The sequence below is a fragment of the Pelmatolapia mariae genome, linkage group LG16_19, assembly GCF_036321145.2.
Source record: "Pelmatolapia mariae isolate MD_Pm_ZW linkage group LG16_19, Pm_UMD_F_2, whole genome shotgun sequence".
Taxonomy (NCBI): Eukaryota; Metazoa; Chordata; class Actinopteri; order Cichliformes; family Cichlidae; genus Pelmatolapia; species Pelmatolapia mariae.
The window spans coordinates 67,018,512-67,090,600 of record NC_086241.1 but is presented as its reverse complement, the minus strand read 5'-3'; the positions used below and the strand labels follow the sequence as shown (position 1 = coordinate 67,090,600).

Below are 72,089 nucleotides of genomic sequence, written 5' to 3'. Positions count from 1 at the left end.
CTGGGGCCTCAAACATCTGCAAATCAACTTTAAAAACTTTTTTCCAAAAAACTGATTTAAACTAGAACCAAAAAAGTGAAATCGTGAAGAATTCACCCAGGTGAGTTTTTTCTTCAGTGATCCAGTATATTTGTAAATTTCAAAATTGCTCTGCAACCCTTCTGTTGCAGACTTGAGTGGAACCTGGTACAAACACGCCACCACCTGGCCTAAACTGGAAGTTGCTCACTCGATTATTCACCTGCAAGACGCAACCTTGATCTTATGTTTTCATCTGAACTGTATGAGTGCGTCTTACTCAGAAAGCCTTTTCTGTGAAAGAAAGACATTGTGACCTCAATCACTTCAACCTCAGCCATGCACTGCCTCTCATATCTTCCATCGTTTCAGTTTATCATCCAGTAGATGGCAGCATAGGCTCATAAAAAGTATATTTCGGGTCCTTGTCCTGTGAAAGCAAGACTTCCTCAGTGTATATTCTTCCCATTTTTACTTTTTCTGACTTTAAATTTTTGCATCTCATTCTGTAGTAACCTGTTTGTGCAGCTCTTTCTCTCTGTCTTGGTATAAAAACTGCATTAAAATGTCTTCAAAATAAAAGCAGAACATGTAGAGGGGATCTAAATTTAAGAGATTGCCAGATGGTGGCAGTCTTTACCCATTTTCCGACCAGGTTTTTTTTATCAGCTTCTCTTTATGTATGCAGAGTGAAGAAAACAGAATAACTCCAATTAAAACTCAACTGTAGTTTTGTAGTTTCACTTAAAAAAAATATGACCGATATATTCCTGAGAATGACGTGTGTCTCAGCTGTGCCACATATGTACAGTCCATGGCTAAATATGTGCAGGCATATTTGTATCATTAGAAAACGGTAATGGCATGTTACACATCCTGCTGTTTAATTTCAAAGTCTTTTAGATTGCACAACATTTTTGGTAGCTGATATAATTTGGTACATAGCAGCTATAAAAGGAGTTCACGTTGCCAAGGACTTCTCTGGATTAGAATATGATACAAGTGATGGAAAATTTGACCCCGCATTGTCATTGTTAATCACTGAATCTCCTTTCACGAAAGCATCTCAGCTGCGGGACAAAAGGATACAGAGACCACACATTTAGTTCGGGGAATGTAATATCTCCAAATGTCTCAGCAGAACCGCAGCGAGAAGTTGAAAAGACACCTGTGATTGATGTGACACTGTATGAAAAAAATATTGACAGCTAAGCCCACATTCCTCATCGGGTTCGGCGGTGTCAGCTTCCTTTTCTCGCCATCCTTCATCTGCTCAACCCTCGTCCCCTCCACGATGAAAGTCGAACAAATCTGCTGACATTGATCCTGTCTCCTCGGCTGGCCTAATTTCATTTCAGCCTGAGAGAGACGGCTATCTCCAAAGATCTTGACAGACAATTGTATTTACTATTTTCTTTTCACAAGCCAATAAAGGGGGAGCAGTTATTGCATCAGATTATATGAAAAACCGTTTAATGATTCCAATTTATAACTCTAGACTGAATAATGATACAGTTAAGAGCTGACAGGCCATGATAAATGAAGGCTCATATAAAACATATTTAGTGTGAAGAATGGCTGGAGATGAATTGCGCAGTGATACAAACTCATGATAAAGAACAGTAAGAGCCACTAGAAGACTTAATAATGTGCTATTCATTTTGAAGTGATTTTGCTGGTTAATAAAATAGCACAAATTAAAAATATATTTATTGTGGAAAGATGTCTGGGAATATTGCCCCCATGTCTCCATACACATCTACCCGCACCCACTCTAATCGGCGCCCATCTCTTTAGACTGAACCCATCAAGTCCTCTGCGTCTCTTTGCATCACCGCTGACTCTCGGCGCACTTCACTGTCACTGAGCTGCTTGATTTAGTGCACACAGGCTATATGACTTCTTCCCCAGTATATATTATCAGCTTGTTCCAGGAGCGACTAGCGACATCGTTCACGCCACTGTTTGGACTAGACTGTTAAAATTTAAACCCATAAGACTGACAGATAGACCAAAGCTAAATTATCAACGGGGCTTATTGTACAACAAGTAAACGATTCTGCAAATGGATACGTTTGTGGTGTCAGACACATCCGTTAATATGCGACATCCTTGAATTGCAGAGGCAAAAGTATACATTCATCATTCACAGGAAAGGACTAACATGCATTCACGGTTGCTGAATGTTGTGAAAAACCATGGTCAAGTGGTGAACCCTTTAAAATCATGGTCAAGGACCAGAGTCTACAGACACTGGTAGTGGGCCAGTGAATTTGTAATATCTTTTCACTCAGAGATAGACATTGAACCTACCAGATACAATGTCCACCCCTCTTCCTATGCATCAAGATCCTATTCTGGTGTCAACAGTGCTTCTATAGAAAAGGCTCTAAAAGTGCCTTTGTGTTCTAGCTATGGAGAGCAGATTTACACTCTTTTTTTTGTATTATTATTTTGTGAAGTACAGCAAATGTGATGTATCAAAATGCCTTAATAGAAAAGCAACCGCTTTAAAAAATGGAAGAGGAAACAATGACTCTCTCCATCTTCAGGTGGCTGTCCAGACATGTACACATACGCTGTCCTCATTGTTACAGGGTAATTTATGGGCAGCAAGGATGAGAACATCACTTCTGTACAGACCTGATGATCACATGTAAATGAGACTAAGGTGTACATACCATTTGTTGAACACGAAACGAGAAAATAAGTCAATTATCCCGGGATCGTGCTGACACTGAACACCTGAGACAGATGCAGTAGACCCTGGTCTAGTCTGCTGCACTCCATCAAAGGATGGTGATGATACGGACCGCACACATCAAATGACTGTTACATGAAATCATATTTAAGATGGTATTGGGTTTGGCGTACTGTATACTGTACAAATCTGATTAATTAACGATTAGCCAGGATGTTGTGTTTAGACTTTGCTGCAATAAAATCTCATTTTCAGAGAAACTCGATGCGATGAGATCTCTAGAAATCCAGTCCAGAGAAGAAACTCATTTTGGCTTTGGAATGGAGTAACACCAGACTTCCCTGCTCATTCAGTCACTTTGTTTTTTGATGAAAAGTCTTGATAATCATTGACTGCATGGCCTATGAAAGAAAATCCCGATGACTTTGGTGACCCTTTGATTTGCCCAAGTGTTACCCGAAGGTGAACATTTTCAGGTTTTCTGTGAAATATTTCAACAGATGCAGCACTGGCAGGCTTCCATTTATTAATTCTGTCCAAAACCTTCAAAAGCGGTGACATTCTCAACAGACTGAGTTAAACTTGTCTGTGAATATTAGCAGTCTAACAAGGTAAATTGCTACGGGGCATATTGTTCTCATGTAAAAAGACTACTTAGCATGTTTATTTTTCACTACCTGATCAGTCTTAATATAAAAATCTGTGTGAAAAAAGCAGCTTGAAAACTAAGACTTTCATACAAAAATATATTATTGTACCTTGCTGGAGGATTTTAGTACCACAACCATTCTATGCAGAAAGTTTCCGATTTTTAGTTTTCTAGGATTTTTTTCTACGTGGTGTAATGGTTTACTGATTAATGTGTGCAGATGTGTAATGTGTACTTTTACCAAAATGTTAGCTTAATCCTCTCATAAAGCATAAATTCTCTCTTGTTAGGTAAAATTTTGGAACTCTTTAAGCATTTGGAAACACGTACATATGATTAAGGTGTACCTATCTTTGATACAGCAATCAAAGAATTAATCTAACTGTAGCTGGTTGTAGCCAGACCGTAGCTCATAAAAATACAACAGTCGTCTCCATGAGACATAGATGCAATCACCTGACTGTTCCAGAGTCCGGCTGAGCTCTTTGACCTCTCAGAGCCATCTTAGCAACTCCCTGAGTCCTCATCGCTCTGGACACCCACACTCTCCTTTTTTGCCACCTCTTTTAGGCCTCCCACCCAGACCCTCACTACTTGGAGAAGACCCCAGGCCAAGGAGCTCCTGAAAGGGCTCTGAACTGGTCTTTGTCTGGACCTACTGCAGTGTCCCTTTATTTACACAGTCTTTAAAGCTATATGTTCTCTTGTCTCTTAATTGCATTGGCCTTTGCTGCCCCTTGGTCAGTCAATACCATCTCTCCGATGACATCAGCAGTTCTATTCAGCAAGGCATTTCCAGGTGATGGGTGTTTTGTGGGAGAGCTGGTGGGAATGAGTTGTGCAAATTTGAACCTGCAGCTTTTTGTCATTGTTAACCTTTTTCATATATCTGGTTAGATTTTATATTGCGTGTGTGGTACATAGTTTGTAAACCTTCAACATACATAGCTATCTATCTATGTCCTTGCATTTGTTAATGAACATCACAAAAACAGTTTAGGAGAAAAGGGTGTTTTCTTCTGCTGCGTGCCAGCTGGCCTTACATATAGACTCCAGCAATCCAGAGTCCATAGGTGAGCTCGCTGCACATTATAAACCTAGCAGCAATCAGTGCCATCCAAACAATTTTGCTGACCCTTAACTCGGGAGGAGAGCAGGAGAGAGAAGAAATTGACATGCCTTTACCACTCCTGAGTGTGTGTGACCAAGCACATTAATCATAAGAGGTCTAACCCTCTCCTGTGTCCAATTCAGCGATGATTCTCTAGTGCAGCACCATGGAAATGTTTAGACAGAGCCGGACATAATTATCTTTTTGTGTACTTTAATAAGGAGACATCCGAGTGCTCCGATGATAGGGGCACACGCGCCACAAAACTACCGTACAGTGATATTATCCCCTTCATTCGGTGTAATTAAAACATAAATAATTAAATGCCACTAACTAACATAACTGGTATGCAAATTTGATGATTTAGTGAGTTGAAGAACACAGGGATTTTTTTTGCCAAATGGGGACCATTTAAAGTTGACCTTTGGAAATGTTATTTTGAATGCAATGTGATGGTGCTGTTTAATTTGAAGAGGTACTTATCTCAAAGTCAACATCTTACTTCTGTTTTCCTGACGCACACTCAGTCACCATATATTAGGCAGTAGCCTGGCAACCACAAGAGTAGAGCTGTACCAAATGGATATGTTTGCAATATGACAGGCCCAGTGTGCTCCTTACCGCTGACCCTGCCTGCCATTTTGTTTCTGTCCTGCGAAGGTGTCAGTGATAAACGTTACCTTGTCTCAGCAGGTGTGCCTGGATGGAGGACCCTGCCGCACGGAGGGGGTCACCAACCCCACAGTGTTTCCCCCATTTATTTGAATAATGGCCCATTAGGACGGCTGGATATCCGATGTTAAAGTAGCTGTATGTGTCTCCCAGATAAAAGACATAATTACCTGAGAGAGGGAGGATGTGTTGTGCAGTGCACACTTTTCCTCAGCTGGGCTTCAGAGTTCAGAATTAACACACACTCCTGCCATTAGGTGGCGACAGAGAGGGACAGCAAGCAGAGAGACACAGCGAGAGAGAGAGAGGGCTGGGGGGGGGTTGTGGGCGTGAAGGCCCAGGTCATGGCTCACACATACATTACTACAACCTGAGTATAAAGAAAAACTGTTAGTGGAAAGCCAAACTGAGTCACAAAGTATGTTTCTGAAAAGGAAACCTTGGCACTTTAAACTCTACAGCGCATTGTTTTTCCAGCGAGACCACCATATTTTATCCTGTGTGAATCAGGATGCACTTATTTATGTTTTAATACAAATTCATTCAAATTGGTAACAGCAAATTAATCCAGTTTTCAGAATGAAGGTCTCCAGAACTACAGCTTGCATCTTTGAATCTCTTTTAAGGCAATTACTGTTCTCGTTGAATTGTATAGTATCATGATGAACACAGAGTGGGCAATTTGCAAACCTTTGGCTTGCTGAGAGACACAGTTGTCCTTTTTGGGTGGCATTGTGGCTCCTTTTACCTTTCATAATTCTAGTTCAAGAGAGACTTACCATTACTGTCAATGAAAATGTGGGTACAACATTTGGAGTGGTATTTATATAAGCCCAAAAGATTGCCAATTAATGATGAGTTCTTTATCATTTATTTGCCCTTGGGTTTTTATTCCTCAATTGCTATCACCTTATAAAAGCATCCTTTTAGCACAAAGAATAGAAGCCCATTTTCATGACCTCCTCTAATGCATTTCCCTCCATCTTCACTGCCTCGAAAAAAGTTTTCACCTCTTCACAAAACATGTTAATTGCCATCGTGAGCCCAGTATAAAGAAAATATCTACACGTTAATTATCCAAATATGTTGGCAACCCATCTGCAGAAAGCCATTGAAAATACTAAATTGTGTTTTCTCCTTTTCAGCTTTTATTTTGGACACATTGTTAATCAAAAGGCTTCAGAAATGTGCAGATGGGCAATCCTTGTGTTTGCAAGGAGCAGCCTGGTTCAAGGTGAGTGTTTCATGCCCCCAAGCCCTTCTGTTACTCTCCATTGTGTTGTTTAGGTTACATATCCTGATGGGCTCAAATAGAGAGTTTCCTCACACGCATCCAATCGCACTCGCACACAGAAGAAACTCTCACAGCCATTAAGATATATCCGCATGCACACTGCTCTACATGCAACCGTGCGCACACCTACTCACGGCAAGGCATTAGCTTTTTATTTGTGCGATTGTCTGTTTAAGTAAGATTTCAGTAAACAGAAATGTTTTTTCTCTTGGTGGAAAAACGGACACTGAAAATGTAACCTCAGACCTCCAAAAGCTGTAGAATCTTTTATACAATATTGAAACCTTAACCTTTTGCATTTATGGGCCAAACTGGTTGAGAAACCCTTTAAAGTAGTTAAAAACATTTTAAAGCGCCACAAAGAAATATAATCTGCAGTAAACTGAGTGTGAATGACAGCTTATCTTATAGAAATGGATTATCATCAGGCACTATTTGAGCTCGCATTGAGTTAAATGTTCAACGTGACCTGGATGCAGTTTTGGAGAGACTCAGCTTATGTTTGTGGTTGTGTAAATATTAATATAAGTTTGGATAAAAAGTAAATTTCTATTTTTAAGGGTTGTTATATCATCTTTGCACTTTATATGTAAGCTCTTAAATTCCTCTTGGGCTCCAAAAAAGTTCTAGTAGTTGTTTTCAGTGTCACCCCCTCAAGTTATAGACACATAACAAGCTCATGATGTTGCTGTTTAAGGCTCTGTTGACTGTCACACACATAAAGTTGGATACATTTCAGCATGTAACGCAGCTCTCTGTCGAGTTGACCCAAGATTTATGGATGTAGCATTGCAGTATTATAGTAATGAGGATTTTTTTTTAATTGATCTAGCTGCATTCTGCATATTCAGTTAGTATGTGATATAAACGTTGCTCAACATACTCTGAACATCCATTTTCATCCATATGTGGGCAGTAATGCATGTGAACCATTGTCATTTAGCATGCAGTTTACTTTTTGATCCTTGCTGGTAATAAAATGTATGTACAGTGGAAGGAAAACAAAAACTATGGGTAACAACTGATCTGCTTTGGATGAATTATATTCATAAATATTCAATTAAAGGCAAAAATTAGAGGGGAAATTATTATTATCATTATTATTATTAGTTTACAGTGTAATTCTGTGCTACTTTCAGCTGCTGCCTTACTCACAAGCGTTCAGCTCCACATTTTTACACTGGATTTCTACTCCTGGGATCAAACTGGGGATCTTTTGCTTCGATCTCTGCCCGGTTCCTTGTTGCTGGAAGGACAACAACACACACTTTAGAACCATCCATCTGGTTTTTAGGCAATATACAACTTTGAATAATAAAAAAGCAGAGCTGCTGAGAAAGATTTAGCTGGTGTGCAAAAGGATTTTTAAAAAAAAAAAAATTAGCATAATGAAAAAAAAATGGAGCCCAAGTGTAATACTTGACCTTACTGGATTCCTCATAAAACATTTAAAATGTATGTTCCAATAAGCCATTACTTTAGTGTATGTTTTTCTCCCTCTCCTTTGATGGCTGCTTGTCATTTCCTTTGTGCAGCATTGTGATATTTCACTACATTCACTACTAGTCAGTATTCTATTGTATTTAGTGGAATTTCAAAGTTTTACCACGTTAATCTGTCCATGGTTTCGTCTACCTGAAGGATAAACTTTTCAGAAGGATGTTTGTTAGAAGGATTTTACATGAGCATATATTTTTCAGCGAGATACATTTGTAAAAGAAGTGGCCTTGAGACATCCCTCCTCTAATTCAACATGTTTTGTCCATGCTGTACTATTCAGATATGAGTTATATTCTGCCTTCCCCACCGTGGACCTACTGTTGAAGCTAACAGTCAATATCCTTGCACTGCTTTTGAATCTTTGCTCCAGACCTGTTCTGTTCAGCAGGAGTGAAGGCAAGGACGAGTGCACCCAGCTCCAATGATCTGTCCTTGGCTCATGCTGCGTTTATTGTTTCAAAAAATGGAGGAAGTCTTGTAAGACTAAAGCAGAGTTACTACTGCTTTCTGCATGTATTAAGTTCTCTCTTGATGAATACGCTGTGGAATCAATGCACCGTTGTGGGTTAACACTGGCTGGCTGCCTTGAGAGAGTTTGCAGCGCTACCCTTCAGGTGTAGGTTTAATTTACCGGATGATTTGGTTCACCGCCGACTTCAAAGAGAAAACGCTTTATTGTTAAGGTGGTCATACCTGTGAGTTGTTGCTCTGCTTTTATCTTGGATGATAGAAGCAGTGTTGAAACATACCTGGTCAGGTGCCTTTCTTGTCTATCACAACCATGCAGTACTTTGGCTGTTGAAGACAAAAGCAGCCTTACAGCCACATATCTGCACAGCACTTACTTTACAATTTGCTGAAAGTATGTGCAGGCTCACAACCAGTTTCTTCATTTACGTCCTCACTTTCACTTCAGCGGATATCATAAGCGTTTGTCATCTTTCCTCGTGATACCTGACTGAGCCGATATGTGCTCGAGCGAAAATAATTTTGATTGCCTCCGTTCTTGATTATTATTTGAAGCTTACACCTTTTCAGGCAACTGACCTAGACTGGGACTTGAGTTTTGTACTCACATGCCACAAGGGCTGAAATGCTTAAATAATGCATCAGGTAAGTATTGTATTATTGGCCCTTAGCCTCAGCAGCAGGGTTTACAAACAGCTATATGGCTCTCCAAGGCCAAGCACTGGCCTTGCACTAGAGGCTTAGCACTGAAATGGAGGTATTCAAGCTTAAAGTTATTCATGTCAAGTAAGGCCCACAAAACCCTTCCATACAACCCATGAATCTGATATTTTGATGGAAATACCAGACATTTCATGAGTGCTCTAAAGGAGCTTTTTCACTCAGTTAACACTTTGACACAGCTCACCACTTTCACACTATTTGTTCCATGGCTTCTCTTCCTCTCCAGTAGGTAACACAGCAGGGCAAAAACGTTAAGACTGAACGCCCTGCACTCCACAGCTCCTCAAATTCACAATGCACTGTTGTCATTTAAGGAACAGTAATATTCATCAGTGTGTAGAACTGGGCACTTTGTTGGAAAACAACTCATCCCTCTACTTTGCTTCACGTCTCTTAAAGGGGCTATAAACTCCTATTCATTCGCCTTAACACTGAGGACTTGGCGATCTAATGCTAAACCTCTCCAAGTGCATGTGTTTGTGAAGAAAATGTTCTAAGCCTTTCAAATTGATAGGACTGGCTATCATCATGTATGAGTTCCAGCCATCCAAGTGAGCCCTCAGCTTTAATTAAACTTTTTTCAAAGTGTATCTTCCATGAAATCAACCTAGTCTCTCTGGCATTCGTGTGTCGAGAAGCTCTCCCTCTTTTTCGCTCGAGTGGTCGATACATTAAAACTTGAACTGATTGATTTCAGAATGCTTGTGCCATCAGTGTCCTTACGCTGCCATTAACTACATCTGAAGTATCTTAGTCATCAAGCTTTAGGCCAGGGATTGATAATAGCTTGACCGCCGGGGCCTATCTTACCCATCCTTTTTCAGGAGGTCTTGTATTTAGCACCCAGAGCACTTGTGGCAAAACTCAAACAGCACAAGGGTATTCACAGAGCAGCTGAGTGGAAAGCTTTTTCTCATTCGTCTGAACCTCATGAATATATTCCAACTCTAACCAACTACTTTGCCTTAATGTGGAATTTCATCAAGGTATGAGGCCAATTTATTTATTTGTATTCTCAGCTTCTTAGTGATACTCTTGAACACGGTGATGACAGGCAGGATAATCTCAGTCTTTCATCAGCAAAGTGGCCCTGCACAAAACCCATCAGTAATGTATTCGCTATTGATTGATGGTCGCTCCTGCACTACTAGGCAACACCATTATTATCATGCATAGATTCCAGACTGCCCACAATAAAATCATTGTCTTGATTTAAGTCATCCACCCCTGAGGTGTCATAATAGCACGACTGGTATTTGCCTTGTATTGCTTTCTTCCTCGACAATTGCCGGGATTCCCTGTTATCATCTTTACACCAACCTAATACTCTTGCAACCTTTCATGCAGGAGGCAAAGCTTTGTTTACACAAAAATGCTGCCGGTGTGTACGTGCAACAGGTGCAAAGATGGGCTAAAGATAACAGACATTTGATTGCATTTTATTTTTTTGTAAAAGCAGATTCTGAATTTAAGTGAATAATTTAGCATTTTGGGGACCAAACTGTTTTTTTGTTTTTGTTTTTTACTTTGTGCTATATTTGAAACTTTGAAGCTTTTATTTCGACTCATGTTGTCAAACTCTGACTTATGATTTTATTCAAAAACTAAAAGTCGTAAAAGTTTCCACAATTATAACAAACAGTTTAAAAAAAAAACATTTGTTGGTTTTATAATTGTTAATGCCATCAAAAGATTCTGTTATTATCATTATGCTTATTATTATTATCTGCTGGGTTGTACAATGCTGCTATTCTCCTGCACATGGTACGTGTGACATTTTCTCTGTTCTCACCGTTGCGCCCGTTTTCAGTGTCGACACGCGTGGCTCTATGTTGCAAACATTATATGCTCGTAGTGTGCCTCCTGGGAGCTGCCCGGGTCTCGAATCATTGTGAATTACTGTGACCTTGGTTATCAATCATTGTATCAGGGTATCTAATGTAAACGCAACCGTGGTGTGGATAACATGCCACATCTGCTCTCTGGACTGTGCTGCTTCTTGGTTACCAAACGATTTATTAGAGCGCACTGTGTGAGGGATAATAGGTCAAGGTATAAAGATCAACTAGCAACGCTTCCATAGGCATACAATTATCTCTTAAACAGGCTGTTGTAATATTGTTATTCACCAACAGATAGTTTTGTGTCCCCAAAGCATTTCAAAGAGGGAAAACTAGTTGTGTGGCTTAAAAGCGCCCTCCAAGGGGAGTTGTGTTTGCGCTCAAGACCAATTTATTGCCGATGAACATATGGCCAATATTTTGTCTCACGTCATAGCAAGGGGAAAACAAACATCATGCAATGTTAGCGAGTCAGCAAGAGCAGAGCCACTTGGCCAGCTATGCAAACGCTCTTGGACAATATGAGAAGAGGAGCACTTGCTTTCTGGGTATATAAACCACATCAGGCTTATCTCTGCACGCACTCCTGACTCCCATTTGGAGATATTTCATTAACTCTGCGCGCTGTCTTAACGCTGGCAACACATTCAGCCCCCCTCCAGTCTAGGTAAGCGCACTGGATGCTCCAGGCAGTTTATACAGTATTTTCTCTTGTTACAGCTAAATAGACGCTGCTTATTTTCTGTTACTGCTGATTCATGCACGTGGTCTTTAAATTAATAAAACGCTGATCTTAATGTGTTTTAAATACAAAAATGATGCAGCCAGGCCTGTGTGTTTTAAGCCTACAGTAGCTGGTGATCATTACGCGTTCACGTGGGCATACTGTGCTCTTTTCAGCATTATCATTGCGTGACACTTAGAGAAAGAGGCCTTCACCTTCACACTCAATTGCTCAATCGGGAGAATTGATGTGTCATTTGGAGATGACTAAGAGTAAAATTAAAGAAAATATTTTAATACAACAGATGTTCTTGTCCAAGAGTCAACAAAAGGCGCACATATTGATCCCAATGATGCAAAAAATAAAATAAAAAAAAAAAGCTTCCACAAATGATGCGCTCACAAAGTTACACCAAAGCCGAGCCAAAATCTGTGCGTATTTTAAGAGCGAAGATAACATCTCTGTGCTTTACCTGTCAGAAATCCTGCGTTTGGTCCTAGTATGGTCAAATGTTTCTTTTCTGTGCACCTATGAGCAACGATACTGCCAATCATAAGTTGCCTAATTGTAAGCACCCCCTGTTGTTTCTTAATTTTGCCGGTAGAGACCGCTAGAGCTCTACAGATGTCAACAGCTGTTAATGTTATTACTGCTCTCGCACACTAGCTGCTTAACAAGGAGGACAAGTTGTCTGTACTTGTGCCATCTACAGCGGGCCAGATCAAGTTTTCGTGGAGAGGATGATTTACTTATTTATTTATTTTATTTTTATTTATTTATTTATTTGTTTATTTGACAATAATATTGTTCGAGGCTTTACAAATTGTCACTTTGGATTTATGTGAAGAAGCCTTGGAGATTTCTAACTATTCTCCCTCCTCCCTGCCGGTGTCAGAGCGATGTTGAAATGGGAAGTGATTAAAAAATAATAAACCCCCTTTTAGCAATTTGTCTTACATAGAAAAAGATTAAGGCGAATGGGAAAGCGTGGCATGAAATTCACCGTTACAAATAAACTGGTGGTTTAACAAATGAAGGCACCTCCTCGGGGCATGGGCGCCTCGCTATAATCTCGCCATGACATGTTTAATCATTAGAGAAAAGGAGACGAATAAAGACTTTGTGCCCGGGGCGGGGGGAAGGTGGAAGGATTTCTGTTTCTGTTTTCTTTTCTTTTTTTCTTCTTTTTTTTAAGAAAAAAAAAAGGAAAAAAATCGGGCTCCAAAATGATTTCTGCCCTCAAGCCAAGTCTCCTCGGGCCACGGCTTAGCCCCCATAAATAAACCTGAATATTATATATAGCCTTTTAATCATAGAGGGAGGAAATCGGTCTTGTCACTCTGTACATTTATCATAGGCACCCTGAGGCAGGCGGGGTTACCTTTATCAAAGACTACCTCACTGCCTGAGGCATCCGAACACGCTGAAATTCAGCGATTAAAGGAAAGCAATGATCAACATTATTATGGATTCTCCTGCGGCATTCTTATTTGTGCATTCAATCGAAAGATTTATTTAATCAAGAATATAAAAAGCCCTTTCTTTACTTATTTGGGAACAATCGTGGGCATGAATTTTTAGGAGGGAATTATAATTAATCAGACGGGGCCCGTTTTTTGGGGTTCATCCGAAAAATTAATTGTTTTTGGATGAATCCATTCTGTCATACTTTTGATTGCAAAGCTGGGATCAGAAAAAAAATGTAATGAGCTTTAATAATTAGGCAGCCAGCTCTGTAGCATATAATATTAAAACGGAAGAACTGGCAAAACTGGTGATAGCATAATTACAGCATCGGTGATAACATAGAGAAAAAAGGTTAGTCTTGTGCACGCACTATACGCACAAAAGTCAAATGAACATCTCAGTCAGAATAGTGTATCGTTCGGGTGTCAGATCTAAAGATTTAATGTCAACCGGACTCAAATAAGCAGGTGATAGGAAGGAGCAGCACTGCGCCCTGCATTGTCCTTTAAATCCTGCTGCATCCACAGCTCAGAGGCCATTCTTTACAATATCTTCTGTGCGCATTAACACCTCCAGTACACACACGTTTCACACAGTCCTAACTGGGGATAGTGAAACAATGGTCTTTAAGTGGATTTAACATTTTTTGTTTCAACTTTTTGACTCTAAACAGAGGATTCTTATTTTTGCGAGTTAATATTTAAAGAAACACAAACCAAAAGCGTGAAAAAAAAATACAAAAAGCAAACACAACAACAGAAACTACAATAAATAGATCATGACTAGAAAAGAAAAGTCTAACTTGGACAAAATGCACGACGTATTTTTACACTTTGTTTTTTACAAATAATTTTACATAAATTTAGCCTGAATGCGTCCTGAGCTAATTTACTGGACTGTAAACATTTCCCGGTGTTGGTCCCGTTAACTCGTCCAGCTCTACAAAAACAGTCTGCATACTGGCCACTGTCAGAGTGAAAAGGCAAGCGGGCTGTTTGAACTACCTGTGAAAGTAAACAGGTAAACACAGAGCGATAGGCTCTCCAAGTGGAGTACGTCCACTTAGCCAGTGCACATTTACCTCTCCTTTTCCGAAACCCTCGGCTCAATTGATCAAATAGTATATCCCCAGCAACTGACCACATTCTGCAGACCAGTGCACACCCATGCACCGTCACCAGACCTACTGTGACTCCCCCTCCCCGTGTCAGTGTGCCACCCACGGCAGAACCAAAGCAGAATGACACGGATGGTAACCCTGCGTGTTCAAACATACCATAATTTGGCTCCATACACTTTTAAGCCACTGAATAAATCTCAACGAAATAATGTTGTTGCATGGGCCAAAGTCAGTTTCCTGATGAGGTGCGCATAAAGGCTGCAGCCTGGGTCATTCCTCCGTGGTGCGTAAAGCTTTCTGGGTGTCTCCTGTGGGCTGCTTGTCCCTTCACATGTCGGATTTAGCTGTGCAGCATTACTTGGTGGATCAGGTCAGTAACCTCTCTCTCCCTTATAGAGGCTCAGGCGCAGCTCCAGTTTGTCCATATAGCCAGCTCAGCTCAATGGAGCCTTTGTGGGACGCAGAGACTTGTGATTAATTCTGCCAGGCTAGTGAAATATTTACCTCAGGCCTGTGCACCAGGCGCGCTTTTATATGCACCCAAAATCTTAGAAAGGACGTTCCAAGAAAGAATGAGCGAATTAAATTTTTACCTAGACTGTATCTTATTTTAAAATAAAAAAAGTCTATAATATTACTGCTAATTGTCGCAAAAGAATAATAATTTGTCATACTAAATATAATAATAATAATAATAATAATAATAATAATTTCTTGGCTTGCTTCAATCAAGTCAGTTAAACTGCATTTTTCTACAGCAATCTATGGAACCAGCCTATAAGGAACTAAAAAGACACAATAGGTCCTGGCTTTCGAAAAGGAGACTACTGTGTGTGTGAGAGAGAGTGTGCGTGTGTGTGTGTGCTGAGATGAAGGACTTTCCTTAATATTGTGGAAGGATCCAGGAATTGAATGAAGAGATAGTCCATTGAAAGCAGTTGAATGCCATGACAACTAGGAACAACCTCAGATTTATTCCAAACAGTTAGAAAGCATTGTGCACGGGGCGTCAATCATCTATTATTTCGCCCCTGAAATAAATGCAAAAACTGCGACCGGACAAAAGCTTCCAACAGGAGCCGGACATTTGTCTACATTTCCCCCATTGTCTGCAGCTTAGCAATCGGTTTGTATTTGTGTTTGCCCGGGTCCGACCACCCAGGATGCGCAGAGGACTCGCTAAAAAACGTGAAACATTGTCACCCACATCACATACTGGATAGGAGGCAGAGGGAGGAGAGCGAAAGGGAAAGTCTTGAAGGGGAGGAAAATAAAGTAAGCAACAATGATACTCGGATTTCCCCAGGAAAAAAAAAGAAAAGAAGGCGAGATTGAGCACTTTGAAGGGGGCTCCACACAAGCAAAAAAACAAATATTAGGATGCGCTGCCATGATGGAGGCGGACAGATGTATTGTGGAAAAAAGCAAAAGATAAGAAAAATTTAAATGTTGGTAGTCACATTGCTTTGTAAACTGTGCAGAAATGTGTGGTTCAAATAGAACAAAAATTATTATTATTACTATTATAATTATTATTATTATTATCATTATTGTTTATTTTACAACCCTCGTCATCACTGTCACATTTGGATAGGCCTGCTGTCTTAAACGGTTGTTTAGCGTTTTCAGACAAACACAGTCCTGCTTCAGTTTCAACACAGCCTCTTGTCCTTAAGCTCTGGCAAAAATATTGACTCAAAAGGTTTACATAAATTATCCCCAAATATTTAAACAATAACCGTCTTTCTTGTGGCTTCCATCTCTCAACAAATAGAACAAGTTAACACATCAAACTCCAAATTGTTATATTTTTTATGAATGAATATATATATATATATATATATATATATATATATATATATATATATATATATATATATATATATATATATATTCATTATATATATATATATGAGGGAAGGAAAAGGAAAAAAGCTTCAGTGCGAGCAATTTGTTAAAACGGGCTTTTTAAGTATTGTGAGTATAAAGCTACTTGGAGGTTCTTTGTATGTAAATAGGGTGTAAAAAAGGCCCTCCCCGTCTTTGTAATTAATTGACACGTTATACCACTCATCATGCTCTGAAGCACCAATGGTAGAGGCTCGGATCTCCCCAAAACCCACAATTTCACATCTGCAAACACTGTCTTCATCCACTTGACTCCTAAGACCCGCCCACACGTGGCCAACCTTTCGCGTTTTTTAATGCTTTTTCACTGCAGGTTCATGTGTTGAGACCAACCTTATATGGACTGATCGGACAAGGTAATGGCTTATTTCCCTCTAGCACCCAGCAGTAGCACAATATCCATGAGCCACATATAGCACTTCAGCCACTTTGGCATCCTTCCTGGACTTAAAGAGACTGAATCCGCTGCTACTACTTGCTTAGGCAATGGTTATCCACAGTGGCTGCTTTGACTGTACTTCAGCGTAGAGCGACACTCACTCGTCCTGTTTTCCTGAAAAATCGTTTCTGCTTTTTGTTGTTTGTTTTCTTTCAAAACAGCGGATTGTCCGAAAAGCTGGTGCAGCAACTTTCCCTGCATATTCCCCCCCACCAGAATATGTCGTTGACCAACACAAAGACGGGCTTTTCTGTAAAGGACATTTTGGACCTTCCTGACACAAATGACGAAGAAGGATCTATCACCGGAGCGGAGGAAGACACGGAGGGATCGGAGACCACGTCCACGACAAAAACCACTGGAGTTTTGGTGCAAAGTCCTCTAGAAAACGTTCAAAATCTGCCTTTAAAGAACCCCTTTTATGACAGTAGTGACAATCCTTACACACGATGGCTTGCAACAACGGACAGTATTCAATATTCATGTAAGTAGAAGAATCCTTGCTGATCTAGATGATAACGACTTATTTTACAAGCTATGCGGTTACATTAAACCATAACTGATGACATGCAGCTTCCAGATCCAGCCCAGCGATGCCCTTGGGTGGCTTTCAGTGTTAATCTTTATGCACCGTGCACTGCTCGATTGTGGCGTTTGCAGCTCAACAAATGCGCTCAGTGTTTAGACTCCTGCACTTTGCATTGTAAGAATTCGATCGATTAAGCACCGTGGAAAAACAAGGGGGCTGTCAGTTACTCAGAGTATAACCATGGTGTGAAATATAAGCCTGCATTCTGTGGGGATTTACAAGCACACAATGCACCTTTTAATGCTTCACTGATTCGCCCTGCTCGTGTAGAACTGGGCTGAGGAATTGTTGTTTTCCAGTTTTCCACGCGTCCTAAATAGTTGAAATTAGCCACAGGTCTTGGGCTTGTATTCTTCAGTTAGGCTTCTGTATTAAAGATGTTGTAAGAGTCGTTAAATCCCGAGAAATTGAACATAATATGGCTTTAAAACGAGATTATTCGAATTACGCAGTAATGGTGGCGCATCCTAAACTTTCCATGGAGATTATATGCTGTGTGTGTTTGTGATAAATGTCTCTAAGAACTTTACAACATAACATTTTGACAGTGTTTCTCCCGTTTCTTGCCGCAGTGCACGGTCTATCCGCCAGCTCTCAGGACTCCGCCAAGTCCCCGGAGCCTTCAGCGGACGACGAATCGCCGGACAACGACAAGGAAACTTCCAGCAGCGGCGGGAGCGACTCTGGCAAGAAGCGGAAAAGGAGGGTGTTGTTTTCCAAGGCACAGACCTATGAGCTGGAGCGCCGCTTCAGACAGCAGAGGTACCTGTCCGCCCCGGAGAGGGAGCACCTGGCCAGCTTGATCCGCCTCACCCCGACCCAAGTGAAGATCTGGTTCCAGAACCACCGGTATAAGATGAAGAGAGCCCGGGCCGAGAAAGGTATGGAAGTGACCCATCTCCCTTCTCCCAGGCGGGTGGCCGTGCCCGTCTTAGTCAGGGATGGAAAGCCTTGTCACACTCTTAAAGCTCAGGACTTGGCGGCCACTTTTCAGGCCGGGATCCCCTTTTCGGCATATAGTGCCCAGTCACTCCAACACATGCAGTATAACGCGCAGTACAGCGCCGCGGCCACGCCACAATTCCCCACAGCACATCACTTGGTGCAAACGCAACAGTGGACTTGGTGAGAGAAATTATAGAGACTTGGCTTGGAGGCGCGGTAGGGAGTTTCACCACAAAGCAAAGAAAAAATAAAACACACAAACAAAAGACTTTTCATTTTTGCAGCTTGACTCATATATATACTACCATTTTTATTCGGGGCTCATGTGTGCGCCGTGTTTACATGTTTTCGTTAAGAGAACTGGGTCCAAACCTCTCCCATATAGATTTTATTAAGAATGTCAATGCTCTTCTTGTGATTTTTTTTTTTTTTTGTAAGTATGTTGTGTGTTGGTTGTAGAGATGTTTCCTCTTTTTTTTCTTTGTCCCTTCGTGTTATTATCAGCACGTACGAACCACTTTATAATTATAGAAATTTTAATTTCTTGCTTCTTTTATGGACCGAAAAAAATATTTATGGCCATGAATAAACACTGGCAAGTTTTCAGCTTTTTCCCTTTGGTTTTTATTTCTTGTAAATAATTTTGTGGCAGGTGTTTGCAACGCAGAGCAGTTGCGGGAGTGTGGCGATGAAGAGGGTTGTGTAGCCTACATTTCTGAATCTTTTAATTAAAAAAAATAAAATAAGGGGACTGCTGTATAAATAAAAACTGTAGCCTCGCGGCGACGGTTAAATAACCGATTTTTTTTTTTTTTTTAAATAAAAAAAACACATAATTTAAATAAAATGCGTTGTTTCTGACACCAGGGTTTGGTTTATAGCCGCCACTGTGAAATTTCTATTTTATTTTAAAAGACACCGGTAAACGTGATGATAAAAGGCGATGATGAAAACACTTTATTGTGGCACAGAATGGAAGTGAGCACGGGAACGAAAAAAAAAATCTCCAGCGCACTTCAGTTCTTTCTCTTTCAGGCAAATTTAATCCCGAAAATATTTTTTCTCAATCCGAACACCTCGCTAATAAAGAGCCGAAAGTCACTTGTGAAATGGGACTAAAATCCACTCACTTACTATAAGTGGGCTTCTCAACATAAGAAGCTTTTGAGTGAAAAGCTCTCCTTTTTGTCAGCATCCCCAACCACCCCCGGCCTTGGTTGTAAAGTGGTAGACTGCGGAGGAAAAACATCGTTTAATGCAATAAATGTTTTGTTATCTTGTTAAGCGCTAAACTGCAAACAGAGCAGGACGGATCAATGACTCACCAGCCTTCTTTGTTTAATCACGGCAGCGTTCAGCTAAAATTCACGTGGCTTACAGAGGCTTGAAGGGACTGATAAAGACATTTTTTACACGACCATATAACATGTTGGCAATCATAGCCCGCATTACAATATACTTTACGCTATTAGGCACGGCGTCCTTTACCGTGGGACCAAAACGAGCACAAATGGCTCCCCAGTGATCCGCAGAGCGCATTGCGGATTATCAGACTCCAGTCAATATCTTGAGTAAATATGATAACCTAGTTGAAAAAAATCTATGCATGTTGTTTGTCCCGGGCCAAAAAATCTCACAGCAGATGTTAGAGTCGCCCCTATCATCACCGAACAAACAGCTAAATTGGGCAGATTTGCTAATTATTTACAGAATTGAGTCTCAGGGGGCTACTGCTTTTGTGGATGACACAGACTCAATTTGTCGCTGACAGAAAGGTTTTGTGTTTCGAGCTTCCAGGTCAAATAAATCAAACTTTATTTTTTTTTATTTCTTTGTCTTAAAACACCCAGAAACGTGTGTGTGCGTGTGTTAAATAAGCAGCCGCGCTAATAATCGCAGTTATTATAGAAACCCGCCACATGCGAAGAGAAAAATGACGTGAGTACCAGTGCGTGTTATGAGAATTATAAAGAGAACCGATAAGAGTCGATGATAAATGATTGCCTGTCTGTGATTGGATTTTAGTGAACTCTGACTGGTTTCTTTCAAATCAAACTGAAACTGAACAAGTCCCGGAACAATAACGCAATTTAAAAGCTCATAAGTGAAAGAATGACGCTGACATTTGTGTCAGTTTTTGTCCAACAGAGAAGGCAGCTCTGCGACTCTATCACTGCGCAACGCAAGTGCACAAGGCAATAAAAAAAAAAAACAACCCAAAACCCCAGGCCTGATTTCTGTGGATGTTAGAGGCGTGCATGCTAACGAGCAGCAGGAGTGGAGATGCAGACAGTGCAGATAGACAGAGTTTCTCGGTGCTGTTCAGAGTCAGGGAGATGTATCCTTGGGCTTTTTGTCCTGCCTGTCACTTGGTGCCATTGTGATCCTTGCTGCACACGTTGTGTCCCATATGGGCAGCTGGGCTCGGAAAAGGAGAAAAGGATCTCTTACAAGCCCCAAATTGTATCAAGCTTTCAAATAAAGCATTGTTGTCTCTCAAAGAAAAACGAATTAAAAATTCGTGCTATATCTATTCTGGTCAAAAAAGAAGCCCCATTCACACATAACAGGGAGTCCTTCTTCCTTGATAGAGCTATGCCAACAACAGCCTTCTCATTTCTCTTTTCCCTCTATCCTCCCATTCTCCAACGTGAAAGGCCGATTATTGTCTGTCCAAAAAAGTGGCTCGTCAAGGCGCAAAAACTATTTTTAATTCTAGACAGTGTTCTTCCTTGTTTGCTGTGCGTGGGCCTGTTTCTAAAATGAACACATGGAAAAATATTTGACACTGTTTGGCCCCCGTCCTTTTTTAAGGACTTCCGTATCGAGCGTAAACTTGAGCTACTATTAATTAACAATTTACGGTTAGATTTCACAGCAGCTCTCCTGACTTTAAAGCCAGTGCCGTGCTGCTGTGCAATATACGGATGCAGAATAAATAATACACCTGACTAATAAGTAAATGCTGAAGCTGCCGTTTGCACTTTTATTTTGCTGTGAACTCTGGAAAATGCAGATGTTTTTCCGTGAGGACAAAAACTGGGTTTGTTGGCAGGTGTGTTGTGGACTTTTGCGCATGAAAGACCGGAACTGATCCCATTCAAGTGGTTTCTTTATTCATAAATTGCCTTTACATTTTCATATTTAACAATATGATATTTTACACTTTTTTCGGAACCATACAAATCTGCTTTCAGAAATTATGCTCACTTGCAAATATAAAGTGATTTATACCAGCTGGAAACTCCCTGCGCGTTCAGTCAGGCTCTGTCGTGTTTTCCACAAAACTGAAGTAAAACCTCAATAGTGTCTTCGTGGAAGCCTTTACGATAAACTTTTATGACGAACAGCATTCGCTTTGCACCCCCGTATTGCCATTAACGCACCAGAAAATTACACTACACCTCTATCCGCTCAGCAACAGGGTCAGATTTATCGGAAATTGCTTTTGGCTGCTTGAAGGGATAAAGCAGTACGATATTAAAACAAGCATCTTGGCGTGCAGCATAGTTCAACCTGCGTGGATAACTCTATTATATACCTTGGAATACAATACTTGAGGAAATATGCACTTGGGACACCGTGAATCTTCGTCATCCTGCCCATTTGAACCTCGACATGAATCATTTTTCTATCACGCACATCGCCAAATAAACGAGGATTTCAAAGCTATAATAAGCGGTGCTTTTCATTTAAAGGAAGCGATCTGGGTTTTATTGCCTTAAAGGAGATCCAGATTAGATTCGCCACAGTGCCGATATTAAAGAGAGAGGGGAGTGATGGAGGGAGGGGGGGGGGGAGGCGGAGGAGAAAAATCGTTGCGCCAGGTTGCCACAAGATGGAAGCAGAGGTCTTCAGTTGGCGCCATGCAGCTCTTACCTGCAAATGTCGCCTTACTGCATCTAATTCCATCACTACAAATTACTGCAGCTAAATCATATTCCAACTGCTGAAATAATGCGCCTTTTTTCTCTTTAATGAACCAGCAAACTTGACTGTCTTTTAAGTGCATGATTGCGGTTTATGACATTGTTATGGATCTTGAGAGCATAATCATATCGCTCTTCAAAACAAACTAGGCTCGACGTAAACAGTCCACGGGCAATTAGCACAGATTCCATTTCACAGTCAGAGAGAGGGAGCTGGCGGAGAAATAGTCTGCGTGTCTCCACGGTGTGGCGCAATTGGATAGGGGGACAAACAGGGTGCAGCAGCTCGCAGATTAATTCACTCCAGTGAAAGTGAACAATGGGGGTGAAGTAAGGTTTACCAAAGAAAGTCTGAATCAATCATCGCCTTTTACAACAAAGAAGGCTGTGAGTCATAGCTGGTCACGCGTGTGAAAATCTAAATCCACACCGCTGTTACGTTTTGTGCCAGAAACGCAAAGGAGAGGTGTGTGTTTTTGTTTTTTAAATCTCCTAAAAAATACAAATAAAATAAAAATCAAACAAAATAATAACTATCTACTTGGAGCATCAAATAAACTCAGAGAGAGCTGGATCTGTTTCCTTACAATCAAAGGAAAATAATGAAAATTGATCATCATATTTGGTATCAAGAATCAAATCGTTAGCATTTGGGTTTTTTAAATGTGCATCACGTCCTGCAGTCACATAGACTTACTTTCCAAGCTGCAAAATGCCTGAACACATCCCTCCATGCAGAGAACTATGCAAAGCACTGCAAAATGGGTCAAATGACGTCAAAGTAAAAGCCACCATCTTTATGCACCTGCTCAGTTCAGCGTCAGTGAGCTTGCAACTGTAGGGGGCCTCCTTGGGTTAGAAACGTTTCGCAGCAGGGGGTGCGGAGATGCTGAACACGGTGAAGGAGGGTTGAGGGGAGAGGAGATAAATTCCTAATCTGCTTGCATTGTGACCAGTTTTGACTTTGGAATAAAAACAGCGGTTTGAAACAAACACACACAGCGCTAAGAGCAGAAACATATCAAGACATCAACACCAGGGCTTCTTCTGTTTGCCGTTTTGGTTTCAGCCGGTGGGCATGTGAAAGTAACACGGTCATATTCGAATCCACGAGCTGCATTCAAATTGGTGCTGTGTGTATTAGTGTAGGCGGCAGGCTGCTGTGTGAAGCAGACAAAGCCCACATGACACATATACAAGTTGACTCAGCGAGCGTCTGCAGAGTACTGTTCACATCAGCAGCCCATCTGCGTGAGAAGAGCCTGGAGAGGTGCGAGCTGCCTAACACAAACACCAGCATCTATGACTCACACAAGGAAGAAACCGGAGAGCTGAAGTTTACTGTGGAGCTCAAAGGGGAATCCTTCCATCGTCTCCGAGCAGCTCCAGCTTCTGTCACACTGTGTTTATCTATAAGATTAAATAAAACAGGATTGTCTTTGTCCACTTTAATTTGAACTGTATCCATTTAACAGTCAAGAGTAGTGCTTTTCTATGATACACTAAAAGCAAGTATACGCCTGCAGCGCTCTGTAACAAATCTATTTGATTCACAGCCGATGATAAGCTAAATTCATAAAAGGCTTGTCATTGTTCTCACTGAATGAAGTCACTATTTGTAGATGACTTATCTAATGTGTCTAATTAAAGGAATAATTGTGAAAAAACATTTTAAGTTGCGCACAGTTTATTTTCTGGTATGAAAGATTTCTTGATGTTAAATTGGCACTCGTGTTTGAACTCCATTATTGGGGGAATATATGCTAAATATGAACACAGCTTGTGTTATTGCAATGACAAACTATATGCTTCTACCGTGAGCACATTAGGAGGGGATACATTTTAACATATGCTTACCATTACTTGTTTAGCTCATTATCATGTACACGTAAACATCATGGCATCCATTGGTTTAACAAGTGGATACCAGCTCTCCATGCAGCTTCTTACTCTGCAGCGCTTTGACTTGTTATTGCTTCTCCTTTCTTCTCCCCTGACTGCAGTTCTGTTGCACTTTAAAATCTATTCGCTTGAGTTTTGTCATCCATGTAAGCCCACGGTCACAACCTTCACTTTACTTCTATAAGAGATTTTTTTGTGTGCTTTTTTCTTTCATATTTGTCTGCATTAGAGGTATGAAATGCCAAGACAGGAAATGTAAACACAGTGACGTTTTTCGGAAATTTAATGATTTTAAGGAAAATTCAGTCATTGGATACGATCTCTAAGTAAACACTGGAAGACATCCGCATGTATTCAGTTTTCATTCATGCCTCCACACGCAAGAGAAAACACGCCACGGTGTTTTGCCGTGGGAGACGCTGATCGTGCAGTTCTTTAAAAGTGGCAGGTCTGAGTTTAAAGTGCTGCAGATGACCAGCAGCCAGCTCAGAGTCATCTCACGGAAAAGGGGCGAGCGTCAAGGTTCTTGACTTTGCTGAATGTTGAGATTAAGAAAACAGCAAAGAGATGAGGAGAGTGACAGGGTGAGTAGAGTGCTCAGAGACTAAAGTTTGTTTTTTTCTTCTCAAATAATTTACTCAATCTAATCTACTCCACGAACCCATGTAAAATCCTATAATGTGTATGATGAATTAAATAAAGGACTGCAAAAAAATCACGTTGTTTTTTTTAATTTTTGGTATTTTCTGACGAGTGTGCTTAGGATCATAATGAAATGATGATAAGTGGGATACAAATTTAATTTACCTACCACGACATGGGTAGGAAACGCAGATAGTGTATGTCATAATTTTTCTTAAAATGTTCCAAAGTATGGATCATTAAGTCATACTGTAACAGCCAATGCCTCTGCTTCTCTGAGAGACAATTACAAAAAAAAGGTTGTTGAGTGCCATTAACAACTAAATGTGTCTCAAGCAGCAATGTTTAATTCAGCCTTCTCCAGCCCTCACTGATGGGCAAGCTCTGATACATTACTGAAAAAATAGATATAAAATCATTCATCCATCACTTTTAGCTGGTTTAAAGTGTAAGGGCAAAGGTCAGGGAATACGGTGATTATTAATTCGTTTTATACAATGACCTGCGAGATCAACTGAGATTCTTGAGCCTGCCATTTTAAATATGTAATCACACCACCTTATTCTAATGGAAAAGATGTTTAACAGTCAAGCGCTGGAGCAAATATTTCTTCATCTTTTATCAACTTAACTTTTTAAATCGACCTAGTAGCTCTGATGCTGTGGTATTAATGCACTGTACAAGTGAGCGGGCGTTAAGCCCTTTGCAGAAGAAGCAGGAAAAGTAGATGATTCAAGTTTCAGTGTCTATAGTATGACTGGACTGTTCATGCACCCCTTTGGTTTGCCAACAGTGTCTTTTTTTTTCTTTTCTTTTCTTTTCTTTAAGAAAAAACAACAACAAAAAAAACAAGACTTAATTTCACACCAGGTGACTTTTTCTACACATTATATCCAAATGACCAGAGGTGGTCTGGACTCCAGAATCCTCAAAATGTAAACTGAGGCAACATCATTCAAAGTCTGTGTACCTGTGCAGTGCCTGTGGGACAATGCAAATATGACACTTTACCTTTTCCTGCTAAACTGAAATGCAGCAGACTGGAAGCTCTGAGCCTGTCCTTCTATTGCACTGGGTGTCAGTGCTCACAGATATGCTGTAATTAATGATTAATTAGATAAGCTGATCTACATGTCCATAGCAAATAAATATGCAATAAAAATACGATAAAGATAGGTGCTCTTATTTGGACTTGAAACCATTTCATAGCACCTGCAGGTAAATTTCAACCCACGGTGAATGATAATGTTCAGAGCCGACTAAGCTCAAAGTCGACTCTCTCTTGCATCTCTGAGTTCTATTAAAAGTTGTGCTGCTGTGTTATGATATGCAAATCACCATATGGTCTTATTTCCCTTTGTCTTCTCTTTCTCAATGTTCCACCTCAGGACTTGAATTGTCTTGTATAAAACCCACAGTCCGCTGCAGTCAGGTGGGCTGGATGGGGGACAGCGCCAACAATCAGGTTCCCAGAGTTGAGTGTTTATGCCTTTCACTTAATGGATTGTCTCACCTTCTTCAGAGGATGAACATGAGGTGCTTGAGATGCCAGCACTGCAAATGGATCCTAGGCCTTTGAGGCTGATAACGACCGGCCGTCATCTGTTTCAGACATGCTTCAATCAGCAGGCGTGATGATCAAAGAGCAGCAATGTAGCAGCAGTGTGTTTTACCAATTCAAATCGTCTAATTAACTTCCTGTTTAAAGAGGATGTAAAATATGTGTAGCAGGATGTGCCTATCATGTGTTTGTGCACTTGTGCTCTGTGGTGAATTTTTAATGTGTTTCATGGCTCTCTGCAATAGATGGAAAATAAAAGTTTCTCTATGATATTTCCTTTTGCACTGCCTGACTTCATTATACAACGTATCACGTCGTGTGCTCTTTGAAATGTATGAGACTGAAGCAATAACCTTCAACGTATTCATCTGTTGTAGTCATTAATGCATAGATCCTCCTGCCAAACAGCATGGGTGCCACAAACGTCACAAGCATGGCCACAAACTGCTGAAGAACTCTAACACTAGCATGGTGATGCAGAAAAATCCCTCTATACAAGCTCGTCAAATATGTAATTATTTACATCTCGGGGGACAAATTCATTATTATGAATTTGCATTTTTTTTATTTATGCATAAAACTCTTTTTTTAACTCGTAATGTGGTCCAAATCCAACTGCAAAAGTTTAATTTGTTTGATTTTTTTGTTTTGTTTTCGGCTCCATTCATGCTCCACGTTTCTAAACTACATCAGCGCCCTCAACCCTGCAGGTTCCTCAGATCCTCTGCAGTCCATTGTCCTTTTTCCTTTACTCAGAGGAAAAGAAAAGAGGCAGCTACATTTAACTTTCAGGTCGTCAAGTTTTACATTTCTTTTTGAAACCAACACTGTACATATGAAATGTTATTTATGTATTTGTTGTTGTTTTATTTTACATATCTGTTCTTCCCACCAAAGTTTGCTTTAAATGTGACCTGTACATACAATTACCCAAACTTCTTTATTTAAATAAATGTTATTATTGCATTTGCTTTGATATTTGAATTTTATTGGTTTTACTAAATGACAAACTTGTACCTCATTTGTACATCATTCATATTCATTCAGAAGAAAAAAATTACCAAATACCTGATATCATGCAGCACAACAGTAAATCACATACTGCATATCTGTAAACAATATATTTATATATCTATATAATTTACTAATTTTATGTTTGTATATGTTGTTTTCATTTCATGGGGAAATAGCATCCTATTTTGCAGAGCACACAGAGAGAAAGAGAGAGACAGGCTATTGTGTAGACTGTTATATAACTGAAGCAGTGGGATGTGTTCAGGGTAAAACTTTAAGGAAGGCTGTACATTCAGTTTAACACACTTTGTAAATGCTTCAGTTACAAGAGTTAATAGTTTCACAGACAGGGTTACTGTTAGTGTTCAAGTGTTTAGAAAAGCAAATAATAATAATAATAATAATAATAATGATAATAATAATAATGATGATGATGTGATATTCTTCTATTTCTGGTGCTAAAGCATTATTTTCGCCTTATATTGGCTAAAATCTTGTGCATAAAGTGTATAAAATCTTCACTAATAAATGAAAGGCACAGTCATAGTGCTGATTTTTGTGCCTTCTACAGAACCAGAGTTCTGGTTTGTGATGACAACTCTTACTTTTATTAATCTTCAGTTATCTGAGATGCAAAAAAGTTTAAAACAAACAGAGGTTTAATACTTTAGTGTAATTTGATTGGATGAAGAATATGAAGAATTATGATAAATGTGACAGAAGGATGAACTGAAGGACACATGAAGTGCACACATGGAAAAGGTGAAAACATCAAAGCACATTTATTTTATTGTAAGGTAAACACAATGAGTCAGGAACACTTAAGAAACAATGTAACCACGCCCTCAGCATTTTAGACTGAGGTGCTCTTGAGCAAGACAAGCACAGAACTCTGAGACATGATCTGTTAGCTCTCGATTATCATCCAGGTAACTGCAGAAATATTGCTGCGTGATTCTTTTTAAAGTTGTGTCTGAGTGAGTGCAGCGTTTTAATAATGTTTATTCACTTTCACTCAATTCACAAAAGCTTAGAAGAACTTTTGCATTTTTACAAAAAGGTACATTTATTAAAAGTCCAAAATGAGATGACGTGCCTGTTGTCAAACACTTTCATCTATGAATGTGTGTGATATTATTAACCCTGCTGACTTAAACAATACTTTCATAATACAATTTTTAAAAAGTGTATGAACTGAATCCAGCAGAGAGGTCCACTGAAGCAGGTTCTGTTTGCAGTGGTCAGTCTTACTGATCAGTTAAAAATCTCTTCTTAGTTTCTGTAACTGGGAAAAATCCACCGCCTGCAGAGTATATATGATGTTTCATCTGTGAGCAGACAGACGCCAGAAATAGTTTCTTTAACATGGTTCACTTTCCATTTGATGGTTGCTCCTGTATTATTAGCTTCACATGCAGTGCACTGAACTGCTTTCAGAGACACTTTTTTAAAGAGAAAGCTTTCAAGGTCTGTCTTTGGAGCTCAGGAATGTTTGTTCATCAGTATCAGTGATGACTGGAGCAACAATTTATTGGATAACCAAAGAGACATTTTACAGTTACTTAAAAACGCAAAACTGTTTTTGGCAGTTCACTTTTTGACTTGCCATCATGACGCTCATCTGTTCCTGTTTAGATTCATAATGGTGGCGACAGAGCAGCAGCGTGGGAGTTTAAGTAACAGAATGTGTCCTTTCTTCATGTGAGTTACTGAACTTTTTTACAACAAGAAGGCCTGATGTATTTTTATAGCAATAATGCTGATGCAGCGACTCCACATGCAGACTGAGGCTCTTGTTTACCTCAAAATATGAAATACTGAGAATCCATTTTACTTCCAATTTATTTGCAGATCAGAAAGCTGACACATTACAAGTCTTCACATTCCTTGGGATTATTTAAAAAGGCATATTAAACATATAGAATCTCATTCCATCATTAAACATGTTGCTGACAGGATGTTAGCAACATAATAGTAATTTAAAAATTAGTTTTACTCCTAATGGCCATGCGTAATATCTCTAGGCCTGCTTTTAAACAAGTGGTCACATCCATGTAATTTACATGCAGTGTTCTGCATTTCTGCAGTGTAGTGAACAACAATAAATCAAGTAAAAGCTGTGAGAGGTGAGCTGTGGCAGGCGGCTGAAGGGTGTTTTGTGTGTTTTCCTGTCGAGTGAGCAGCAGCAGTAGTCATCCGAGCTGAGGAATCTTTTTATGACTCCTGCACTCATGGCTGGAGGGAAGAGAGAGGACGAACAGTCTGCAGCGTTTTAGCACACAATTTCCTGATGGTTTCAGAGAAGAGGCCAGCCAAGCATTTCAAGTGGCGGAGCAGCGAGAGGGCAGTATTGTAGAGGAGAGCAGGTAGTGTAATGATCAGGTAGACAAGATGACATCGAGCGTCCTCAGAGATGGTCAGACACACTGAGCTCACATCCTTCCAGGCAAAAAGAACCACTGAAACAGGACGAGACAAAACCAACAAACAAGAGAGCCGTTAACCACGAGAAGACTTGTTATTACTGTACAGCAGCACAAAGTCAGCGCAGTCTCTGTGCAACACATACAGGAGCACAAACACTGAATACACATGAACTGTTGGCAATAATAAACTGGTATTTGCAGCATGTGTGTAATAGCATGCATTTCTGAGTAGTCACCAACAAAATGGACAAACAATTTCACAATAAAATAAACCATCTTTACAAAGTGCACATGTGCACAACTCATAAAATAGTTATTGCAATCTCTGTCTGCATCTCCTGGGATGAGATCTGATCATAAATGCCAAAGCATAATAATATCTGCACATGTATGTGACTATTAGTTTCTGATTAATTATTTTAGTGTTGTTTTTTTAACTGCATCCCAATAAATCACAGTTTATGGTGCAAATACTATTCTTGCAGGGTTCATATTGTGTGGCAAGCCTCGTTTCACAGTTTGTAATGATCTGCTGTTGATTTATAAAAATCTGCCAGACGTAACAGGTAATTTAACAACTTCTAAATGATTCTCATGCATTGACAACATGATTAAATCCAGTAGAGTATAAACAGTTTTGTCGTCACTAACTTCAGCTCTAAACAAACTGTCCAAACTTTAATGAATCGACTAAGGAAAAAGTGTCAAAGGTGCACTTTGACTCACAGGTATGTAGATTTTTAAAAGCTATATTATTCTTTTATATTACACTTCTCATTAAACATGTTTAATTTAAAAATAAATGTTATTCACAGAATAAAGCTGATTTTAGAAGTGTCAATACTTGAACACTCTTTGCTCATTTTCTGCGTTTTAATATCTTTTAAGCAACCAGCCGAGTTTGCTACAGATGACAGCCCGACACAGTGCTGAGATAATAAACCAGCATCTTAATCTGAATCTGAATTTTAATTAGCTGAAGTGGCAGTTGGCTGTTTGGTTAAATAAAAACTGTCCTTAACATGTGGACAATCTGACATTTTCTTTCTGTAGTTCCTCAGAAGACCACTAAAGAATTATAGAGAGATTGAAAGATATTTCACTGTTGGATGTTGTTGTTATAGACGGGTGTATTTTGGCCTGAATTTGATCATTTTGCACAGGTTTTACTCTCTTGCTATGATTTAAGCTGAAACCCATGTCACACTTTTACATTTATCTCAGAGGTACTTTTTGTAGTAACGTTCCTCTGGTTTCTTTAAAGTTTCTTTAAAGTTAACTTCCTCCTTCTAAAATAACTGCCTGGTGATTGGTAGAGCACTCCTTGATTCACTTGATTTGCTGCACAAAGTCAATATGGGAAAATATCAACCATTCTAATAGACACACAACACACAAAATGTGTAATGATATAACACATGTACTGTGTGAATAATGGTTTAAGACATTTAAAAAAAAGGATAATCCATTTATAAATAATCCATATAAATGAAAAAATCACTTTGTTTTTTGTAAACGAGGCAGGACAGAAAATGACTGGTTATTTATTCAAAAAGCTACTTACTATGAATAAATATTTATAAGGGGAATAAGGATATTGTTTTTTCTTTTGGACAAATTCAAACCACACAAAGCAAACTTTAACTGAAATAATCCCGTAAAAATAGATTTTATTTCCAAAAACAAAAAGCTGTTCTTTGTAAAGAATAAATTTCTGAAAGTGTGCTGGATACAGATACATACACTGCAACTGTACATTTGTAGTAGTGTAAAAGTATATAGTAGTATATTCCTTATTTGTATATGTTATATATAATTTGTTATGCATTTTTCTATAAGATACAAATAGCTATATTTTTATTTATTTTTTACGATGCCATTTAAAAAAAAAAATTCTGCATACAGTCTTCTACCTTTACAGGATTACAACTACCTGGCATTCCCATGCAGCGTTTTATTCAGACAGTGCTCAGTAAAAAACGAATAGAAATGAGAGTTTTAATCCTTTGACACTTTGCAGGAAAACTGGACTTTGACTTCATATTTTAAATTGCAGCACATGGTGCATTCTTGTAACTGTCAGGATCAATACATTCACAATTTGAAGTAGTTTTGCGACGTGTTTATGTGGATTCATCTAAATAATGGTAGGCTGTCAGGTGGCCTACTGGATAAAAGCATCCCAAAGTGGGGACAAACAGACAGGTAAAAATGCCACATTGATATGCAGCTTCTGCTCACATTTCCATTGTTGAGTTGTGAGGCCATTTAAAAAGTTTCCGTCTCCACGTTCAGCTCTCAAAGTGTTTTCAAACTTTTGATTAGAAGATGCATCTCTTGACTGTTAATGTGAAAATAAGCCGAATAAATGAATTCCTGGCATAAATGGACATCAGGAAACACTTGATGCAAATTGCAGCTATTTGCATGCATTTCAGGTGCAAAACCGTGTTTGATCATTATTATTATTATTATTATTTATTTTACGGCACTTTTTTTATTCAGAGGTAAAATATATTTATATATCTAACTTTATACTGTTTCTACATTAACAAAGCTTTCTTTTGGGGGGAAAAAAGAAGTGCACTTAAATGTTTGAACAATGTTTTGAAGCTTCTTCCAAAATCCAGAAATTATCTAAATTATTTTATTATTTTAACTTTATGCAGCCTGTAATGACTAAAGCAGACATGATTGTAAATCTGAACAGCCTCTTGATTTATTAAGAACAAAAAAATACAAATTTGGCTCAAGAAAATGAAAACGGAAAAGAAAAGTCAAAGCAGAACATTGCAAACACTTACATGTCACTGGAAAATGCCATAAATCCAAAAATTATCTTCTACCTTATAATTCTAAGAATCCTCAGTACTTGAACTATGTCTCCTTCAGTAAAATTACCTAAATATTGTTATGTAAAACAGGGATCCACTTCAAATTAAACTTCAAAATTACATTTCAGGACATCAAACAGATTTCATCTTTTCACAATAATTGAATGCAAGGGCAACCAGATACAGGAGAAGGACTGGCAGATCCATTTTGCCATATGAGTAACTGGGTGACAAAGCCAGAGTGAGCCATGGTTGAGTCACAACTATACTCTCTAACAGCTTTGTTTACCTGCCCTTACTGCTGCCACAATTAATGCAGCAGAGAAGTGGACGAACCAGGTACCCTTGGAACCAAGCACCCAGTCCAAGTACACTATCTGCTTTGTTCTGCCATGCATTTGGTAGTCTGCACTGATCTGCTGCTGTGGTTTTTAATTGTTGCTACAAAAGAGAGCAGCTATGCTAAAATATTGCCACTCAAAACAGTGCAGAGGACAGTGGCACTCACAGAACTCGGAGGACCTAAAATTTCAGGGAGCTAAATCAGTTTCAAACATGGAAGGGCACAATTTGTTGTCCCTTTTTTCTTTGTTGTTGTTGTTATTGTTGTTTTGTTTTTCAAATCTCAAATAAAGTGACTGGTCATAGTTACAGTTACAGGATTTATTCAGTCATATGTGTATAAATTATATGCATAAAAATATGATCTATAAAGTTAATCTCACCAGTCATTCTTTAAAACTCATCATGACAGTGTTTAATGGATCACTGACAGCCTGTCCACGCTTTGCAGTACCACTGTAGCTTAACTAACCTTAATTAAGGTTGTTATATGCCTTGTTAGTCTTCAGCTTCAGTTTGAAAACTGGAATCACAATCACTTGTTGTCATAAATGTGTACTACAAGGTATAATTTTTATACTATTTTTAATTTCCTATCTGATTAGTTTAGCATATGGTTCAGTAATTTAAAAAAATTGTGCCAACAATATCTCACTGATGTGAAGGTAAATTCAATGAGTGTTCTTGAGTGAAATGGTGTGCTCAACACATCTTTGACTTAACTTTCCACTCACATTGATGAGTTCATTACATTGATGTGATATTAGAAGAGTTTAACATTTTTGTAAAAAAAAAAAAAAAAAGAAGAAAGAAACTGTTTGGGTTTTTTTGTTTGTTTGTTTGGGGGGGGGGGGGGGGGGGGGGTTCTACGGCATGAAAATTAAAAGAATATGTCCTCTTTCAGGCAACATAGAAAAGAATTTAACACAATTCAGTATCTTAATTTGCTTCCAAAAACAAGAAGGAAAATTCAATTTTCTACCACCAGCATAGCTACTTATCCCACATGCTGTCTCCCCAGCTCCAGCACAGAATCCAGTCTGATTGGCCTTTACTGCAACTTTATCAACTTAACGAAAAGCTGTATTGTAATACTTTAAGAATAACTTCTAAACGTTAATCCTATTACAGTATGTTAAATTCTTCTTTCCTCCGTTTTCCACAGCTGTCAGATTATGGTCAGTGCCCATTAAAGCCCATATTCTGTTTTTGGCACCCTATTAGCATCATTTCGTCCATCAAGCGACATTAATTGTGAATGAATGCAAACTCCTGCAGAAGAATACGGTCTTCAAGAGGTCTGTCACATACTTTCTCCACTTGGGAGGACCTTTAACCTACTTAGCTGAGGAACCGCACCGTTTCAAGTAGTGCAGCTGAAAGATATGCACCTGCCCGCTTTTTACTCTCACACTGCTCTGCGATTTAAGAGGAGAGAAAGTATTTGATCTAAATGGTACTACACTGACTGCAGGTGTGGAATTTCCTCCACAAATCTCAGCAAAAATTCACCCTCTGGGCCGGGCAGTATAGAGATGCGCTTTACATGAAGAAAAACTGATTAGAGTTGTTGTAAGACTGGTGCGTTTAATACCAGTATTTGTGTTTATTTTGCGCCATGCTCTAAAATACGAGCCTTTTTGATTCCATGCGCAAGAATATCCAAATAAAAATATCAGTAATCTGGAAGAAAAGCTGTACATAAGATCCCCCCCCCCTCCCTCCAGTATCCTTCAATTTAGAGATGTAATAAATATCGTGGTGTTGTTTGACTGTTAAAGAATACTTGCTGCTTTCATTTTTTTTTCGTTGACAAACCCTGACATGAATTTATAAATCCCTGGCTTCTTTTCCAATAAAATCTAATCATGTTTGAACTTAAATTTAAAAATAAGGGTCCCAGTCTACAAGGTTCGGTGTGTATTTTCAGGTTTTCCTTCTTCTTCTTTTTCTTCTTTGTAAACTCGCCACACCAAAATGCGTCGTTTTACAAATCCACCTTTTTCTTAACATACCCAAGAAGCTCTGTTTTCTTTTAACTAGAGGCTGGTGTACTCACAACGAAATCTAAACGAAATTACTAGAAATCTAAGGAAGATGCCCCAGACAATCGAAAGAGAGATTCACGGTTCGCGCGTAAATTACGCACAGAAAAATTTACCCAGATAAATGATTCCCGTAGCTTAGATAAAATTACGATAACGGCACACGTTTGTTTCCACTTTTCAAAAATCACCCAAACAAAGAAGAAGATGAGAAGTAAGAGAAACTGGAAACCACTTTTAGTGTGATTAATTTCACTCGTATTATTTTACAGATAGAAGTGGGAAATGTGAGGGGTTGTAGGAGCTGCAAGACGAAATCGTTTTCGTGTTTTCTGCACTTTGTGCTCGGCCGGTGCGTGGTTGAGGTGACAGGTCAGGACCCTGGCCCTCTAGCCATCTCTCCACATCTCTCAGGGTATTGAACTAGCATCGAAGAGATGGAGAAAAGCACTTCAGTAACCAGGCGCTTGAATCCATCTGCTGTGCTGAGCTGATGGAGGCGAAGGTATTGAGCAAAAGGCTATCTGTAGGATACAAACTACATAAATGGGTTGTTATTAGGTTCTCGTTAACAACACTTAAATGGTCCGACAAAAGCTCAGATATACAGAGAAAATTGGTTCGAATGTTGTTATAGAAAGTCGCCGCTGCTTATCTGAACACCGCGGTTTGCGCCAGTAATCTCTATCATTAATGAACACAATTTAAGAGATCATTCAGTCCCTGGTGGCAAGCACGCTGATGTCTATAGAATATTATGTAACATACTTCTGTTTGTCTTCAGGAATAAAGTCACAGAAGCATGTGAACTGATTTGCTCTGTGACTTAGTGAGAAAGCTTAACGTTTTCTTTAAGGAAAGAATGAATTCCATAGACACGAACTAGCTTCCCATTTGGAATTTTGGGAATAAAAAAGCAGTAATCTTCGCCATAGTGCCACCAATTTATTGATTGTATTTCTTGTGATGAAAAGAATCAATGTGGGCTAATTTATATGAATAATTCCCCGATATTTTTCAGAACGCATCGTACCCGTTTGCTTGACTAAGCAGACAAGCGAAACTAAGCACGAGACAAAAATTATTGCTAAACATAGTTTGAAAAGGGGAGAATATTTTAAATCGTTTTCTCTTTGTTCGTCTTAGATTTGTGAACCAACCTTGGGTGGGCCTTCTTCACGAGTCCTGGCGCGTTCCTTTATATGGCTCCGGTTGCATTTTCCGCATCATCTCCACAGGATGTAAAAGTTAACTAGGATTGAAAACTATATAAATATGAACTATAAGCGCCTATAAGAGTTGCATGCAGCCAACCAGCTCCACATTTTTATGGGATTCTAATGTGGAGGGTTTGTGGACCGGGGTCCTGCTCTCTGACTCAGTAATCCACAAGGTTGAGAGGTTTGCCTCATTTACATAATGTTAGAGGTCTGGGCCGAGGCCTACTTTTCTTTTCTACTTGAAAAGACACCATGCTGCCGTTCCCAAAAGAGTGGAAAAGGCTCACAGACGTCTGGACAAGCATAGGTGTATTTTCAGGTAGGAAATATTACTCTAAAAAAGGCTAATTTACCCTAATTTATGTTCTAATAGAAATAGCTTTTCGGGAGATTCTTTATTTTACACAGGGTAGACCACTTTCTTTTCAAACGCCATTTTTTTCTTTTTGTCTTCAGTGTCTTTCTGACAACTCCAGCTGACTTTGGAAAAAGCACGCACTGTTTTGTTTTCCTGAAGAACAATAAAGCCCAGCCACTTCACATTAAATCCGCCGCGGAGTGCGGGCATCTGGGGGGAAAGAAAAATAAGAAATCCGGCTTCTGAAATATGCATAGGAAAAAATGAATGATTACAATCAGCCTATCAACTTAACCGGAGATTGCTGTTCTTGATATGTCTCTATAATTGATGGCTGACCATGTCACATCTTCATTTACTCAATTAGGGTAGGTAGCTACTTGCTGCCATGCCATGGCAAATTACATTAGTGGCTTCATGCAGACGAGTGGTTCCTTCCTACAATAATGAAGATAGCGACACATTTCACGTCTGGAAAATAACCTCCGAGCAGAGCACCTGTTCCCATTGTTGTCTGCAGTAATATGGTGATGATAAAGTTAAAAAAAAAATTCAGAGGAAACATTATCATTGTTATGAGAACATATTTTCCAAGAGGAATGGTAGCGGCAAGTCTTTATTACTGAGTAGTTATCAGATATAGGCGTCATAAATCAGTTTAGAAATAAATGACAAATTGAGAAGTTTTTATTAACCACTGTTCGCCATTTCTAGCGGCTCTTTTCTCATTTGACCCTCTTGTTTTGTTCCTCTTCCTCTTATTCTTCCCCTGGCGCCAGTCAGTTTGCTCAGAGATTACAATGTCAGGTCAAGACTGCAAAGTGTCGTTAATGCATGTTGACCAGACTCGAGGGTTTGAGGCTTAAAATAGTGCACCAAGTCTAATATAATTGTAGATGCCTAAGAAGTATAGGTAAAAAATAGTAATTTCCTGCCTTTTGATCCTAAATTAGGTTATATGGAGTCGGATGCCGTATGATTAGTTTCGGAAAAATATAATTTACAAATTCAGTGCATTTATGTCTTTTGCTGTGTGAGTGCTGTGTAATGGCAAAGAGTTTTGGACCCATACTGCCGTTCCTTTTTCAACATATTTTTCTTTCTTTTCTTTTTTTCTTTTTGAGCTTATTTGGACTTGTTCCTCTCCGCTGGGGTAAAATGATGCTCAAGAAGCATAAACGAGCTGGTCATACAACTTCATTGTGACTCTTTGATGATACTCGGTGGCCCTTATGTCTGTTCAAAGTGCTCTCAAAGTTTCTAGAAAGAGTGGAATTCCCTACTGACGCAAAATAGTCATATGTGGTCAGATCAGCTGATGTGCGGAACATAATGGGATATTCTCACCTGTATGTAGCTGCTGCAAACACAGAATCGTGAATATGTGTCGTAGTTTTATTCGCGTATACAAGTTAATACAAAGCGAAGTGTGTTTTCATGAATTATTTCCCTAAAATGTCAATGACTATTGTTTGCTGGTTTAGGAGTTTTGCTCCGCCCCCTGTGTTTGTCGTAAACCTGGCTCCTGGCTCCAATAAACCCGGGCTAAGAGCGCCCTGGGCTCGCCTCCTTCTCCAAGGCGATCAATAGGATCTCAGGCGCACTACAAGCACTCTCTTACGTAGACATCCACCAAGGAGAGAGCCGATACAACAACACGGTTGATCTGCTCAAACACAAAAATCTACCTGCTTTCTGAATCATGTCGTTGAGCCCAAAGCACACAACGCCTTTTTCAGTGACAGATATTTTGAGTCCAATCGAGGAGACCTACAAGAAGTTTAGTGGCATGGACGGCGCAGGGAACCTAACCTCTCCACTGGGAGCCTACCGACAGCCTCAGGTGTCTCAGACCGGCATGCAACAGCACTCCATGGGCCATAACGCCACGGTGGCCACCACTTACCACATGCCGCACAGCGTCTCCCAGTTCTCCCACAGCGCAATGGGAGGATACTGCAATGGAAGCATTGGCAACATGGGAGATCTTCCGTCGTACCAGGAAAGCATGCGGAATAGTGCAGCAGCAACAGGGTGGTACAGCGCCAACCCTGATCCAAGATACTCCACAAGTAAGTTCGATTCTCCTTTTATCAACACTTTTCAGACTTTTTTTAATCTTCGTAAAACCACAAATGAATTTTGAGAGTGACCGATAAAAACGCACACGACTAACCTGTAGTTTCTTTTTGTTTGTTTTTTATATGTTAATTTAAAAATGATATATATTGTCCGCTATTTTACAAAATATCTCATTTTAAATGACTGTTTATGCTGATGAAAACCGAAAAGGAGATCATTCTTTGGCTCAGTCTGACTCGACTTTTTTTTTTTTTTTAATTTTGGAATAAGAAACAATTTTAAAGCAATAATTTGATAATTTATCATTATTATTATTATTATTATTATTATTATTATTATTATTATTATTATTATTATTATTATCAACACAACACATATGTTTTTGGTTTGTTTATATTTTCCAACTTCAGCCAATAATCAATAAAGACTACTTCAGGCGAAATAGTGTTCTCCTCTTCTGTTTATTGAACGCATGTATATGTATGTATATTTTTAAGTTTCTAGATTCATGGGACCTTCCACAGGTATGAACATGACCGGCATGGGGAGTCTCACAGGAATGGCGGACGCCACCAAAGCCATGCCGGCTCTCCACGCTGCGCCCAGGAGGAAACGGCGCGTCCTGTTCTCACAGGCTCAGGTCTACGAGCTCGAGAGGAGGTTTAAGCAACAGAAATACCTGTCTGCGCCTGAAAGGGAGCACCTGGCCAGTATGATACACCTGACGCCGACTCAGGTGAAGATCTGGTTTCAGAACCACCGGTACAAGATGAAGCGCCAGGCCAAGGACAAGGCAGCGCAACAGATGCAGCAGCAACAGGACGGTTCTCTGTGCCAACAGCAGGCGCAGTCCCCCAGGCGCGTAGCGGTGCCTGTTCTGGTGAAGGACGGTAAACCGTGCCAGAACGGCTCGAATACGCCAACGCCGAACCAGCAGCAGGTACAACAGAACCAACAGCAAAGCCAACAACAGAGCGGAGCTGGAGTCGTGCTCGCATCCTCCACCAACAGCCTCACCCAGCATCAAAGCCAGCAGCAGGTGAACACTTTGGAGCTGGAAGAGATGTCGCCCAGCCCTCCCTCACTGCACAGCCAGCTGAACATGGCACAGATAGACACATCTGCTGTAGATTACACCAGTAACATGGTCAGCTCAAACCTCCTGTACGGCAGAACGTGGTAGGACCTAATACAGTACTGTCACTTTCCACTTTTTCTATGTGAACCTGCGGATGAGCCCATGCAAAACAAAACACTGCAATATATATATATATATATATATATATATATATATATATATATATATATATATATATATATATATATATATATATATATTCTCGCTGAGGGCTTAAAATGGGGCCCTTTGGCTTTGGAGGGTGTTGAAGTGGGCAAGGGGCGCACAGAGGCGCACCAGCTGATCAGGGCACATTTTCTTGACATCTCTGACAGGGGAGTCTATTTTTGAACTTTGCAGAAATGGCCGCCCTTCAAAGCAATTATGTCGTTTCTGGACCTTTTGTAATCCATGTTTTGGACCTTCCTCATGATGTTTTAAACGTAGTCTATGTTGGTGAAACAAAAAGGAATGCTGCTTCACTTGAGTTCGGACTGGGGGAGAGGTGGGATCAGGTTCGAAGTACACTAAGCCACCACTCCTTATTTGCGGTGATAACCTGGTATTTTATCATATTAATATTGTAAACTAATGTATTCATTTAGACTTATTGAATAAAGTAGGGACTTGTATATTTGGCTAACACACAAGAATGCGTTTAACTGTATAATAATCGTTATTGCGTCCACTTTTATGTTTTCTTTATTCTTTTGTAAGTTAAAAAGGAACAAATGCGTGATGGCTGCTGTATATGTTTCAAAACCAATTGAACGTTAACAATAAATAACTTGAAGTGTGAGAGCTATTCCTGAACAAGTAATTTTTTAAAAGGCATCTGTTTTGGAGTGCATTTTCATTATGTTGTGATTGAGACCAAATTGAGCTGGAAAGCAAGGTCGATGAGGGAGCCAGCATTGTTCAGGTGACATTTTGGAGGGCTGCCTTTCATGGGAAATGTCTGCAAGAGTCTAAGACCGGGAAATCACCCTTTATTTAAAAAAAAAAAAAAAAAAAAAACACTATCACTTTTTAGCAGCCTCGATATTGGGATTAATTCATGCTTCAGTACATTAATAGATATTTTTTTCTTTCCTTTAAATCAACTAAACAATTCAATCATATTGATCTTAATCTTTTTAATAGGCCCAGACGTTGGTTTTGCGCTGTGCAATTGGCCAATTTTACTGTGAATGCATGCGTCTATGGAATGCACAATGATCACCAATTATTGGAAATGGGAATCTTATAAATAGTAGGTATAGTATGTAAAAGAACGAGATGCATGTTCAACATTATTATTATGTGACCTCAGAGTTAATGACACTAATCACAGAACAGCTATTATTATTATTATTATTATTATTATTATTATTATTATTATTATTATTCTCACAATAAACATTTGTATCATCGTTGCAAAATCCAATAGGAACAATTATATTATTAATTTTGTTATATTTTATTTTTTTTAATGAATTAATGTTGTTGTTTTTTTTTATTATTCAAAACTGAAAAAAGAAGTCCAAATTGTGTTTTATTAGTAAATGTAATTTAATTATAAATGGGGGGCTGTGTTGTAATCCGTAAAGTTTTAGGAATCATTTTGACGACTCACAGAAAGTATGATAGGATATTTCTCTATTAGCTAAATTATTGACCATTATTATTTAGAGTTAAATGTCCTTTATTTGCAATTAATTTTCTTTTATAAACCCACCCTTTCTCTGTAAAGCACAGGACCAGAAAGGTAACATGAATCTAAATATAGATAAAGAGCTAATAGAGACACTGGGTCTTGCTCTGTATTTACTTTTACTTGATTAATGAAATAACACTGACATCTCCACTTATTTATTTCTAAAGCGCTGAACGACACTGTAAACATATTCAGTACTTAGTGTTATTCACACACACACTCACGTTTGCACGGACTGGCCCTGTTCTGTTTAATCTCTGTCGAAGGTGAATGATTTGTGCAAACAAATTCCAAAGTTTTTAAGGTCATCACTTAGCGTCGTTGTCGGTTCCCCTTTGCTTCTGTCCTCCAAAAGCTTTTTCCACACCAGCGGCGGCTGATAATAGAAAGTAACATTTCATTTCCTGTGGTCATTTAAACACGTTCAGAAATTACTTCTCAATCCCCTTGCTGATGACACCCTGCGATGATGATGATGATGATGGCTATCAGTGTATCAGTGGAGACCTTGGAGAGCCTCCATTTTCAACCCCTTCACATACCTGGCAGCTGTATGTATATGTGCTATCATCCCTACACTTGAAGGAAGCGCCAGAGCCAATATGCACCTGACATTTGGAATTGAGCGTGGCAACTCCATCAGAAAGGAGTTTGATAAGAGCATTAAAAAGAGAAATGCATTCCACAATATACACTGTGATGCTGCAAGATGCTTCTGATAGATTTTGTCTCTAAATTGAGGGTATGAATGAGCTGTCAACAGAGCTTTTGATGGTGGACCACATGAAATGAAAGTGGAGGTGAAGCCATTCTTTTCTCTTTTCAATAGCCATAGTTATGGCGCACTAATAGGCTATGCTTGGTAATCACTGGCTATTGTGCCTGTTGCTTCTCTCAGTTTATTGGGGGGGTACCTCTCTTTGTAAGGATATATGAGACAGGCTGGGCACTGTAATTGGTGCTGGCATCATCATTTCTATGTGGAAACTTTCTGGAACGGCAGTTGCTGCAGTGCACTCTTACCTCTGTGTGCATAGTTGCAGAACCAGCTTTAAGTCCGACCGTGTTAACAACGTCCACACCCACACACATTTGCACGCGCACACACACACAGTTCCCATTTACATACACAAACAAAGCAACTGAATAAGTTAGACATTGTATAAAATTGCCTCTGTTGCAAAAAGCAGATATTTCCATCATGGCTGGAGGGGGTCCATCACTACTTCAATGTCATGTTAGCACAAAGCACGGAGCGGAGGATATTCCATTTCATGGATGCAAAGAAATTTTTAGACTATTCGTCTCAGGTAATTGCAGGTTGCACTGCATAATGTGAACGTAGAAGGAGTCTAAGCTTCTGTCTCTGTAACCCCCCCTCAACCTCCCCCTGCCCAACTCCCTTCCTCCCCATTATTCTACTTAATATGTCAGAAGGTCTGATCGCAGAGAAACCTTTTCAAGTCCTATTGATGTGTTCCTCAATTGACCATGGCGACCTAGCAACCTAGAGAGCGCTAATTGGCAAAGGCTTAACGTGATTGGCTGCATAGTTTACACAGAAACACAGGCCTAACATATAACCATCATCATGCACAAGAGAGTGCTTTTTGTCTTGTTTGTTTTGTTTAGAGTTTTTTCTTTCAAATATATATATATGATGGCAAATTGTTTCATTTTGTTAGTCTCAACTAAAAAGCAATATTTTGACCTGGATAACTTTAAAATTTTCCTGAAACGCACACATGTTTTTGGGGAAGAATAAATGTAAACAAATGCTTCATAGAAATGTGTTATTCGTTATGATGATCATGATATTGATTCAGTAGGAATGTGGGCTTATGGTAGCAAGTTTAACCTCCGCTTCTATTCCTCTTTCCTAGAAATAGTCCTCAAATCTTGCCCCTTATGTGAAATGATTAGGAGAGGCGAGGTCCGCTTTTTCATTTCACTGAAAGAATGAATGCATTGAATTGGCAGGTTCTGAGACGCACAGAGCAAGATTTTAATTAGTGTATTGCCCTCTTATTCTGCCAAGGAGAGACAGTCTTTTTCTTCTCTACGACAAACCTGTGCCTGCGTGATTTGTTTGGTTTCGACAGAATGAGTCACTGAAGGCTGGATGTCTTTGCCCCAGAAAGCAAAAAGTTCTCTAATTCCAGCCTTTTTCAAATGGGGGAAAAAAATAATCATCTTCCTACAGAGTGGGAAAAACAACATTTCAAGTAGGTCATAGGACTCTGAAAGCATTTCTCACTCTAATAGATTTTCATGAAATTAAATACATGAAACCATATTTTTAACATTGCTTTTGGTTTGACAATAACATCAAACTCCACATTTACACACGTGGTTATTTCTATTCCTGGGCTTCCACTGGCTAATTCCGCTGGTTACTATGAATACCATTTTAGCAATATTAGGTACCTCAGGACCAAAGCAGAGGCTATTCACAACTGTCTATAAGAGAGTGGGGGCAGAGGTTGAAGAACCTGGTTTGGAGTGTGTGTGTGTGTGTGTGTGTGTGTGTGTGTGTGTGTGTGTGTGTGTGTGTGTGTGTGTGTGTGTGTGTGTGTGTGTGTGTGTGTGTGTGCGTGTGTGCGGGGGGCATCCCTTATTAGAAAACCATGTCACATTCTCTCTCTGTGCTGACCAGACCTGCTACACTGCCAGTAATCCCCCCTCCAAGTCCCACTATGCATGTTATTCAATTCTCTCATAAGTATTTAGAGAAACTGTTTTCAGTTGCCACTAATAGCTACTGACCTCCAGTGACACAGGCCAACAATAGGTTTGTCAGGCCTGAAACGCACAACTAAAGAAGCTGATTAGAAACTCAAGAGGTTTGAAGCAAGAATCAATGGCTGCTCTGTCCTACCACAGTGCTTCCAGCATGGTGCTGATGATTGTGGGACCTCCATTAGTTATGCCTCATTAAGTCCCACAAACTCTTCTTTAAGAAAATTGGTTTAGCCAGTTCTGAAATCTATTACGGTTGTGAATCTCACACTGATTCTGTTTAGACAGCAGTTTGGTGGAAGACCTTGTTTAGTCTGCAATAACTTTTTGAGATACGTTTGAAAGCCTTTGACCTTCAGTCAGGTTTTGTGTCCTTTACTTCCTTTTAATAAAAATCAATTTTAGGTCAAAATTAAACATTCCCTCATTTATATATATATATATATATTTTTTTTAAATCCTCATCTAATTCTTTAATTTTACATTTAGGCGACGTGCTTTAATTACAACCGGGCCTCTGTGTAGTTTCAGGGTATTATACGCCATACCAGTGTAATTTAAATGTAGTAGAGCCCCTTTTAGCCATAGCTAAGAAATATTACTTATCTTTATTAAGGTCATATGGGGTTTCCAAACCTCAATATGACCTTGGTCTTTTATATAAAATATTTGTCGCCATAAAAGTGAAAGGAGAAAAAAAATGAATCTGTCAAAAGGCGTCTTCAATCCAAGAGTGCTGAAAGTTTAATTAACGCTTCTGTTTATTTAGGTGTTTTTTTTTTTCCCTCTGGTCGGGGTGCCCCACCCACCCACCCACCAGCACCATTTTTTTCTCCTTTACCTTGTTATACCACTGCATCACTTTTTCTGTTAAAGGTTTTGTGTTTTCTTGTTTTCCGGTGCAATCTTGTGTGTTTCTGTTTTCTCGAGTTGTTTAAGGATTAGTTAGGAGCCTCCAGCTTTCAATGAGCGGATGAGAGAGGACAATACAGACCATCTGAATTTTGTTCCATTTTTTGTCTTTTTTTAAACATGTAGCATCTGGGTTTTGTGTTTATCTGTATGCATGAGAAAAAATGGCCAAATAAAGTACTTTTGAAAACAGTAGGCGAGAGACTTACAGCTTTAAACTCTAAGAGATTTGTAAGCCGGCCTTTATGCCTCCTTTGACTACACATGATATAATTTTACTCCATCCTTGGAATGGGTTTCAATCTATACAAAACAAGAAAAAAGAAAATTATACAGGCATGCCTAGAAGATATTTAATCATCATCTCCACATATGCAAAGAGATGTTTTTTTTTTATATTCAGAAATATGAAAAAGACACATTCACAGGACAAAAGAGTTCACCTCCGTCCTTCGCAACACTCCCCTTTACTTTTGAACCAGCAAGCACTTTTCTCCCAGCTCACCGTTGCCACGGCAATGGCCAGCTGCCAGTCGAAGGATTACTGGTTAATAGGGCCAGGGCTGAAGAGCAGTTCAATGAAGGTAAGCAATGGATAAGATCAGTGTGTGCTGGTTACGAGAAAGTCATTTGTATGTCCGTAAGAGTGTTTTATTTGCTTTATTTCTTTTTATTGTTTCATTTCTTTTTATAGACACAGTTTATATTTTATATTTTCAAAGCGTTTTTGGATATGAGGTCAGGAAATCAGCTGAGCGGGGGCAGCGGTTCAACAGTAAACAGGCACAGCAAACACGCAAATTAACACAAATGACAAAAGACAACAGAAACAGCTATCACTCGAGCTATGTCTGTCAAATTAAGCCCAGAAGGATGTAATCATTTCTTCAAATATAACATTCGGTAATCTGCCCCCTCCAAAACACACAGGAGTCTCAATATAACTGTCCCAGAGGGCCACAGAGGCCAAGCAGGACCACCCACTTTCTTTTCAATTATCATCTTGCAGCAACCTGTCTCCTCTCCAGCATTCAGCAGGAGACACTGACTGCTCTCCAGAGGGAATTACAATTAAACCACTGGTTGTTCCTCAAATCAACTTCCAGACTGTAGCTGACAATCTCAACTCTGTAGAGCATGTGACCCCAAGGACAAACAGGATTACGCCCCAAATCCCTTGTTGCTTTACTCTCTCCTCTTAAGTTGCTGTGGTCTGGAGGTCTCAGGGTGGAGACAGGGAAGGAGAATGTGTGGACGGAGATGAATTCCATTTGAATTCCGCTTTTAGAGAAATTATTATGTGGCTTTTTTTTTTTATCCCAATGATCTTTTGTATGTTGAGGGTGGATAAAGGTTACACAGAAGAAGAAAAAAAACACTTTGGTGTGGTTTAAATGAAGTTTAAAAAAAAAAAAAAAGAATGGCTGCAAAAGGCCATGAGATAAATTTATGGTATGACCACAAGGACAAGGCAGAGTTACAAATCGGAATACTTTATTAATCCCTAAGGAAATTATGTAATTATGTATAACCCAAGTATAAAACTATAAAAATGTGTTAAAAAGTTAACATTTAAATTTCAATTTTAGGGGACGTGAACATGTTGGGAAGCCATTAAGCTTGAGGTCAACCCGAAAAGGTCTTTTTTTACATTATAGACTAATATGTGTCATTTCAAGTCACAGAAATGTCTGATGATGTCGTTACACTAGTTACAAAGGCATGGCATTGAGCTCAATGCTATTTAATAGAGCAAATCTATAATTAAAAATTATATTTTTATTTTTATTTTCTTATAATTTTTAGTTTGGGGATGATAAACTGAGCATTTGCAATATTCTAAACATTCCCTACTTGCATTACTATTCAGAGTAGTCTATTATTTGCTTGCAGCTTGCATCTTCTCTGTATTATCTGTCCATTAAAAGCTCATCAGTGCTAATAACCATCACACTGAGAATTTCTCTCAGGGATACCAATTAGGGAACAATCCACATGGGACAAACAGCCCTGTCTCAGATGGGAGTCACACTGGCCGGTGGGCCTGGAGTGTTTATTTGCCCTGCTGCAGCCAGCTGGTCATACGAAGGCACAGAAAGGGTACATTGACTCCACCCTGCAGGGGGTAGTGGCACAGCAAAAGGGAAATGGGACTCTTTTTCAACTACCCACTCCACAGTGCAGCACACCCAATCAAAGAGCCCCCAGACGCTTTTGTGGGGGTGGTGAGTGGACAGGCGAAGGAGGGAGGGACAGTGAGGGGGTGAGTTTTGGGCTGCCAACCCCTCCTCCCACTGCTGTCCTGTCTGTGCAGCCAGCCACACTTCACATCTAATTAGCGGTCAGATCCACTGGCCCCTAATCAGCAGGACATGTTAAAACTGCCCTAATCAGGCCTAATCCTGGCTTTGTGTCACACACACACCCCTGTTCTGGCTACTTACTCTGTCTGCAGTATTGATTGATGCATCATTTGGGGATTTGGTGGTCAATACATTGCAATCTGCAATGAGCTATGGGTTTGAGCTTCGTATGATGTCATCTAATGACACTTAAAAAAAGGCCTAACCAGTAAAAGTAAAGCTGGCATGTGTGGCGTCAAACACCGTAGCGACGCCTTCTTTATACAGTCTAAACTAACTACAAGTAACAGATAAAAATAACTAAGTTAAACTGTGCTGTTATGTTAGTTAACAACTTTTCTTTACAGCACAAGGAAGAAAAGTCATTTTTCTATTAATAACTATAATGTAAGGTTGCCGAGGTCTGGATGTGTCTTTTGTCTCTGAGCTTTATAGGATGTCTACTTTATTCTGAAGCTCTTTGAGTTAATACAGATTACCCTCAGATGCCTTCATGTATTCTGTGCTCCAGTGACATAATTAAAAACTTCATCTTCAAAGGTTAAACTCCTTTAATAATCCCTCTGAATAAAAATGATTTGTTAACTTTGTGTGGACTGAAGTTCCAACAAACACAGAGTTTACAATGTGCTGAATAAAGACAAATCTGCACTAATAATAAAAAAATGAGTGAGCAGAACATTTGATTTCACTTAACTACATTATTATTAATCTGGTCTCATGCATTGTGCTAAAACATCTTCTACTGCCTTACTCATCTGATTAAACTGAAGACAAATGTGTCTTCTTATTTTGCCATGAAATTGCTTAAAAAAACATGTTTCCACATGCTACCACTAATTATTCAAATTATTGAGCTGGTAATTTTGTTGCAAAGAATGCAGTAATTTATCACTTATTGCAGTCTTTTAGTCATTAACTGGACCATCGTGTTAATTAGACTCTAATGCAAAGACACTCAAAGATAGGTATGAATAATTATGTTTTGAAGTGAAGATATTTTTCTTTCTTATGCAGATTATTCGGTGGTAAATTATGAGTACCGAGTACCGGTTCCTAAAGGAGACAGGAGGTAAATATAACAATGAGAAAATGCAACAAGAAAAAAACATTTTAAAAACTATATCATAGCGTTTCCTGTGTATTTGGTCTTTACTTTTGATTTTTTTTTCACACTATCACACTGACATCAATGCCGTTCATCTGCATCTAAATGGTGTCGGCCCTATTTGCTTGATTCAGTCAATTCAGAGACTACTTAAGAAACTTTAGGAGGAAAAAATGAGGTCGTCAACAGTAACAGTATGGATCCAAGTGCTGAGCTGTGGAGAATGGATTAGGTAATTACCATACTTTCCAGTGATATAAGGCCATAAATTAAAATCTCCAACAACTTCTCAAGTGACAACTCATCTAATCAGGGGGACAATCAAAGAGAGGCCATGCTGTTTACTGATTGCTCTAATCAAAAATGGCTTCTTCAAACACAGCTAATTGGTCAGTTTACTCACGGAACGGGAAGGCAAATGCAGAGGGGCTACTGTCGTGATTTGAAGGACCCAAATATCTCCTATTTGCATTGAGTGCCACCAGAATACACTTGACTCCCACAAGTTATCAGCAAACCAGACAATTATTCATCAGGCACAAATTGGCACATCAAAGTCAAATCAGAGAATTACCGTCAGGAAGACCCCAAAGCAAGAGCCGAGAGAGGAAAGGTGGCCTTTGATTGACCGCGTTGCCCTTCGTCCAATCTGTCAGCCCAAACTGTCGAGCTCAGTCGTTGACAGAAGGCTTCTTGTTGCTTTGCAACTGAAATCACATAACAGTTAAAGTTGAAAACAAGCGCAGGAGAAACAGGAAATCAAGGTATAGTCGTATAACATTAAAGTATTTGCTTCTTTTGTCAGCATGTATGTCAGAGTCAGAATTAAAATTGTTATTGCCCTTAGGGAAAGAATTAAAAAATAATTGATTATCTATTTTTCCATTTTCTTAAAAATGTATCCAACTTATCCCGATAATCAGAGGAGCAACGAGGTGCCAGTCCATCAGAAGACCAACATGGAAAAATTCCCTTACAGCCAATTTAAAATCATTAACCTAATGTGTCTTTGGACATTTGGGAGGAGCCAGAAGAAACCCACAGAGCTACAGGAAAGTCACACAGAAAGGAACAAGCCAAGAGGGAGGTCCAAACTGGAAAATTTGAAAGCTAAAAGCAGCATGATGCCTGCACCACATTTATCATTATGGATTTTATGTGAGAGCACACTGAACTTGACTTTTACTTACACTGCTGAATTTCTAATTCTATCATGTGCGTGAATTCTGTCTTTGGATTTAACTTAATTATCCAGAAGATGCACTGAGTATAGAATCATTAATAGGCTTCCAATTCTGCTTACAGGTGCATGTTGAAGCCCCACTCATCTGCTCGTGGTTCCTGAGAGTTTCTCCTGAATGAATTTGTTTAGCGGTTTTTATTTGTTAGCTAAATACTTAAGTTTGGGTTTCTGTTCCAGTTTTTTTGGTATCCAAGTTCCAAGAATTTGTTATTATTCCAACAGTAAATGATGTTTCTGGTCATACAGATGAATCTTTAAGTCTCATTTTACACTTTATGGTGATCATAAACAAATACCATAAATTTATTTGAGCGTCTGTATTTTGGTTCCCATTTATTTAATCTGTAGTTCCCTGTTTCCTGCCCTCCTTGTTTTGTCTTGTCCGTTTGTGTATGTACAGTCGTGTGTTCCTCTTTGTTGCATTGCCTGCATTAGTTCCCTTATGTTTTGCTTTGATTCATTTCTTTACCTTTTTTGAAGGTCTGCAGATTTCAGTTTCACCCTTTGGACTTTACTGAAAGCTCACTTGTTGTTCAGTCTCCAGGATCATGCAGCATCCTTTGAGTCATGATGGGGTTAACAAACAGGGCACAGAAGCTAATCACTCATATCACTCACTCATAGCAATTTTCCAACCAGGCATTTTACCTAGCAGGCTCAGACGTCCTCCATCTTTAGGCTCCCTTTACTCTAGACTTAGACAGGACTTCACTAATCTATAATACTTTACTTGTTGCTGAACTCACAATAGACATTTTAGAAAACCTTGCACTAGTTTCCTGTTTTTCCTGCTGGCCATGCTAAGCAGGTGGGTCTCGTGTAAAGCTTAGCTCAATTTTGACAAATGGACCCTGAACTATTCACTAATAGCCAGCTGACTGTTGTCTGGGTTAGTGGATGGTTGGTGGTTCAACCCCTGGCTGCTCCACTCACAAAGAATTCTTGGGCAAGACACTGAACCCTGAGGTGCTCCTGATGCATTCATCAGAGTGTGAATGTGTGTGAATGTTAGGTAGAAAGCATAGACGTAGAAAAGCATTATACAAAAACCAGTCTATTTACCATTTGTCAATCTGTGGTCAGTAATGCATTCTGGGAGTTTGTCTTTGCACTTGCCTATGATTGAGGGGCCAGTTTGCCCCTCTCCATCATTCTGAGCCAGACCATATGTAGATGGGAGTGCCAAGATACACTAAATTACCAAAAATATTCACTCACCAATCCAAAACATTAGATTCAGGTCTTCCAATCACTTCCATGTCCACAGGTGTATAAAATCAAGCACTTAGGCAAGCAACCTGTGTCTACAAACATTTGTGAAAGAATGGGTCGCTCCCAGGAGCTCAGTGAAGTTCAGTGTAGTACTGTGACCGGTGTAACCAGTCCAGTTGTAAAATTTCCAAATATGGTAGCGAGGAAACCTTGTGGAAAGCCTTTCCCAGACAGATGAAGCTGTTATAGCAGCAAAAGGTGGGTCGATGTCATATTAAATGTATTGATTTAACACGAGATGTCACTCTAGTTCATATGGATGTAACAGCAGATGAACTAATACTTAGTATACTTAGGTTAGTGAAGTCTCATCATGAAGCTCCAAGCTGAGCGTTTTGCAGATCTTAGTGTTTTGAAATTGCTCCTGAAGAGGAAGAGCTGGAAACAAGGATACCCCACGCTCAGCTGGTAATGACCTGTGATTGACAAGTCCTTAACATATGACCACATTCTCTAAGGCCCTGCTTTCTGACTCTAATAAAGACAATCATTTAGAAAATGAACTTTATTATTTTAGGCAATAGCAGCTGAACAAATAGAGTAATTAGGAAAGTGTGTACTGAGGTAACGGAGCAGGAGCTGAGGGCTGTTTTCCCATAAACTTCTATAAAATCAATCTTTTTGCAGCCAGAGGCATCAGCTGCTGACCATGACAGTGAAAGCAGGTTTAATGCACTAGTACCAGATACTAGAAGATGTACGAATAGTAGAATTCACTCACTAAAACCAGTGCACAGCCTCTTTGGAAAAGTACAATTAACAGGATAGCAGGAAATATTATTTGTCATATAAATGCCAAAAAAAAGTCAAAAAGGTGAAAGTATACTGTAGAAACTAAAACTTCTCTGCATCAAACTGTATATTTTAGTCATAAAGGTGGCGGTGGTAGTCCACAGGGATTGACTCAATTTTGGATTCAGCCTCAAGTGGCCACTTGAGGAAGTGAGGTTTTTGGCACTTTCTCACTGCATTCATATTTCAGCCCTGGAGGCTGCTGCTTGGGTTCACCGTTGCTCTCATTAAGGCTTACACTGAGTTGCAGATTATTCCCATAACAAAGAATCAAAACAGTTTAGACCCTGAGTTATTTTCATAAGTAGTTTCCATGCAAAAAGTGCATATTCAGGCTACCCTCGTGTAAAACACTGACTTATCTAAATAGAAGTGTTAAGCACCTGATGCTGCTCTCTCAACCTTCTCACAGAAATAAGAAGTCTGGCACTTTGACTGTGCTTTTTCTGTTTTGGGGGTACAGAATAATCCAGCTTTCTTCTTTTTATTATGGGGTTTTTTTCTGTCTTGCCTGCAATGATTGCCATTTCCCTCTTTGTTTTGGAACATTTGATGCCAATGTAGCCAAAAAGTGGGCAGGGGTGTATAGGTTTGAAGAAACAATGTTGTGACTAATGAGTTGCACAAATTAAAGATTTATCAGAGGGCTTCAGTAGACGTTAAAAGTGGGAAACAAGGACTGTGAAAAGCTGTTGTAAAGTGTTGTTGTAAAGCTTTGGGTCTCAGATGTATACTGCCATAACTACCAGGTCAAGGTTTTCTTGTTCTCACTGTGTAGTCTTCCTTTTACCATGGAATTATAAAATAATTACATTTTTTGTCATGTTTGGAATTTTTTTCACTGTCACTGTATTAACTTATTTAACTTATTCATCCACTTATTACATACTTCTAAAAAGCATATTGCATTTCAGGTCCATTGCCAACATTTTCAATAACTGCATGATGATTCTGTATGATTTAGCGTGTACAGTAGTATTTATATAACAGGGGGAAAGGTGCAGAATGCACAGGAAAACATGCCCAAAACATATTAAAATAATGCACTATAGGCATTAATTGAAAGTACACTTCTTCCTTATTTCTATGCCAGATCTGTTGGCACATTAAATTAAATTAAACTAGACTATCAACTGACTGCATATGGTGGCTCTGGTCATCATGTTCCCTTACATTACTGCTTTAGCTTTGTCATAACAGTTTGTATTTCAAATTGTAGATTAGAAAAAAAAAATACATCCACAGGTAGTAAAAAAATCCAATATTCAAATTGGCCTAAAATAAAATATATTTTGCATATTGTCTGTACTGGCTCTACATACTAAGGCCACGACACTCTTTTTGCATTTGCATTTGTAATGAGATTTGTCTGTGTGGAAATAAATCAGAGTGCAATTTCATTTTGCATCATTTCAGCTGCAGCTACATCACTGCGCACCACAAGTGGTTTCATTCGGAGCCTCAAAGGACGACATCAAAAGGAGGCCAAAAACTGTCTTGGAAGACTGATTAGTTTTGTATTATTGTAAAATAATAGTTTTAGGTTTCCTGAACATAATTACATTACAATAACTGGCTATATATATATTGCATATTCAGTAGTGCAAATTATGTGTCAAACATCTTTAGGCATGCAATTCATATAAAGATTTTAAAATGGAAATTTCAAATGGTCTTTTTGATTAGATTTCAAAAAGACGGATGTCACTGTACCAGTTATCTACAGCGGGAAACATTGACTTTGAAGAGTAGGTAATGTTCCTGACTTTTTTTCATATTGATTTACTCTTCTGCTGCTCCGTCAACAATTTGCCACAAATGAGTAATAACGTAATTAATATTTAATACAGTTATTATTAACTTAAGAAAGTGTCGCCTTTAAATCAGTTCCCATTAAAATTATTTGTCAAATTATCAGTAAGTCTCATATAAATGACCAGGAACTGCTCATGAAGAGTTTTTTTTATGAAAAACAATCTGTTTGGAACAAAGGGGGCAAGGGAAATGAAATGCTCACTTCCTACTAAGATTTAGATTTCTCACTACTGAGATGGGATCAGTGATAATTGCATTAGTACTATATTCTGGTATTTAACGGGTTAATATCTTGAATAAATAATTCACATGAAATGATTCAGATTTACCCCTCTGTTTGAAGCAAAGTCAGTAATAGAGCGCCTATTTTGTTTCTGATGTTCTTAGAATATCAATATTGTTCCCACTAAGTAATCGTGCCTTCTAACTACCCTGCAGAACCTCCACCCATCCACTTATTCAGTAGATGAATGGATGGGTAGGTGTGTGATGGATGGGTGGATTTTCTTTTTCCTAAGTAGCGCAGGTCAAGCAAGGTATGCCTGAGGACACTCCTCAAGTTCTGGTTCTAAGGTCTCCACTTGGCATGGAAAACCTCCAACGGAAGGATCCCAGGGGGCATAATTCAACTGTGAAGGAGCACAGGCTCTACACCGAGTACATGTATATGTCCAAGTTTCTCATATGATCTCCAAGGCTGGGTTCAGCCAGCCCATGAAGGAAACTTATTTTAGCTGCATATTGATGATCTCATTCTTTTGGTCACTACCTGTAGCTCATTAAAATAGGTAAGAGTTGGAATTTTGCCTTCTGGGTCAGTGTCTTCCTCCCTATAATGGTGCAGAACAATGCCTGCATCACTGCAGACACTTGTAGTCCAGTGGAATTGAGCTTCCACGGTTATTCGTTTTCCTTTTCTGCCTAATCTATTTTTTTATGATTCACTATAGTTTGTTTGCTCCGTTTTGCCAAACCTATTCTCTATTTGTCATGTCTCGTTTATAATATCCTGACAATAACTTGAACCTGGTATTCAATACTTACTGCACAATCCACTTTGTATTGTCTCTGTCCTGTCTTTGTCTATCGTACAGTTAGTATTGTATAGTTAGTAATTAGTACCCTTGTATCCCTTAATTTTACCGAAATTTAGCACGTTATTTATTTGTAATTTCTAGTTTTATATCTCTTGGAGGTACACTGTATACTGTGTATATTGCTGTATTGACAATAAAGCTCTTGAATCTATTGGCTCAATTGTATGTCTATCAAGTTTATTTCACCTTATTGTCTTAAACCATACATGCTTGCATGTGATTGGTTAGGAGAAGTAGATCCCTCCTCCTCATACTGACTGAGGCTACAGTGCATCGGGTGAAATGCTAGAACAAGCAATCCCTGATTAGTGAGGAAAAATACTTTCTGCAGTGGAAAAAATAACAGCCTGTAATCGGGATTTGATTCAGGAGGAGCAGAACGGAATCACCAAGAAGACCGGAGGTTGTTTCTATGGGAATTGTAGTTCTTCCGACCAGTGGCGGTCCTAGCCTGTTTGGCACCCCGGGCGAACACGCCCTCTGGCGCCCCCCCCCCCCCCCCCCCCCCCCCCCCCCCACACACACACACACACACACACGCACACACACATATATGACCCTATATATGAAGAGAGAGAGAGTATGCAAACGGCTACCAAACAGACATCATAATTCGTCATACAATGAGAACAGGACAAATCAACAATCAACAAACTGACTAATTAATATTATATTATTGTATATATTGTTTGGAGTTTAGTCTCTTACTGTTACTATTTTTACCATTTCTTCTTGGAGGAACTGTAACCCACATAATTTCCTTAGGGATTAAGAAAGTATTCTGATTCTTAATGTTTTAGGATACATGACCTGCCATTATCCAATGACACATCTGCTTACCTGTATCTTTTGCTCGTTTCTCCTTGTAGGAGCCATAATTAAATGTATTGAATTTTAATGATCACTGGGTTTTCATTTGTTTGGTTGCTATGGTGATGTGTAGTCACGTGGGTGCTAGCGGTGACATTAAGAGGGCGTTGTCAGTCTGTCTTTCACTGGTTTGATTTTGACAGAGGGCAGGGCTGGGTAGCCGTAGTTTTTGTTGACCGCAGCACAACGAGTTTCCCCTTGTTGCATTAGAGCCTGTGATGTTTTAAGAGTTTGAATCGCGAGCCGATCACATTGCTCTGTAAACTTTTCAAGCACTTTAATAAACAAGCAAGCAATTCCACCTCTCGCATTATTGCGTGAAGTTGACAGCGCGTCAGGCAAATAGGCTCCATCCCCGGCCTCTAGCGACTGTGGAAGTCGCTACACTCCTCCTCTTTTCTCTTTTTTTTAAACTTTAAAAACGGGTTGTGTGTGAGACTTTAAATCAACAAAATATAAAATATACATTTTAAATTGTTATTGATCCCTTTACCCCTGGTCCTAAAGTGTATATTTATTTTCTTACTCTTAAATATTTATTGTTTGTTTACTTGCACTGCTGTAACTGGAGCCTCGTCGTCTCGTCTCTCTATATACTGGACTGTATGTAGCGGAGATGACAATAAAGTTTACTTTACTTCAGCAGCGAGCAGGCGCACCGAGGGCTCTCGCGCTCACTTTTCGCGTATAGAATTTCGAAAAAACATCGGTGCAAATTATAAGTCTGTATCATAATGTCTGCTGTTTTCGTGTTGTTGGTTTGTTTTTATTTTGTTTTATTTTGCAAGTTGGTTATTAGATGCTGCTCCAGCCACCCAGAGAATCCCCCGCCGCCCCGCCCTCTCCGCCCTGTGCCGCAAGCAGCAGGCGCACCTCGCAAACTGAGGGCGCCCTTACTCCCAGCAAATGGGCGATAGAAAACCGATCGGTGCCTATGCCATTCCCAATATGCGCCGGCATGATGTCGGGGCAGCATGAGTACGAGCATTTTTTTTTTTGCCGATGCCCGTGATGCCGCCCCCCACCACGATGCCGCCCCGGGCAACCGCCCGTGTCGCCTGTATCTAAAACCGCTACTGGTCCGACAAATACGGCAATAACGACGGCCCGCTTGCATGTTCTGCAAAAAAAAAACAGTGCTTTGTCGAGTATCTGACGGACAAACACCAAACCAGTTCCACATCACTGAAGTTGCAGCATTTTTACAAACCAATTCTGGTTCATCTGTTTCACTCAACAATCGGCCATGTGCGTATGAAAACAAAGGCACTGCGCATGCGCGTTTTACTCATATTCTATCGCGATATTTCATTTTCCTATCGTTGCCTAACATTATACCGGTATTACCGTGAATGGTATAATATGGCCCAGCCCTAATGGTGAGCAATCCCAGACCCTAGAATTCGTCTTCGTCCTTCGCTCCTTTGAAGGTTCACGGTTTGGTAGGACCCCCCAGACCAAATAACAGCGCTGACAGTAGAAAAAGAACTAAGGGTGCACCCACTAAGACTTCTTTTCTATTTTTTTCCTCTTGTCTTCTTCTCCAAGAAGAAGTGAGCTTGAGTTGACTTATTCTTCTGACTCTTGATTTGAGACTTTGGATCACTGACTCATATGGGGGACTCAGAGACACTTGATACAGACTATATATGTGTGATTGTTTAGGTTATAAGTCGTTTTGCTGGCTATAGTTGTGTCTATGTTGCAGTGTTATCATCTGTGTGATAATAGTGTTCTCCTCAACTCACCTGTCTCCTGCAAATCATTCTCCCTTTAACGCTACCTGACGAACCTAGAACTGTCCCACCACAGGGTACTTAGAAGCTCTGATTACATACTGCATCAATCTACCCGCCTCTCTCACGTTCTGCTTTACAGTGACTCATGGGCCAGATCCAGAGATACTTTGCTCAAGATACTTCTTTGCTTGGAGAAGCCGAGATATGAGATTTGATTTGAATCCCATATCCTGATATAAGACATTTATCGTCCCGACAACGATATATATCACAAAAATGTTACATTTTCTGTAATTTCTGTAAATTCTGTGAATCTCGGGCAACTTGACTTGCGTGGAGTGTTTTCAGCTGGGCGTCGTGTTCCTAGAATCGAGTGTTTTGACCGATGCATGAAACTACACATTTTTAGACATAAGTTGCAACAGCTGCCATTTTCTTTGTGAATATTTATTACACAGCGTGCTGCTGGGAAAAGCCTGTTTTAACGTTTAAGTCTAAGGTTTATTTTGAGAACCTGACGGCTACTTTTTGCTTGTCATCCGTAAACTCTCTCCATATTCTTTTACGTGACTCTTGTGTAGGTGGTAGAAGAGGTTTGAGTCTAAGGTGGGGACCGGTTTCCTGCATAATTTGCATAGTACAGTTTTCTGGTCCGTGTCAGACTTTTCATAACCAAACCATGTCTATGCTACAGAGATAGCCCCTCGTTTAGAAATAAGGTCCTCTGTTTGTTTTGACTGGTCCTTCTGTTTGTCATCATTTCAGTTTATTTTGAAAAATCTCAACAGGATCTTCAGCTTTATTGTGAAAGGTTTATGTGGAAAATAAACAAGCGAACAGAGGAGCCACACGCTGGGTTTACCGTCGTTGTTACAAATGACAACGCGTAAAAACAGTCGCTTATCTGTCCGTAGTGTGATTATTTTAAATATAAGAGAAAGAGAGAACTTTAACATGACCATCAAAACGATGAAAAAATATTGCCTTAAACAGTTTATTTTGTGACACCACAAAACAAACGATAGCGTAATATGAAACTATAGATGTTTTCATATTGTCATCCAATATATTTCGTTATATCAGCCCTACCTGAGACCTGAAAATTCATCCCAGTAGCTTTACACTCAGCTGAAAACGGTCTCGGTGAACACTGAAAGTCATCTTCTAATGAAGCCAAAAGAATCATGTCATCTGCAAAAAAGATCTGAGGTTCCCAAACTGAACTCTCTCCACTGTCCCTCTTGTCCATTATTATCATGAACACAGTAAGCGACAAATAACCTACCCTCCAGTGCCTGTTTTTGAAAATGGGAAACCCACTCCAGTCTGCCACTTCACAGTCCTCCACCAGAGCCTTCAGCACCTCGGAGTGAAGCTCATCCATTCCCAGTGTCTTGCTGCCGAGGAGCTTCCTGACAGCACCTCTGAGCTACAGGCTCGTCTCATTCAGCAGGTTCTTCAGAGTGACTTTCTCGTTCAACCCTTCGTTTTTACTGGGATGGTGCCAAAGTAATTGACGTTAAAAGAAATGTAGATCAGTTACATTTTATTTACTCTGCAACTGCAACTGTACTGTCTTCATACCAAGGTATAAATCCTATCGTATTAGAGACAAGACTTCTTATGAGCAAGTACTGGGTAATAGCAGGGAGGAAGAACCTCATCTTCACAGAAGGAGACCTCTGACAGTACGAGGATTAGAGAGGATCGAGTATATCTGAGTCAATCAGGTGGCGTTAGGGGAAAGAAAAGTCAGAAAAGAAACGCATGGAGAGATGATGAACAGCAAAAGCAGTGATATAGAAATGAAAGGACGGGAAAGTGTTCAGTGCATAACGGGAAGTCCTCATCCGCCTGGGCCTATGACAGGGAAGCGACAGTTCAACGTCATCTACTCAGAACGAGTCAGAGCATCAACATGTTGTCACTGAATGGTTTTCAGTGCTCACTTTACTGAACTAAGGGAAAAAGTGGTTTTTATACATATCATGTGTCAGTCTCGACTACATGCATGACTTTTTGAGTTCATCTTTACATCGAGGTGCCCTAGGCAGAAATTGTTAAATTGCATAGATTTCCAAGCTATCTGGCCTTACTCTGACCTTGTTCCGTGCTAATTCCACAGTGATGAAGAAAACTCTGTAACACCATACTGCCAAAGACAGAAAATCCGCATTGCTCTGATTAACATAACGTATATGATTACTGCGACTAACGAGAGGATTCGCTTTCTGATTGAAGGATGAATATTCTATTTATATGGCACATTATTTGAGGTTATCTGATGTGAGGGTATTTGAAACAGATCTTTAGGAATACTATAATGCCACACATTATCAACCAACCAGTTGAAATCTTCCGTTGCACTGGACAGAAGAGCTACAGGGCATTGTATCAGAAATACCCAAAGCAGTAAAATTGGGGGAAATTATATAAACCTCACATTTTATGAAACATTAGCAGGCATCACAGGCTGCATTACATCTCTACGGTGGCATGTCGCTTCTGAATCTTTAAACTTTGTTTCTTACATCCTTTCTAAAACAAGTCTGAATAGTCTTCTTGATCAGAGCATCTGGACCACTTTTGGACTGAATGATAAACTAACAGACAAAAACACATTGGCCCATAGAAACTTATTTTTTGAAGGGCATTTTCCCCATGCAATACTGAGCAAACACCTATCAAAGCGGGGCGACTAATGAATAGGTCTACGGCTTGGCCTTCCTTGGCAGAGTATGGAGTGTTTGAAAAGAGAACTAACTGAATGGCATGCGTTCACGTCAGTGTTTGCATACAAAGAGCTACACTTGTTTTCCTGTGCCTGACTGATGTGTGACAGACCCAGAAAATAAATAAATAAAAGCTAGATTCTGCATTTAGATGTTGGCACAAAAGATGTTTGAGAATGAGTCCCTCAGCATGGGATCTAAACATCAGCTGAACAGATCTGTGAACCTGCTGCCGTCCCATGAAAAAGGGTCAAAACGTGTATGCATATCTACATTTCTGTTCAAATAGTTTTGTAAATAATGAATCATTATTGTCTTTAAACAATATTTATGGGGGGGTTTTTTTTGGTTATTTACACTCTGTTTAGTTTTTATTCATCGTTTCTGTGAATTTCCATATTATGTGAGTTTCTGTATTTCATACTTATGTTATTGTATGTAGATTTAATAACTGCTGTTCTGTATTGTAGATTCCCATTGATATATTTGCTTTTGTTTCTCTAACCGAGTTCGCTGCTGGGTCGAGGCTGCTTTAGTCTGCTCTTTGACTGCTTTTCTGCTGTTGTTCAACTCAGCTACACTCAGCCTTTGTGCTTTTGTGTCTGCATGTTTGAAGTAAACATCATTTAGATATCTGGCTGAAACACTGAAGCATTATCTTTGATTTTGGACTGTTTGGCTGTCTACATTTGTAGCTGTTTATTATCGTTTTAATACATAAAGCTTGCGGAACAACTCGAGTTAGGCTCATATGGAATCATTTAAACTCTATATTTCAAATGTTTAGACTTGTGCATATCTTTCTGTCCATTTGCTCCCCTTCTTGATAAAGTTGGGATAATTATTGCAAATACCTGGCTCCCCACCCACCTGTCACACAGATGATGTGATTAGTAATAAATCCCTTCCAGCTGAATGATGACATACTCCTGAAACATATCCATGTAATCGTAGCAAAAGATCTATTAGGATTCTGGTCTGATAGTAAAATATTGTCACTTACCAGAGAAAATAAGCTACCCTCAGAGTGGGACACGTGTGTATTGTGTAACAAATATTGATAGCACTCATGTTTTGATGCTGAGGGAACCAAATTCATAGGGCTAATTGTCAAAATACCTCTTCCCACTCAAGCACTGCAAGACTTGAGGGTACTTGTTTGCCTCTTCTACTCTGATGATACAATAACTCCAAACAAGTTTGCAGCCTCAGGAGTGATGCCTCTCACGCAGTATGTGTGTGTTCCTGGGCTCATACTTCTTTTTCTCGCTGCGAGAGCAGAGAGCACGTATAAAGCTCTTAGCAATGTTACCGTGATCTAATAGTGCATTTTCACCTTTATGCCTCACTCGCAGATTGTTATATTTGTTGCTTTACGTTGAAATGTGTCACATAAAAGGGCAGGTGGTATGTTATGATTGAGCCACACATGTATTTTACAGAGTTTGCACCTCGTAACAAAAGGCGACTCCTCAGTTGTGCTGTAGGTGACCTTGTGTACCCCAAAGCAACTACTGGTAAAGCAAAGCAGAGCTGCAGTTCACCTGTTTATGTCACAGGTAAATAATGCCTTTGAAACCCCAGCAGTAAATAAATGATGGCAGCCAGTCAGGGGTCTGTTGATTCAAGTTGAGCATTAGCATTTCTACTCCCTGTTAATGGCTGACCCGGTTTTCCCCCAGTGAGGACTAGCGAGCGTGCCGGCTCGTAGATAACAACCTGTGTTAATGACAGGGAGTCCAGCCAATCCCCCCACTGTGTCTTGGGCTAATCTGCTTTGATTACCTTTGCTACCATCTCTATTATCAACAGATTTCAGTCATCAACAAGGAATTACATTAATGCCACTTCCTGTGACCCAGCTGCACGGAGCATGAGCGTGTGTGTGCGGGTACGTTTGTTAACATGTGTATCCCCTTGGGTGAAAGGTTGGGAGCCAAAGGTTGTGAGAGTGAAGATTTGTAAATGAAGTAACACCCACTGGCCTGACATTAGGTATGTTCTTCTCTGCAGAGAATCGTACGCTGAGCGCAGGCAACTCGCTCAGCCGGAGATCAGCTGGTCCCAGAATACACGGGAATATAAGACACCGCTACAGCTCTCTCAGATCATTTAGTATTATTTGTGCATTTGAGGAAAGATGCAGAGCAGGAAATCTGTGGATGTGTGGCAGGCGGGCACAGACACGTCTCTAGTGGCTATGGGAGAGCGTACCATGAATAAATTTAGCTCTGTCCCCAGGAGATTGCCTTCAATCACGAAGCATAAGGTGTCAATGCGGCGCCCTGTGTGCATGCACCAAATTACCTTCCACCAGATTGCTGAGCTGGGTCTAATAGGAATAGGGGAACAGACTGAAGAGGATGGACTGCTAATTAATCTGGCCAAAGTCAGAGCCCATGTCCTGGGGCTGCTGTCAACTGGTCAAGTTGAGGCTACACATGCTGTCCAATAAGCAAAAGTATTTACTAGGAGGGCTTTCTAAAACATAAACGCACACAAAATCTGCAATCCGTGTTCAAAAAACAAAAAAAATTTTAATGACGAGGTTGACATAATCGAATGTTTATGCAGTGCCAAACCCCAGAAGCCCTGTAATGCAGATCTATAATCACCAATGTGTTTGTGTAGCATAACAGCAACGAATGTTTCCAGTAAATTCTATGGTGTACGAACCATAACATTAAAGGCCATATCCAGTATTCAGCACAAGCTGAAATATTAACATGTCAATTTACATACAAATTTTCAGGCATCTAAAAGCGAAAAAACTCTTTCCCAAGCCATTTTCCCATTTTGAATAATAGGTGGCTTTCTCAGATCCAGTTGATTGACTAAACAAAGACATGACTAGTGCATTAAAGCAATTGTTTATTGCCAGTGAATCATGGCATATGTATAATTTTGCTGTAAATGGTTATTAACTGATACAGAAACCATGGATTTGTGTAATAGCTGGTAATCATTCTACCTCAGGATGTGTTTTCTACCTCATACGCAGGGTTAAAGAATTAGAGTGTAGTCAATTACATTTAGCAGGTCACAGAAATTGATTTGCTGCCTAAGGAATTTTTTTTTCCAGTTGGGCTCTGGCTCTGTGGTGGCATTCTGCTCACATAATCAAGGATGAGCGTTGCCTGTCTACCCAATCTACTACTTGGTCCCACAGGGAAAAATGACTTGCAGCAGGAAAACCTGCATGAATACTAATTCGCCTACTTGGCTTTAACAGCTTTTGCAAGCCAGTCTCATAGGAATTTGTAGAATATGATGCCTTTCCATCTTTCCATATTAATTACCCCAATTGAAAATAGGGAGAGCAAAAGATGGGCATGGAGGACGAGAGTGACAGAGGAAGAGTTACGAGGAAAGAAAGAGAGATTGAATCATGGGAATAGCTCTAAGCAGGGACTCTCTGCTCTTCATTCTAAATGCGGTTAATTATAATGTGATTTGAAGCATCTCGGGCAGAAATCTGGCAATCTAGATTTGGAGCTCTCTGACCAGAGCCCCGGTTTGGGTCTCTTCATTAAAGCTCAACATAGCGGCCCTTCTCGTGTTCTCAGCTTAAGGATCACAGAAATGGGATCGATGCTGGAATAAAGCTAGGACACATGAGTTTGTTCAAATGTGCGACACATGAACTCGCAGTCTTGTAGTGCCTTTTAAAATAACTTTAGCCAATAACGTCACTTGCCAAGGTGTATTTAAAAATCAAATCTTGCAGTTGAATTAAACAGAAAAACGTATTATTTTAATAAAAACTAAATATGTATAAAAATAATTATAGGATCATTTGCTGTACAGCTGATATATCTTCATGTTTGTGCAGATGTCATTGGGATAGCCAGAGGCAGTCAGAGTCAAAACGTCTTTGTAATTCATTTAAATATGCTTTTCTTAGAGTGGTAACAAGGTCAGTGCAGTTAAATATGTCTTAGTGGTACACACGTTTTTAATATCAGTCCTTTCTTCTGTATGAAAATGATTTACTCTTTATGATTATGAGAGTAAATTTTCCTTGATCAGATGCATACAGCGCATCCTTTTCATATAATGAAAAGTAAGTAATAGTTTTCCTATTACACTGCTATAAACATCAGAGTGGGATTCATCAACATTTGCAGCGTTCAGTTGTGCCCTGCAACCTGTCACGGCAGATGGCCCCGCCCCTCCCTGAGCCTGTTCTGCCAGACGTTTCTTCCTGACAAAAGGGAGTTTTTCCTTCTCACTGTCACCAATTGCTTGCTCACAGGAGGTCATCAGAAGGTTGGGTGTTATTGAACTGTCTCTACCTTACAATAAAGTGCCTCGAGTTACTGCTATATAAATACAATTAAATCGAATTGAGAAAGAACTCTACATTACTCTTCTGCAGTAGTAATTTGCTAGTGTTCAGGCAGTGGTAGAAAAGCCATTGTACAATCAGCAGCATCTTTCCTGTTAAGACTCCTTAGATCTTCAGTGATGAACACATCGACTGCAGGATCATGTGGTTACACGAAATAGATGGAAACAGAATTGTTTGGATGTTTAGTGGATTTCTGCAGCAATACTGCAGTCAAATATTATGAAACTGATGGTTATTGAGTGAAGTAAAAGAGCAGTTACCTAAAACTTGCACATTATTGTACAAGTAGACACTTTGATTTTAGCAAGTCATGCACAACAACAAAAACATTTAAAACCTAAACGTATTTGAAAATGCCACAAAGACAACATAAAAGGTTCATAATGTGAAATTGCAAATTATTTGTGGATTTTGTCATCAGTGATGATATCATAAAAATGTTCAGAGAACAGTCATGACCTTCATAGTGTGAGGCTGCACTTCATTAACTTTAATACAGTTTATTGGTAAAAGCACAGGACACCACCACTACAGGACTTGGGCACCTTGCAGTCACTGAATCAACCACGAACTCCTGTGCATACTAAAGTATCCGAGAGTCAGATGTGAGGAAATCGGTCCGACAAGTAAAGCTTAGACCAAATTGTGAAATGCAGCAGGACAATGATCTCAAGCACGGCAGCAAATCTCCCCAGTCAGAGTCCAGACCTGACTGAGATGCTGTGGTGGGGCTTTAAGAGAGCTGTGCATAAATGAATGCCTCAAGCCTTAATGAACTGAAGCACCATTTTAAAGAGTGGTCAGAAGCTCCTTCACAACGATGTGAAACACTGATACTCATGCAAAAATAAATCCCTTCCCCCTGCTGCTAAAGATGCTACAGCAAGCTACAGAATCATGCAGTGTACTTACCTTTACACACACGGCTTCTGCATATTAAATTTTAGTTAAATAAATAATTGCATAGTGTAAAAGGTCACGTGTTGCTGTTCATATGAAGTTCTAACCCCGATAGGTGTCAGATGACTTTTATTACATCCTGTTACATGAAACCTTGGACGCTGACTGCATAAACAGTTTATCATATTTAACTCCAAACTCACAAATATAATGTCTTTGTTATTTCCAACAACAAATGATAATTTTTCGCATGAGCAAGCCAACATGTTGTGTTTACAGATTGTGAACAGTCTGTAAAGGGACCTCTGTTTTTTTGACACGCCCAGAAATGCAGACTGTGATATGTATTCTATGATGCTGTACAGAAAAAAATATATATTCTTGTAATGAAAGATCAAAGTCCCATGGACATGTAACATCCTTCCATAAAGACGGTATCCAGCTGTAGATGGGAGCAACTCTGTGCTTTTATATATGCCCACTGAAATCCTCCCTAAAGCATCATCATAATAAGGGTTTTAGGCGTCCAAGCTGAACAGATTTTCACTTGGCCCTTTGTGTCAGAGAATCTCACCTGGCCTTTGGAGTGGGGGCAGAGGGGAGCAAACCTTCCTGCCCTGACTATGGAGAGACAGCCTTCCTCTGTAACCCACTCTCATTCACAGACATCATTCATGTGCAAATCATTCTTGGACCTATTGTTCACCCACTGCGCTCTCAGATACTTGCTGAATCAAGTGATAAATGTAATGGCAGGGCTGGAGATATGTTTCATATTGTGAAAAGGTATAATAAGACTTATCGGAGCACTCGCATTTGTTGAAAGAGGGAGAACCAACTTCATGCAACTAGCTGGAACAATAACCAACTTCAGTTTCTGAAGAATAATATATTTTTTGTTGTTCTATTTGACACTACAATCGAACACATATATTTAGCCTTCAGTGAAGGCACTACAACTGTAGCACTGTTGTTGCAGTTGTCCAAACTCTTGCCCTCGAAAGCTACAAATGATCCATTTTAGTATGAAGGATGGCAGTAACATAAAGCTCCTAGATAAAAACTGTTTTTACAAATATCTATCAGTCACATTACAATTTAGGCGCTACAGTTTGCTAATCAAGGACTGTTGAAAATACTTCGACCACTTTATTCTACTTTAATATTAGCTGCACTGTTAGAAAAAATTTGGGGACGCCCTAGAGACAACACTGAAGGTAATGTGACAATATTCCCCACGATGAAATCAGACATTGGACAAACATGCCGAACAGAGGACATTTTGGTGTCACAGCAGGAAGAGCAGTGATGAAATTGATTACATTAAACAACAGCAATCGGTTTTGGTGAGCTAGCTCCGGGGTCCTGCTACACAAGCTAATGTGACTCTCAGTGAAATTGAGCATAAAATCAGTTTTTCCTTTTATGAGAAATCATAACGTCTGTTGTGGACAAATCTAACGTCTGTCACCCTCGTAAGTTAAAGGAATAAGTGATCATTTGCAGAAGGAATATTACACTGCGAGTATAGGAAAAAGAGATTAAAGTAAAAAGTCCGTCAGTAGTTTGTCTTCCTGTCAGCCTGTGTCTATGTCCCACAAACCCACCCGAGTAATTTCTCAAGGTGTTGATTCCAGACTGCCATCCCTATACACATACAGTGCAAACAGTGGTGTAGAAACGGGCAGTAAATAACAGCCGCCCTTATGCACACCGTACTGCATCAACAAAGGCCGATTTGAAGTTGTACTCGCGTTATATTCTCCTGAACAGCAACAACTGTGATGTAGCTACAGATCAACTGCAGAATCCAAGGTGCAGGTAGCAGCAGGGCATTAATCGTGTAACAAAAGCCTCCGAGACACAGGTCTATCAAGCCTTCCTACCAAAATAAACTGTTTTTGTTTCAGCGTTCAAGGGCAAAATCACTAATCCCAGCCAAAGTAAACAGTTTACCAAAAACTGTTGATCGGTGGAAGATTGTTTAACGCAATATAATGGTGCCGGATCTCTTTGAAAGAGCTGAAGCCTGTGTAATCAAAAGCAAAGCCTTTTGTCTCTTTAACACACATACCAAAGAAGCTGCCGAAGAGGCCACATCAGAATGAATGAATATTTAATTGAGGCCTATTGAGGCAGAAGATCAAAATGACCTTGCTTTAAATGATTATTCACTGATAAAAATAAAAGTAGGGTAGGACAGAGTGGAAGCTGTACACTCAAGAGCCTTTTTCCAACACTGTTCAACAATTGAACATGGAGATCTAGCGCACGAGACAATTTCTCTTATAATGGTGGACAATGACCATGTGCAGCCACGAGGTACTGTAGGTTGTGTGTTGAAGTGCAATTACATGATGGTGTCTCCGTTTTTTCTCTTTGTGCACTAGGTTAGTTTGGTTTCTGATAAAGATGAATATACTGGCACCGCTCTCGCTCCCCTTTTTACCAACTGCTGTTGTGTAGCTGGCTTGAGATGCGTGGTCCTCGTGTTCGATCGGTACTGCAGTGTTGCTGTCAGGTTACTGCTATTTGTAAATGTAACAAAACCGCATCGTGTCACACTTTAACCTTTGTTGTATATGGTAGCTACAGGGATGGAGCTATGGGGATGCGTAAAGCGTGAATCACAGTACTCTATATAAAAATATAACGTGTCCACACGTTACAAATAGACGTTGTTGTGCATGTTATTGTTGCGCTCGCTTATTTTGTTAATCCGCATTACAAACGGTAAGAAGCATTTCTTTGGAAATTAGCTACTACTGATCTTTTGCATTACTACAAAATACTGTTTCACTTTTCAAGCCATTATTGGAAAAAAAAAGCTCTCGTCTTTAGCCTATGCAGCAGTGGACGTTTTCCACAATGAAAAAAACTCAAGGAAAGAGAAAATTGAAGCGTCCTATAAGTCTGACATTGCTTCACACAGATGTTCTGTTTAGGGTTCCTTGCTTTGACAATTGTGCTTTTTTATTTCCATCTGAAAGGAAATGTGCTCGCAGTCAAGCAGTCTCTCTGCCCTTTGGTTTCACATTGAACCAGTGGGAGTAGTTTGATTGCTTATACTTTAGCTGCCATGCTATTACTGTGATCAAGGACAGCGGAGTCTACATTTGATAACTTCACATTTGATAAAGAGACAAAACCTTGAGTTTCTCATTTTATAGAAACACACAAGAAACTGAAGAGTCTAGTCCCACCCATATAGTTTTTCATCAATTCCAATGTCAGTCATGTCAACTCGCACAAGAATCGACGTCTCACAATCTTACTATGAAAACAAAACCGAACGCAGACACGAGAGAGCATGAACGCCTCTCAGGACTGTTTTAACATGTCATATATATAAATAACCATCAATACTGCGGTTAACATGCAATTACGAAACATCGTTATTGTATTTGTTCTTAAAATATGACACGATTTTAAGGATTGTATGGATTCAGGGACCTCAAAGGAAGATGATTTTTTTTTACATGAATGCTCTCAGTATCCATGTACCATTGCACTTTGAAACTTGTGCATTGTGCGGGGCTCGAGTTTAGCAACTGAATCACTCAAGGTGAAAAATGTGTATTTATGTATCTATTCATAGTTTTCATAACAGGAATTTTAGGAATGCTAAAAGTACGCCTTTCTCCCACTGTCCGCCGGCTATTTTTACTGGGTTTGTTTAGCCAAAATGGTGGATGGCTGTTAAATTTGATGGGGCCAAATGGCGCAATCCCTCCTTCTCCATGACAACCCATGTTATCAATGGTGAGTCATTAAACTCGTACTGAAAATAAGTGATGATTAGAAGAAAGATGTGTTATTGTTTTAGCGTTGTCTCTACTGCCCCACAACACTGACTACAGTACAATTACCCTGAAACTATAATTACTGGATCATTGCTACGGCACTTGGGAATTTCTTGCCCTTCAATTCCCAAATGATAGTATTATTGACCAATCACATTCCAAATAACAGCAAGCATCTGCATTTTTGTTCACATTCAGCCTGTAAGGAAAGGGATTCCCCCACAAAAGACTTATTCAAAATAATTTAAGTAACTAAGACAGACATTTTCCATCTTTATGCATCATTGCAATAATTTCCATCAGGACCAACACAAAACATAAAACCACTACAGCTCCATCTAATGCGTGAATGTGATCGGGTCAGTCAAGGTGTGAAAAAATCTTAAGTGCAAGATAAAAACATTACCCTTCCTCCCATACCGGTGTGAAAACGCAGGCGCTTTAGAAAGAACGAGCTGAATATTATCACCATCGCCTCCGTGTCACGCACTCGCAGAAGTTCTTTATATATTTAAAAAAATAATGTTTCTGTGTTAGTACACATTAGTACAATATAACTCCACTTTCACCGTGAGCTATCTGTCGCACACAAGTATCTGTTGACATGCTCCTTAACATGGATATTATGTTGGGGAGCCTTTTTAGCCAACTCCAAATTATTCTGCCAGTCCCTTTCCTGTGGTGGGTCAGGGCTGTCTGAAGCCATTATTGGTAATGAATGTGGAGTCCTACTTTAAAAGGTTCAGGCATGTAAAGTCACCTAAAGCTGACTAATGGAATCCTGCTGACACTGAATGCCAGGGGCTTTTACCACCAACCCAGAATGGTGGTTTTGGAAATTTACACCACAGACATAATGAACTATAAATGTAAACCTTGGAATGTAGCCTCCCACGCAGTAGCTTTGAGATATTAATAGATACAGAACATGCAATATGCTGGAAAATCATAAATTGTAGCTCCATTGTGTGCTTTCGGCATAAATTCTGTGGCTTATTTACAGAGAAATGTAAACACGTCTTTGCACTTCTGAGGTTTAAGGAAAATTATTAAAGAAGCGCCTGCGAAAATATGTGCAGAGCGTTTATTAGAGGCTGAAAATATTCAGAGTTTGTTAGTGCTGCAACACTTTGTGCCCTGGGAGATGGGCCTCTTCAGCGGGTTCACAGGTTGCGCAGAAGCGTGCAGAGTGGCCATTGTGCTTTGTCATTTCACAGGTGACTCACATCACTACACTCGAGCATGCTGGAGGTAGAGCACTCGGAGATGCTTGCGGCATTCAAAATGCATGATTTCCAGCCTAGTGCAAACAAATCGCTTTAAAAGATCAGTTTAATCTATTTCGAGCTGTTATTATGAGCTGGGAGAGTTGTTCAGATAAAGAGACTGAAGCAGGGTTAACATCAGTGTGTTGGACAACTCTTCACATACTTTACCCAGCGTGAGAGCTGTCAACTTTATTATTTGTTTTTATGATACAGTGTGCATACAATTTACAATGCAGACCACTAAAATAATGGTCAGCGGGTGAACTACCACGAGTCAATCTGCCGCAGATTTTGCAGTGATATAATATAGTACATTAAAAAAATATCTCGGTGGAAATATCACTCATCGAAGTCATAAATGCCATCGCTGTTGAAAGGTTGAGGACGCAAGGCTGCTTCAATCTCCGAGTTGCTGTCATCCGACTGACCCCAGAAATCTATACAGAGAGGTACAAAGAACAAACCACAGGATGACATTATTGTGGCAGAATGTTCACTCCAAGCTTCAAATGGACCGTTACTGTCGACATCTTGAGAATAAGTATTTTATTTCTATACTCTCTTTGTAAGCATTCCAGTAAGCTCACCTTGACAATCTTAACATTCTCCCTTTTACACAGTTTATATACCAATTAGCCATAACGTTAAAACCGCTGCCAGGTGAGCGTGTCTTTACAACCCATTGGTCTTCTAGGAAAGCTTCATTGCTGACATTCATGTCGATGTTTTTATACTTAAAACTTTACAGACTGAACATGGCTCCGCGGCAAAGCGCTCCCCGACAGCAGCAGCCTCTCCCAGTGCAATAATGCGCTCTGCCAAAACTGCTTTGAGGAAACCGCACCGAGCACCGATGGGACAAAGGTGTTATGGTGACAGAAGGGGGTCTGCACGTAATTATAGTCAGGTGGTTTTAATGCTGCAGCTCATCGGTGTATGTGTTTAATGTAGGTCTTTTGTGCTTGGAGAATTTTGGGTCTGATCACAGCTGTACATGTACAAAAAAACCCCAACCAATAACTAATTAATAAAAAAATTCTGAGCTTGGCCAATAACAATCCAAACTGTAGTTCATTTCAAATTAGGACAATTTCCCCTTCATGATCATCTCCTTAAGCATCTTTGGACCTAGAGCTGTGCACTGTGAATTCCCTAGGATCAGTTTGTCAGTTCAGAGTACCACGCTGAGACAACTCAGGAACATTTAACTGAAACCTGCACTGTGATACCTTTGTTTCCAAGCATCTAATGCACTGAAAATAGGGCGGTCTCCTTTGCTCCACTGACACAATTCTCTCAAGTCATCAGCTCTTCTCCCCAGATTTGTCTCCCTGCAATTTGTTTAATTCCCCAAATTTGAAAATCAAGTTAAAGCACTGCCGATTTAACACAGTGGAGAAGATCCAGCTCGCGCTGCAAATGGAGACAGTTGCTTCAATGAAATCAAATGTAGCAGCACTGATTAAGGTGGCCTGGTGGTCCATGGGAACTTTCTGATTGCAGCTCGTATCATAACATTAAACATCGTTTTGCCATTGTAGAGTCAGCAATGTTCTCTGTGCTTATTATTTAGAGCAGTACGTTAAATGCCTCAAAGTTCAGGGCTTTTGTTTGAGTTGACAAAGACACAGGATGTCACCTAAAATAAAAGCATTTTAGCTTTTTTATTAATAGAGTTGGTAGCGCTTGCTTCAAATTAATCTTTTAGGAACCTGACTTGGCTTCATGGTCACATTTTATACAGACAT

At 39.6% G+C, this 72,089-nt stretch overlaps 3 protein-coding genes across 6 annotated transcripts in view; 2 read left to right on the top strand and 1 right to left on the bottom strand.

Annotated features, from left to right (window-relative positions):
- Positions 1–16,407: 16,407 nt before the first annotated feature.
- nkx2.2a (NK2 homeobox 2a) lies at positions 16,408–26,414 on the top strand. Of its 3 annotated transcripts, XM_063500010.1 has the most exons (4): positions 16,560–17,119; positions 17,797–18,105; positions 26,031–26,074; positions 26,165–26,412. In XM_063500010.1, the coding sequence occupies exons 1-4, from the start codon at positions 16,855–16,857 to the stop codon at positions 26,219–26,221; spliced, it is 675 nt and encodes a 224-aa protein (XP_063356080.1). In that variant the 5' UTR covers positions 16,560–16,854; the 3' UTR covers positions 26,222–26,412. The 3 variants fall into 3 exon arrangements, with proteins under 3 accessions (XP_063356078.1, XP_063356080.1, XP_063356079.1); XM_063500008.1 differs by lacking the exons at positions 26,031–26,074; positions 26,165–26,412 and adding an exon at positions 16,408–16,552 and having other exon boundaries at positions 16,797–17,119; positions 17,797–18,873; XM_063500009.1 differs by having other exon boundaries at positions 26,031–26,414.
- Positions 26,415–38,144: 11,730 nt separating this feature from the next.
- Positions 38,145–39,707, top strand: nkx2.4a (NK2 homeobox 4a). Of its 2 annotated transcripts, XM_063499402.1 has the most exons (3): positions 38,145–38,514; positions 39,022–39,464; positions 39,546–39,707. In XM_063499402.1, the coding sequence occupies exons 1-3, from the start codon at positions 38,145–38,147 to the stop codon at positions 39,705–39,707; spliced, it is 975 nt and encodes a 324-aa protein (XP_063355472.1). The 2 variants fall into 2 exon arrangements, with proteins under 2 accessions (XP_063355472.1, XP_063355471.1); XM_063499401.1 differs by having other exon boundaries at positions 39,022–39,707.
- Positions 39,708–70,272: 30,565 nt separating this feature from the next.
- The window catches only part of kiz (kizuna centrosomal protein), a 24,574-nt gene continuing 22,757 nt past the window's right edge, over positions 70,273–72,089 (bottom strand). The window contains exon 15 of the mRNA XM_063499791.1: positions 70,273–70,778. Within this exon, the coding sequence (XP_063355861.1) occupies positions 70,681–70,778 (98 nt within the window). The 3' untranslated portion in view covers positions 70,273–70,680. The remainder of the gene's footprint in view (positions 70,779–72,089) is intronic.

Excerpts from the sequence above, each read along its gene's own strand:
- nkx2.2a (XM_063500008.1), top strand. The coding sequence starts at position 16,855 with ATGTCGTTGACCAACACAAAGACGGGCTTTTCTGTAAAGGACATTTTG. Across the intron at positions 17,120-17,796 it reads GGACAGTATTCAATATTCAT|TGCACGGTCTATCCGCCAGC; the intron begins GTAAGTAGAAGA and ends TTCTTGCCGCAG.
- nkx2.4a (XM_063499401.1), top strand. The coding sequence starts at position 38,145 with ATGTCGTTGAGCCCAAAGCACACAACGCCTTTTTCAGTGACAGATATT. Across the intron at positions 38,515-39,021 it reads TGATCCAAGATACTCCACAA|TTTCTAGATTCATGGGACCT; the intron begins GTAAGTTCGATT and ends TATATTTTTAAG.